Here is a 72,089-nt window from a genome sequence, read left to right as displayed (position 1 = left end):
GTCATTTGCACACAACAAATCATACAACGAAGGAAAGACATGTGTCTTGTCCTTGTTAATGCAGACAGAGAAGAGCTCCAACTTCTTAATCATAGCCTCAATTCTGTCCCGCACATTGAATATAGTTGCAGAGAGTCCCTGTAATCCTAGATTCAGATCATTCAGATCAGTCAGTATAGAAAAATTGAAGCTCATCTCTCAATTTAAAAAACATGTCGATATTTTGCCCCATTTATTGGATATTTCAAACTTTTTTAACAAATCAAAAACGGAAAAATTGGGCGTGCAAAATTATTCAGCCCCCTTAAGTTAATACTTTGTAGCGCCACCTTTTGCTGCGATTACAGCTGTAAGTCGCTTGGGGTATGTCTCTATCAGTTTTGCACATCGAGAGACTGACATTTTTTCCCATTCCTCCTTGCAAAACAGCTCGAGCTCAGTGAGGTTGGATGGAGAGCATTTGTGAACAGCAGTTTTCAGTTCTTTCCACAGATTCTCGATTGGATTCAGGTCTGGACTTTGACTTGGCCATTCTAACACCTGGATATGTTTATTTTTGAACCATTCCATTGTAGATTTTGCTTTATGTTTTGGATCATTGTCTTGTTGGAAGACAAATCTCCGTCCCAGTCTCAGGTCTTTTGCAGACTCCATCAGGTTTTCTTCCAGAATGGTCCTGTATTTGGCTCCATCCATCTTCCCATCAATTTTAACCATCTTCCCTGTCCCTGCTGAAGAAAAGCAGGCCCAAACCATGATGCTGCCACCACCATGTTTGACAGTGGGGATGGTGTGTTCAGCTGTGTTGCTTTTACGCCAAACATAACGTTTTGCATTGTTGCCAAAAAGTTCAATTTTGGTTTCATCTGACCAGAGCACCTTCTTCCACATGTTTGGTGTGTCTCCCAGGTGGCTTGTGGCAAACTTTAAACGACACTTTTTATGGATATCTTTAAGAAATGGCTTTCTTCTTGCCACTCTTCCATAAAGGCCAGATTTGTGCAATATACGACTGATTGTTGTCCTATGGACAGAGTCTCCCACCTCAGCTGTAGATCTCTGCAGTTCATCCAGAGTGATCATGGGCCTCTTGGCTGCATCTCTGATCAGTCTTCTCCTTGTATGAGCTGAAAGTTTAGAGGGACGGCCAGGTCTTGGTAGATTTGCAGTGGTCTGATACTCCTTCCATTTCAATATTATCGCTTGCACAGTTCTCCTTGGGATGTTTAAAGCTTGGGAAATCTTTTTGTATCCAAATCCGTCTTTAAACTTCTTCACAACAGTATCTCGGACCTGCCTGGTGTGTTCCTTGTTCTTCATGATGCTCTCTGCGCTTTTAACGGACCTCTGAGACTATCACAGTGCAGGCAGGTGCATTTATACGGAGACTTGATTACACACAGGTGGATTGTATTTATCATCATTAGCCATTTAGGTCAACATTGGATCATTCAGAGATCCCCACTGAACTTCTGCAGAGAGTTTGCTGCACTGAAAGTAAAGGGGCTGAATAATTTTGCACGCCCAATTTTTCAGTTTTTGATTTGTTAAAAAAGTTTGAAATATCCAATAAATGTCGTTCCACTTCATGATTGTGTCCCACTTGTTGTTGATTCTTCACAAAAAAATACAGTTTTATATCTTTATGTTTGAAGCCTGAAATGTGGCAAAAGGTCGCAAAGTTCAAGGGGGCCGAATACTTTCGCAAGGCACTGTATGTAAACTTTTGACCAACGGGGAATGTGATGAAAGACATAAAAGCTGAAATAAATAATTATCTCTATTATTATTCTGACTTTTCACATTCTTAAAATGAAGTGGTGATCCTAACTGACCTAAAACAGGGAATTTTTTCTAGGATTAAATGTCAGGAATTGTGAAAAACTGAGTTTAAATGTAATTGGTTAGAGTTTATATAAACTTCCAACTTCAACTATATCCTCTCCTGTTTGCAGAAGAGGATGTCTTTCTTAATTGACCCCCATAAACATAACAGTCTGTTGACTCATCCAGCTGTAACGCATATAATTCACTGGCTTGTATGCAAAGCAGTAATTGTTTCAAAACATCATCTGCCATGTCACTGATGCGTCGTGAAACAGTGTTGTTTGATGAAGACATTGTCTGTATATAGTTTTTTGGGCCTTTTCCCCCAGCATTGTTCCAGCCATATCCATCGCTGCAGGAAGAATTAAGTCCTCCACAATAGTATGGGGCTTGCCTGTCCTAGCCACTCGGTAGCTCACCATATAAGACGCTTCTAGCCCCTTCTTATTAATGGTATCTGTTGCTTTTGTAGTTGTCTTACTACTCGAAAGTCGTCTTAATTCTCGCTCAAAAAAGTCTGGTGTTTTTTTTTTCAAATTGGCATGTTTTGTTTCTAAATGTCTGCGCAAGAGTGAAGGTTCCATCGAGTTGTGACAAAGTAATGTTTAATGTGATTGGATGTTATTTGACTAGGCTACCTGTATTTGACATTGTGTTGTTATTTTGCTGAACACTAGATGGTTAAAAAAAAAGGGGGGGGGGGGGCTCAAATGTATAGCCCAGTTCGAAAATATCAATGGACTGTTTGAAAATGTGAATCACATTATTATTTGGCGTACCCCCAACGGTATTGGGCGTACCCCAGTTTGGGAATACCTGCCGTAGAGGCACCAACTCCACCAATTTTAAGAACTTTTTGAGTACATTCCACGAGAGGCGCAAAATAACTTAAAGCAGGTTTACCTAACTTGGTGGAGATTGAAGGGATTTCCAGGGTTAGTCATCCCTGAGTGCTAGTCTGGTATCTTACTGGCGTGGTAAACCATGTTTGTTTTGGATGTGACTGACTTTTTAAGTTAACGATTCATAGTGAGAATGTTTTGTGACACACAACATCATTCAGAGTTTAATGCGTGAGAGATTAGTAAATTAGCACTAATCCGTTGTGGTAAAAAAACTGTGAAAGTTCGAGATGATCCTCAGGGCTTTAATTAAACACACACTCATCTCCGGCTGATCGACTTTATAAATCAGCCTGCATTTCAAAAGCCAGCAGATGATTAAGAAACACATCAGAGAGATGAATAGCAGCAATTATTTCTCTTTGGCTACTCCAGGGTTGGTGAGACGTCTCCGTCTCTCAGCTATAACTATGGTAACCGGATGATGGATTAGAAGCAGTGGGAGAAACATGAATTATGTTTCTAGACATCTGGCACCCCAGGTTGGGGGATCTAGACAGAATATTCTGATGGACTATCTCAAGTCATGCCCTGAAACACCAACATTTCGGCACAGTGATGCCGAAATGTTGGTGTTTTTTTTACCCAATGAATTACTGGGAGGTTATACATATGGAGTATGTGACTCTCTTTGTTTTAATAGTCAATGATCAATGATTTTCAAAAATACTGAAAATGGCCTCTGACCTTTTGACCTCTATCAAGGTCTGCTGTCCTCTGGTGACAGCTACCCAGGTGACTGTTGGGTAGATCATAGGCATACATTTTTTCCCCAATGCAGAAGCCATGTTTCAACGGGTTTAATCAAACTGTGCTATGGTAGATTAATGTGGTGAATATGAATTCAAGCATTTCAATATGAATATGAGGCTATGGTCATTGGTCGTATTTGTGGTAACCCATCACCAGAAATATTCATCTGCAGATAACACACAAGCTTCAAAGCAAAGCCATGTCAAACATGCTATTCAGGCTTTAAGTCATCATTTTCATCTTCATAAAAGCACACTCTGAGACATAAATACGTAGTGTTTTTTTTTACCGCTGGCTTTGTATTCACTGTAGAGAAGCGATCTGTTAAAAGTAATGATTCATTCATAAATTATTCATAATTCCTCCCTGGAGGAGGGGAGAGTGGGGAAGGGGGACGTTGGTGTCAGGAGACACACCTTGCATGCTGCTGAGTTTCCTCATTACGTTAACCATCTGGACCCAGAGCTGGGGTTTCCCTTACAAACCATTTTTACACACACACACACACACACACACACACACACACACACACACACACACACACACACACACACACACACACACACACACACACACACACATACACACATTCTTACACTCAAATCGTTTACACACATCTCCACCTCTCCCCTCACAGAGTCCTTATCTCTTGACCTTGACGTACACTCACTGAGGCTGAAGACCCAAACCTTCTGTCTCAGATGGGTTTTATCTCTCCATGTAACACACACATACACGGACACACACACACACACACACACACACACACACACACACACACACACACACACACACACACACACACACACACACACACACACACGCACACGCACATACACACATTCTTACACTCAAATCGTTTACACACATCTCCACCTCTCCCCTCACAGAGTCCTTATCTCTTGACCTTGACGTACACTCACTGAGGCTGAAGACCCAAACCTTCTGTCTCAGATGGGTTTTATCTCTCCATGTAACACACACATACACGGACACACACACACACACACACACACACACACACATACACACACACACACACACACACACACATTCTTACACTCAAATCGTTTACACACATCTCCACCTCTCCCCTCACAGAGTCCTTATCTCTTGACCTTGACATACACTCACTGAGGCTGAAGACCCAGACCTTCTGTCTCAGATGGGTTTTATCTCTCCATGTAACACACACACACACACACACATGCACACACACACACACACACTAACACACACACATGGTTAGCATGCAGCACTCATCCCATGAGGTCCATACTGCAGTTGCTCATCCTTTTAATTAGATTGATTGCCTCCTATATTGCTGTCTTCTGCTGCCCTCTTCTGGATTTATAAACACACCATCCGGTTCCTCAGATACCAGCACTTTGGGTCAATCACAGCCGTCAAGGTTTAAAGATGTTGAACTTAATTGGACAAACGTATGCATTAAGAGACATGAAAGGCCTATGAGATAGAAAGAGACATTGTATCTCAGGTTAGCAACAAAGAGAAAGAGACAATACATCTGAGACCCCTATATAATATGTTGTTTGGATTCAAAATCTGAGTTGTTGATCAATAGCATTACTGTTGAGATAACTTCCAATCAGATGTCAGACCTACAGGATGTTATCACAACAGAACCTCACAGATGTGTGACAGAATGGGGGACGTGGAGAGAAGCAAAGAGAAGGCTCTATTCCTGAGAAGACAATAAAACCTCTTGAATACAGTTGATAAGAGTCACACACACACAAGCGCACACGCACACACACACACGCACACACACGCACACGCACACACGCACGCACACACACACACACACACAGACACACACAGTGACACAGTTTTTCCCTGACAAGTTTGTCACTGTTCATTTCCCCTTTATCGCTCTCTAATACACTCTACCTCTCCTCTCATCTCATCTACTCTCATCCACGCATCTCTCTTCCTATCCTCTCATCTCCTCTGCTCTCCTCTCATCTCTGCTCTCCTCTCTTCCACTCCTCTCATCTCCTCTGCTCTCCTCTGCTCTCATCTCATCTCCTCTCCTCTCCTCTCATCTCATCCCCTCTCTTCTCCTCTGCTCTACTCTGCTCTCCTCTCCAGTCTCATTCTCCCCATTTCAGCTCATGTTCTCATTAGGATGTAAATGTGCTTTATTGTTGAGCCCAGAGTGACTGACAGAGGGAAAAGAGTGAGGGAGAGAGAGAAAGGGGAGGGGGAGGGGGGTTGCAGCTCATGGACACCGTAATGATGTTCGGCATTCAGAGACATGATAACAGCAGCAGTTTTACAAAAGACGGAGTATATCTCCCTCCCTCCCTCCCTCCCTCCCTCCCTTGAAGCTGGGTTGTCCCTCCTACCATTTCATTCACTCTTCTGAATGCCCATCAACTCCTGGCTGAACCCTATGCCACAGCAACTGCCTACAATCGTTACATCATAGCACAGCATGAGAGAGTCGTTTCATCACCGTAGCACATTCAGAGATCGATTTATAGCCATTATAGCCATCTAAAATAATGAATAGATTTGAAACATACATTTTTTTATGTTTGTCATTGACACACAATATTAATGCAAGTTAATAACTAGGTCAGGAAGCCAATCTAGAGCTCTGTGAGACGTTCACAGTAATGGAGGCAGGCATTTTGATCAAGAGAGACCTTTCGAAAATATGCACATTTTCTCTTACACTAAACATACAAGTATGTACAGTCGTGGCCAAAAGTTTTGAGAATGACAAAAATATGAATTCTAACAAAGTCTGCTTCCTCAATGTCTTTAGATATTTTTGTCAGATGTTACTATGGAATACTGAAGTATAATTACAAGCATTTCATAAGTGTCAAAGGCTTTTATTGACAATTACATGAAGTTGATGCAGAGTCAATATTTGCAGTGTTGAACCTTCTTTTTCAAGACCTCTGCAATCCGCCCTGGCATGCTGTCAATTAACTTCTGGGCCACATCCTGACTGATGGCAGCCCATTCTTGCATAATCAATGCTTGGAGTTTGTCAGAATTTGTGGGGTTTTCTTTGTCCACCCACCTCTTGAGGATTGACCACAAGTTCTCAATGGGATTAAGGTCTGGGGAGTTTCCTGTCTATGGACCCAAAATATTTATGTTTTATTCCCCAAGCCACTTAGTTATCACTTTTGCCTTATGGTAAGGTGCTCCATCATGCTGGAAAAGGCATTGTTCGTCACCGAACTGTTCCTGGATGGTTGGGAGAAGTTGCTCTCGGAGGATGTGTTGGTACCATTCTTTATTCATGGCTGTGTTCTTAGGCAAATTTGTGAGTGAGCCCACTCCCTTGGCTGAGAAGCAACCCCACACATAAATGGTCTCAGGATGTTTTACTGTTGGCATGACACAGGACTGATGGTAGCGCTCACCTTGTCTTCTCCGGACAAGCTTTTTTCCGGATGCCCCAAACAATCGGAAAGGGGATTCATCAGAGAAAATGACTTGAACCCTGACCTCAGCAGTCCAATCCCTGTACCTTTTCAAGAATATCAGTCTGTCCCTGATGTTTTTCCTGGAGAGAAGTGGCTTCTTTGCTGCCCTCCTTGACACCAGGCCATCCTCCAAAAGTCTTTGCCTCACTGTGCGTGCAGATGCACTCACACCTGCCTGCTGCCATTCCTGAGCAAGCTCTGTACTGGTGGTGCCCTGATCCCACAGCTGAATCAACTTTAGGAGACAGTCCTGGCGCTTGCTGGACTTTCTTGGGCGCCATGAAGTCTTCTTCACAACAATTGAACAGCTCTCCTTGAAGTTCTTGATGATCCGATAAATGGTTGATTAAGGCAATATCCTTGCCTGTGAAGCCCTTTTTGTGCAAAGCAATGATGACGGCATGTGTTTCCTTGCGGGTAACCATGGTTGACAGAGGAAGAACAATGATTCCAAGCACCACCCTCCTTTTGAAGCTTCCAGTCTGTTATTCGAACTCAATCAGCATGACAGAGTGATCTCCAGCCTTGTCCTCTTCAACACTCACACCTGTGTTAACGAGAGAATCACTGACATGTTGTCAGCTGGTCCTTTTGTGGCAGGGTTGAAATGCAGTGGAAATGTTTTTTGGAGATTCAGTTAATTTGCATGGCAAAGAGGGACTTTGCAATTAATTGCAATTCATCTGATCACTCTTCATAACATTCTAGAGTATATGCAAATTATACATCATACAAACTGAGGCAGCAGACTTTGTGAAAATTAATATTTGTGTCATTCTCCAAACTTTTGGCCACGACTGTATTTTACAGTCATAAGGATGTCACGCTCGTGATAATGGACGGACCAAGGTACAGAGTGTGTAGAGTTCCACATCTTTATTGCAGTGAAACTTCAAACAAAAAACAATAAACCAACAATGAAAACGTGACATCAGTGGTGCAACAAGCACAAACACAAAATCCACCAAAGCAGGTGGGAGAAAGGGCTTCCAAAATATGATCCCCCAATTAGAGGCAATGATTACCAACTGCCTCTTATTGGGAACCATACAAACCAGCCAATTAGAAATTAAATTACTAGAACACCCCCCTAGTCTTGCTCTTACCTTAACAGCATTGAGATCAGAGGGCTCTCTATGGTCAGGGCGTGACAGTACCCCCCCCCCCAAAGGTGCGGACTCTGGCCGCAAAACCTGAAACCAAATGGGGAGCGTGGGGGCTCCAGTACGGGTCGTAGCCCCCGCCCCGCCCAGGGATCTGGCCATGGAGCTGGGTTGGACGCCGCGCCCGGACTGGGCACTGGCGCAGAGGAGAGCTCCAGCCATGGAACTGGGGTGGACGCCGTGCCCGGACTGGGCACCGGCGCAGAGGAAGGTTACGGCCATGGAGCGGGACTGGACACCGTGCCTGGACTGGGCACCGGTGCAGAGGAAGGCTCCTGCCATGGAGCGGGACTGGACGCCGTGCCTGGACTGGGCACCGGCGCAGAGGAAGGCTCCTGCCTAGGAGCGGGACTGGGGTGGCGCACTGGAGGCCTGGTGCGTGGAGCCGGCACAGGTGGCACCGGACTGGTGACACACACTTCAGGGCTGGTGCGGGGAGCTGGCACCGGACATACGGGGCTGGGGAGACGCACTGGAGGCCTGGTGCGTGGAGCTGGCACAGATGGCACCGGACTGGTGACACGCACTTCATGGAGAGGGCGGGGAGCTGGCACAGGTCGTACCGGACTGGGGAGGCGCACTGAAGATGCGTGAAGCTGGCACAGACTTCACCAGACTGCTGACAGGCTCTTAAGGTCAAATGTTGAGCAAAACACACCTGCACCACATCTCTCTCCTCTCTCTCTCTCTCTCTCAACTTCTCCATCGCCTCCCTGACGGTCTCTGGCTCTTCAGGGCGAGTGCAAGGAGCTGGCACATGGCACCGGACTGATGACCTGCTCTTCAGCACGCCTGCGCTGCAGCATACTCCTCGCTAACTCTTCTCTCCGGTATCCCTCATTGCACTCCTCCATTGACTCCCATTCAGGCTCTGGCAACCTCCGCTGCTCAGCCGACAGCTCCATGTGCCCTCCCCAACAACAACAAAATCTTGGGGTTTCTGTGGCCGCGGTCCCAGGCGTCGTCGCTGCCCTTCCTGATTCCTCTGCGACTTCCGCCAAGGAAGGGTCCCACAAAGCAGGTCCCACAAAGCAGGTGGGAGAAAGGGCTTCCTAAATATGATCCCCAGTTAGAGGCAACGATTACCAGCTGCCTCTAATTGGGAACCATACAAACCAGCCACATAGAAATTAAATGACTAGAACACCCCCCTAGTCACGCTCTGACCTAAACACCATAGAGAACTGAGGGCTCTCTATGGTCAGGGAGTGACAAAAGAAGGTGAAATCTTATATTTAGTCATTGTATAATTTAGAAAGCACATAAGTTATTTCAAGCCTTATTCATCCTGTTTTGTTGAATAGGAAATACATCATATCAAACATTTCATATTTTTACCATATTTGTACTGTGTACTTGAGCTTGTGTCCTCAAAAGTGGCTGTACCTCAGCTATTTATAGCTATTCTACCAGAAAGGTTAGATTAGTTTCCTTCAGTATGCAGCATTACTAGTTATTGTTTATGGCCCTCTCATGATAAATAATAACTTTTGGGGATTATGTAGATTATATTTTCAAATACATCTAGTTACATTTAACTGGTTACAACAGTAACCAACAACAGTAACCCAGCCCCCCCCCCCCCCCCCCCCCCCCCCCCCCCACACACACACACACACACACAAACATGCACCCTACACCCTGACCCTAAACACCCTACTTAGGCCCAGGCAGTAGTGCTGGCACATCACATTGGCAGTGCAGTACACCGTTTCTCAACCATTTTTTATTAACCAGCTCATGTTTAAAACAAATACAATATGTAAAAACACCACTGGAGATACAACACACCACTATAACGGAGCCTCTGCTCCAGTCTCCCTGTTGTGCTGTCTGTCTCAACATCTTCTCTGCTGTGATTCTTCTTGTTCTCTGTCTGTCTGCCTGTCTCCCTGTCTATCTGCCTGCCTGCCTGTCTGCTTAATCCTTATACATTATAATAGCCAATCTAATGACTTATATTGTAAATTAGTGCCTGTCATATGTGTTCCCCTGAATCAACACCTACCCAACAGTAAGTGTTAATTACTGTTACAGGGCTCCAGACTAACATTTTCCCCTGGTGTCCTGTAACTTTTACAGTTGGTGGCACCAGCTGATGATATCGTCAGTAATCATCTTCTAAAGTTATTCATAGCATTTATAAAAAAAATGTAATAAATAGACTAACACGTCCCAAGTAAGAATGTATGACAATGTATTTTGATGTGCAACTTAATCCAGTGACTGACATGAATTTTGGGTTGACAAAAAAAATACTATAGTTTCTATATTTTACTGTCGAAATAGGACTCTAAAATGTCCTTTATTTTAAATTTTATCGAGATTAATTACATACAGTACCAGTCAAAATTTTGGACACATCTACTCAAAGGGTATTAAAGGGTATTTCTTTATTTGTACTATTTTCTACATTTTAGAATAATAGTGAAGACATCAACACTATGAAATAACACATATGGAATCTTGTTGTAACCAAAAAAGTGTTAAACAAATCAAAATATATTTTATATTTAAGATTCTTCAAAGTAGCCACCCTTTGCTTTGACTACAGATTTGCACTCTTGGCATTCTCTCAACCAGCTTCACCTGGAAGACGTTTCCAACAGTCTTGAAGGAGTTCCCACATATGCTGAGCACTTGTTGGCTGCTTTTCCTTCACTCTGTGGTCCAACTCATCCAAAACCATCTCAATTGGGTTGAAGTCGGATGTTTGGGGAGGCCAGGTCATCTTATGCAATACTCCATCACTCTCCTTCTTGGTCAAATAGTCCTTACACAGCCTGGAGGCGTGTTCAGTCATTATCCCACTAAGCGCAAACCAGATGGGATGGCGTATTGCTGCAGAATGCTGTGGTTAAGCACGCCTTGAATTATAAATAAATCACTGACAGTGTCACAGGCAAAGCACCCCCACACCATCACACCTCCTCCATGCTTCATGGTGGGAAGAACACACACGGAGATCCTTTCACGTACTCTGTGTCATACAAAGACACGCCGGTTGGAACCAAAATTCTCACATTTGGACTCATCAGACCAAAGGACAGATTTCCACCGGTCTAATGTTCATTGCTCGTGTTTCTTGGCCCAAGCAAGTCTTGTCTTCTTATTGGTGTCTTTAAGTAGTGGTTTCTTTGCAGCAATTCGACAATGAAGGTCTGATTCACACAGTCTCCTCTGAACAGTTGATGTTGAGATGTATCTGTTACTTGAACTCTGTGAAGCATTCATTTGGGCTAGAATTTCTGAGACTGGTAACTCTAATGAACTTAACTCTGGGTCTTCCTTTCCTGTGGAAAATGAGAGCCAGTTTCATCATAGTGCTTGATAGTTTTTGCAACTGCACTTGAAGAAACTTTAGGAGTTCTTTAAATTTTCTGGATTGACTTACCTTCATGTCTTAAATTAATGATGGACTGTAAATTCTCTTTGCTTATTTGAGCTGTTCTTGCCATAATATGGACTTGGTCTTTTACTAATTGGCTCAAATGCATTAAGAAGGAAAGAAATTCCACAAATGAACTTTTAACAAGGCACACCTGTTAATTGAAATGCATTCCAGGTGACTACCTCATGAAGCTGGTTGAGAGAATTCCATGAGTACGCAAAGCTGTCATAAAGGCAAAGGGTGGCTACTATAAAGAATCTCAAATATAAAATATATATTTGATTTGTTTAATGATTCCATATGTGTTATTTCATAGTTGTGATGTCTTCACTATTATTCTACAATGTAGAAAATAGTAAAAATAAAGAAAATCTCTGGAATGAGAAGGTGTGTCCAAACTTTTGACTGGTACTGTACATATTTTTTCTGTGCACTAACTAATATCATAGGCCAATTAATTTGGGGTTAAACACCTGAGGAAGTAGAAACTTAAAATGCATTAACTAGATCGCTAAGTCTAAGTATAATAAGCTACCCACTACTAGTAGCCATGAATTCATCCAAAGGTAAATCTAATAAAAAAAATAAAAAAAAACATTGCAGTTGTACTACTACCCATGAGACCTACAGGCCTATGCCCTCACAATGGGAAACTGACAACAACCAAATCAGTTGTACAACTGAATGCCTTCAACTGAAATGTGTCTTCATCATTTAACCAAACCCCTCTGAATCAGAGAGGTGCAGGTGGCTGCCATAATCGAAATCCACGTCTTCAGCGGGTTAACTGCCTTGCTCATGGGCAGAATGATAGAATTTTACCATGTCAGCTCAGAGATTCAATCCAGCAACCTTTTGGTTACCATCCCAATGCTCTAACCACTAAGCTACCTGTCGCCCAATGGCTGGTGCAAGAGTGGATCGCTCATCACATCGAAACAGGCACAAGGGTCAGGGCAGACACTTTCATTACAGGAATCATGAGGATAATGTTTGACCAAATCATGGTTTTAGTAAGGTGACAATGTAGAATGTGGTCTTTTTACTTTTATAGGCACGCTTTTCATTTTTCACAATCCATGATCTTGGCTGTTGGCCACTGATCAAGAAGGGTCTATTGCACTGATCAGCCAAAGGCTCAATATAGATTAGTATAACAGAGAAATTTAGCAAAAATCTTTGAAAACAATTGGCCATGTCATGTTTTTTAAATAGAAAATGTGTTTTGCTGTGTGTCAATTTTGACCAGAAGCGCGAGTGCAAAATGTCTGACTCTCACGTGGCTGAATAAACCTGTTTGACTGGTAACACCACTCCCTCCGTAAGAGACTAGGCTAGCAAAAGGGGAAATGGCAGGTGCTTAAAACCACAGTTGAGTATGTAAACATGTCACAGAATGAATCATTTTTCCTATTCATCTTTTTTATTTAACCTTTATTTAACTAGGCAAGCCAGTTAAGAACAAATTCTTATTTACAATGACGGCCTACCAAAAGGCAAAAGGCATCCTGCGGGGACGGGGGCTGGGATTAAAAATACAATTTTAAAAGATTATAAATATAGGACAAAACACACATGATGACAAGAGAGACAACAGAACACTATATAAATAGTGACCTAAGACAACAACATAGCAAGACAGCAACACATGACAACACAGCATGGTAGCAACACAACATGGTAGCAGTACAAAACATGTTACAAACATTATTTGGCACAGACAACAGCACAAAGGGCAAGAAGGTAGAGACAACAATACATCACACAAAGCAGCCACAACTGTCAGTAAGGGTGTCCATGATTGAGTCTTTCAATGAAGAGATTGAGATAAAACTGTCCAGTTTGAGTGTTTGATTGCAGCTTGTTCCAGTCGCTACCTGCAGCGAACTGGCAAAGAGGAGTGTCCCAGGGATGTGTGTGCATTGGGGACCTTTAACAGAATGTGACTGGCAGAACGGGTGTTGTATGTGGAGGATGAGGGCTGCAGTAGATATCTCAGATAGGGAGGAGTGAGGCTTAAGAGGGTTTTATGAATAAGCATCAACCAGTGGGTCTTGCAACAGGTATACAGAGATGACCAGTTTACAGAGGAGTATAGAGTGCAGTGATGTGTCCTATAAGGAGCATTGGTGGAAATCAGATGGCCGAATGGTAAAGAACATCTAGCCACTCGAGGGCACCCTTACCTGCCGATCTATAAATCACGTCTCCGTAATTTAGCATGGGTAGGATGGTCATCTGTATTCAGGGTTAGTTTGGCAGCTGGGGTGAAAGAGGAGCGATTACGATAGAGAAAACCAAGTCTAGTTTTAACTCTATCCTGCAGCTTTGATATGTGCTACGGGAAGGACAGTGTACAGTCTAGCCATACTCCCAAGTACTTGTATGAGGTGACTACCTCAAGCTCAAAACCCTCAGAGGTAGTAATCACACCTGTGGGGAGAGGGGCATTCTTCTTACCAAACCACATTACCTTTGTTTTGGAGGTGTTCAAAACAAGGTTAAGGGTAGAGAAAGCTTGTTGGACACTAAGAAAGCTTTGTTGCAGAGTGTTTAACACAAAATCCAGGGATGGTCCTGCCGAGTATAAGACTGTGTCATCTGCATATAAATGGATGAGAGAGCTTCCTACTGCCTGAGCTATGTTGTTGATGTAAATTGAGAAGAGCGTGGGGCCTAGTATCGAGCCTTGGGGTACTCCCTTGGTGACAGGCAGTGGCTGAGACAGCAGATTTTCTGACTTTAAACACCACTCTTTGAGAGAGGTAGTTAGCAAACCAGGCCAAAGACCCCTCAGAGACACCAATACTCCTTAGCCGGCCCACAAGTATGGAATGATCTACCGTATCAAAAGCTTTGGCCAGGTCAATAAAAATAGCAGCACAATATTTCTTAGAATCCAGGGCAATGGTGACATCATTGAGGACCATTAAGGTTGCAGTGACACATACATAACCTGAGTGGACACCAAATTGCAGACCTGGGAGAATACTATAGACATTAAGAAAGCCAGTCAGTTGATTGCAGACCTGGGAGAATAGCCTTCTCACCAAGCTGCTTGCCTATTGTCCTGTAGCCCATCCCAGCCTTGTGCAGGTCTACAATTTTATCCCTGATGTCCTTACACAGATCCCTGGTCTTGGCCATTGTGGAGAGGTTGGAGTATGTTTGATTGAGTGTGTGTACAGGTGTCTTTTATACAGGCAACGAGTTCAAACAGGTGCAGTTAATACAGGTAATGAGTGGAGAACAGGAGGGCTTCTTAAATAAAAACTAACAGGTCTGTGAGAGCCAGAATTCTTACTGGTTGGTAGGTGATCAAATACTTATGTCATGCAATAAAATGCAAATTAATTACTTAAAAATCATACAATGTGATCTTCTGTATTTTTGTTTTAGGTTCCGTCTCTCACAGTTGAAGTGTACCGATGATAAAAATGACAGACCTCTACATGCTTTGTAAGTAAGAAAACCTGCAAAATCGGCAGTGTATCAAATACTTGTTCTCCCCACTTCTCATTTACCTGAAAAAAAGCCAGTCAGCCTGAGTACGCGTGTGCCGAGCCTTTCGCCAAATTCAATTCTTGAGGTGGAGTAACTCTGCAATATCATGGTCGAACCAGGAGCTGAACCTGTTATTAATTCTAATTTTCTTTATGGGGGCATGTTTGTTAACAATACCATTGAAAATATTAAAAAAAGAAGGTCCAAGCGTCTTCGACAGAGGGGATTAAGCTGATTCTATATCATTTTACAGAGGGTAGTTCGAAGGAAGGCTTGCTCATTAAAGATTTAGCAAGCGTCTATGACAGGATAGGTCGTTTCACTGAGCAGCCATTACGAACACAGGCTGTAAAACAGTGATCACTAAGGTCATTACAGAAAACACCAGACTGATACTTATCAGGATTATTTGTGAGGATAACATCGAGGAGAGTAGCCTGTTCTGTGTCTTGGTGTGCACATTGCAGTTGTTTCTTGTAAATGTATTTGCATTTTCTTAATTTTTTATGCCACACAAAGTTATACACAAATAACATACTCCTCAGTGATATGATAAAACCAAGAGAGAGAGAGAGAGAGAGAGAGAGGGAGAGGGAGACAGTAAAATACGGTCAAAACTTTGACTCCACCTGACTGAAACCTGGGTGTCAATCCAATAATCACAGATTAGCTCCCGCCCTCCCATGCTCCCCGATACACAGCTAACTGTCATCCTAAAGCCTCTCTGCCTGCGTGCCTATCCCACCTGAAACACAACACCTTACTCCCAGCTGCCTGGAAGAGACCATTTCTGCCATACTACAGTAGACCTATCGCTGACTCAGATCTCAATCACTTCTGATCTGTACCCCTATCCACCATCCAGTCAGGGCATAAGCATTTGCCTTATCAAGAATTCTAAAATGTGATGCTTTAGGCATAAATATGATCTCATTATGCTTTCTGCATCAAGGGTACAGCCAATCCATAAATATACAGTGCCTTCGGAAAGTATTCAGACCCCTTGACTTATTCCACATTTTGTTACGTTACAGCCTTATTCTAAAATGGATTGAATAAATGTTTTTCCTCAGTAATCTAAACATAATTATGTCAAGCAAAGACAGGTATTTAGACATTTTTGCAAATAATTTTGCACGCCCAATTTTTCAGTTTTTGATTTGTTAAAAAAGTTTGAAATATCCAATAAATGTCGTTCCACTTCATGATTGTGTCCCACTTGTTGTTGATTCTTCACAAAAAAATACAGTTTTATATCTTTATGTTTGAAGCCTGAAATGTGGCAAAAGGTCGCAAAGTTCAAGGGGGCCGAATACTTTCGCAAGGCACTGTAAGGTCCCACAGTTGACTGTGCATGTCAGAGCAAAAGCCAAGCCATGAGTTCAAAGGAATTGCCGGAAAGAGCTGCAAGACAGGATTGTGTCGAGACAGATCTGGGGAAGGGAACCAAAAATGTCTGCTACATTGAACGTCCCCAAGAACACAGTGGCCTCCTTAAATGGAATTAGTTTGGAACCACCAACACTCTTCCTAGAACTGGCCGCCCGGTCAAACTGAGCAATCGGGGGAGAAGGGTCTTGATCAGGGGGGTGACCAAGAACCCGATGGTCACTCTGACAGTTCCTCTGTGGAGATGGGAGAAAGGTTTGTCCTTCCAGAAGGACAAACATCTCTGCATAGGCACAGGAAGGGAAGACCAAATGCCTTCATCACCACTTTGAAAAGAAAGAGGAACAGGAAGTAGAAAATAGTCTTATAACTTCCCACTGCTTATAATAACTTCCCACTGCTATTCCACACTGTTCTCCCTCTCCACCAAACACAATGCTGAGCACAGAGCGGTGATTGCAAGCTAGGGAATCTCCAAAAATTAAACAAAATGTGACTCATTGATTCCTGACTTGGGTAGCACATTTTTAGGGCTATTGAGTTGTATCCCCCTGTGTGTTTGCTAAATTCCTGTGCTTGGATGGCAGTCGCTGCCATGGTCTCTGCCTTTACAAAGAGCTCTTTGTTGCCTCAGACTATACCAAGCTCATGTTATGAGTATAGAAGATGTGAAGACACAAAACACCTTGCCCCACTGAGTCAGGGAGAACCAGAACACCCTTTATAGTGAAGACCACTATTGTTATGACAAAACAGCTCAGCCAGTGACATCAGAAAGTCATTGACAATAGTAAACTGTAGACATTGCCTAATCTTAAATGCAAATAACCAGCCTGGTCTCATAGACAATATGTAGCATACTAAATGTAAATCCAGGAAACTTAAATGAGTATGATATGTTAAGTTTGGTATGGTTACATAAGACAGAAGGTTACTTAAGGCAAAAACAAAGGAAGGGTGGTTGGTCGGGTGGATAATGTGAGTGTCTAGCAACCCAAAGATGTGTGTTCAAATCTAATCATGGACAACTTTAGCATTTTAGCTAATTGGCAACTTTTCAACTACTTACAAATGTGTAAGCTACTTTGCAACTACTTAGCATGTTAGCTAACCTTTCCCCTAACTCTAACCTTGACCAGGGTTTTTCACAGCCTTTAACCTAACTTAACCTTTACCCCTGGTCTAGATAACGTTAGCCAGCTAGCTAACGTTAGCCACAACAAATTGGAATTCATAACATATCATACATTTTGCGAATTCATAAGATGTGGTACATTTAGCAAATTTGTAACATTTAGAAAAATCGTAACATATCATGCAAATTGTTATTCGTAACTTATAATACGAAATGGATGAAGGACAACCAAAAATGAATACATACCATACGAAATGTGACATATCATACTAATTTGAGTGTCTAGCATTTACATAAAAAAAATCATACGAAATGCTCTGAGACCATGTTGAAATAGCACACATTGCATTTGAATGTCGCGTTTGCTAGGTATTATTATTAAACTGTTGGAGCTAGAAACACAAGCATTTTACTGCACCTGCGATAACATCTGCAAATCTGTGTACACGACCAATAACGATTGATGTGATTTGATTGGATTTACCGTGTATTAAAAAACTAGATTATGGCATGCTAATGAGAAAGAGAGACATGCAGTAATGACAACAACCCCAATTACACACCATGGTCAAACTTAACTAAACCAAACATAATAAGGGCTAGGCTACTATTTAACTCTTGTCCACTGTTTCCATAGAGACCATATCAAAAATCTTGAGAACATGATTTGCCGATACAGTGGCATGCGAAAGTATTCACCCCACTAGGCATTTTTCCTATTTTGCTGCCTTACAACCTGGAATTAAAATATATTTTTTTTTTGGGGGGGGGGGGGGGGGGGGGCGGGGGGGTTGTATAATTTGATTTACACAACATTCCTACCACTTTGAAGATGCAAAATATTTTTTAGGTGAAACAAGAAATAAAACAAAACAAAAGAATACTTGAGCATGCATAACTATTCACCCCCACAAAGTCAATACTTTTTAGAGCCACCTTTTGCAGCAATTACAGCTGCAAGTCTCTTGGGGTATGTCTCTATAAGCTTGGCACATCTAGCCACTGGGATTTTTGCCCATTCTTCAAGGCAAAACTGCTTCAGCTCCTTCAAGTTGTATGGGTTACGCTGGTGTACAGCAATCTTTAAGTAATACCACAGATTCTCAATTGGATTGAGGTTTGGGCTTTGACTAGGCCATTCCAAGACATTTAAATGTTTTCCCTTAAACCACTCAAGTGTTGCTTTAGCACTATGCTTAGGGTCATTGTCCTCCTCGAAGGTGAACCTCCGCCCCAGTCTCAAATCTCTGGAAGACTGAAACAGGTTTCCCTCAAGAATTTCCCTTTATTTTGCGCCATCCATCATTCCTTCAATTCTGACCAGTTTCCCAGTCCCTGCCGATGAAAAACATCCCCACAGCATGATGCTGCCACCACCATGCTTCACTGTGGGGATGTTGTTCTCGGGGTGATGAGAGGTGTTGGGTTTGCACCAAACATAGAGTTTTCCTTGATGGCCAAAAAGCTCAATTTTAGTCTCATCTGACCAGAGTACCTTCTCCCCACATGCCTTTTGGCAAACACTTATTATTTTTTTTTCTTTAAGCAATGGCTTTTTTCTGGCCACTCTTCCGTAAAGCCCGCTGTGGAGCTTTGCAGCTCCTTAAGGTTATCTTTGGTCTCTTGGTTGCCTCTCTGATTAATGCCCCCCTTGCTTGGTCCATGAGTTTTGGGGGGCAGCCCTCTCTTGGCAGGTTTGTTGTGGTGCCATATTCTTTCAAAATGTTTAATGGTGCTCCATGGGATGTTCAAAGTTTCTGATATTTTTCTATAACCCAACCCTAACCTGTTTGTAGAGATCCTTGGTCTTCATTGTGCTGCTTGCTTGGTGGTGCCACTTGCTTAGTGGTGTTGCAGACTCGGGGCCTTTCAGAACAGGTGTATATATACTGAGATCATGTGACAGATCATGTGACACTTAGATTGCACCATGTGGACTTTATTTAACTAATTATGTGACTTCTGAAGGTAATTGGTTACATCAGATATTTTTTAGGGGCTTCATAGCAAAGAGGATGAATACATATGCACACACCACTTTTCCATTTTTTTATTTCTCTGAATTTTTTTTAAACAACTAATTTAAAAAAAATTCACTTCACCAATTTTGACAATTTGTGTATGTCCATTACCTGAAATTCAAATACATATCGATCTAAATTACAGGTTGTAATGCAACAAAATAGGAAAAACGCCAAGGGGGATGAATACTTTTGCAAGGCACTGTAAATTCTCCATCTCCATGCATGTCGCTGACTTGGATGGCTGGAGTCTTTGACAACGTTTTTGTCCTTCCTCTGTCACCACCTAGCATAGGATGGCAGAAAGCTACCCTCTGTAGCGCCTTACAGTTGGATGCCGAGCAGTTGCCATACCAGGCGGTGGTGCAACCATGCTCTCGATGGTGCAGCTGTTGAACTTTTTGAGAATCTGGGGACCAATGCCAAATCTTTTCAGTCCCCTGAGGGGGAATAGGAATAGGCATAGTCGTGCCCTCTTCACAACTGCCTTTTTGTGTATGGACCATGATTGTTTGTTGGTGATGTGGACACCAAGGAACTTGAAGCTCTCTGCACTACTGCCCCGTCATTGTGAATGGGGGCATGTTCAGCCCTCCATTTCCTGTAGTCCACAATCAGCTCCTTTGTCTTGCTCACGTTGAGGGAGAGGTTGTTGTCTTGGCACCACACTGCCAGGTCTCTGACCTCCTCCCTATAGGCTGTCTCATCATTGTCGGTGATCAGGCCTACCACCACTGTGTAGTCAGCAAACGTAATGACAGTGTTGGAGTCGTGCTTGGCCACGCAGTCGTTGATGAACAGGGAGTACAGGAGGGGACTAAGCACGCACCCCAGAGGGGGGCCCGTCAGGAAGTCCAGGATCCAGTTGCAGAGGGAGGTGTTTAGTCCCAGGTCCTTAGCTTAGTGATACGCTTTGTGAGCGCTACGGTGTTGAACTCTGAGCTGTAGTCAATGAATAACATTCTCACATAGGTGTTAATTTTGTCTAGGTGGGAAAGGGCAGTGTAGAGTGCAATTGAGATTGCGTCATCGTGGATCTGTTGGGGTGGGTCTAGAGTACATTGGAGTGGGTCTAGAGTTTCCGGGATGATGGTGTTGATGTGGGCCATGACCAGCACATGTGAGTTCTAGGAGGGCGGTAGTCATTTAGGCAGATTACCTTGGCGTTATTGGGCACAGGGACTATGGGGGTCTGCTTGAAACATGTACTGTAGGTATCACAGACTCGGTCAGTGAAAGGTTGAAATCTCAGTGAAGACACTTGCCAGTTGGTCCGTGCATGCTCTGGGGACACGTCCTGGTAATCCATCTGGACCCGTGGCCTTGTGAATGTTGATCTGTTTAAAGATCTTACTCACATCGGCAACGGAGAGAGTGATCACGCAGTTGTTCTGGAACAGCTGGTGTTCTCATGCTTGCTTCAATCTTGCTTGCCTCAAAGCCACCATAAAAGGCATTTACCCTGTCTGGTTGGCTCACGTAACTGGGCAGCTCATGGCTGGGTTTCCCTTTGTAGTCCGTAATAGTTTGCAAGCCCTGTCACATCCGACGAGCATCAGAGCTGGTGTAGTAGGTTTCAATCTTAGTCCTGTGTCATGAGTGTGAGGATCCAAAGGATCAGGTTACAGTAGATCAGCTCTACAGATCTCTCTCTCCCGCAGACGGGGAGAGGAATGGATTTGGGGGTTTTATGACACCTCACTTGATCGTAAAACATAGGCAGCAGACGATACCTTTTGGGGCCTAGTTTGGGTGATCGGAATGTCTGTGTGCCTTATGTAGAGTTTACCGCCCAAAACTACAACGTCAAACAATGGATACCGGGACAATATATTTCATCCTCCTTATATTGGTAATTATGAGAGATGGAATATGGAAAATGGATGTCTATTTTGTAAAGTTTGAAAACATTGTAACTTGAAGATTTTTCACACGGTGTATGTCATGTTTACATGCTTTGTGTTGTGTGGTAATTATCCAGGAGAATGTTTTGTGACAATAAGATTGTGATTTTATTTTTCTAATAATATCACAGCAAATTGTGATACCTTGCCTCGTAACTAGCTATGCCCCAGGGAACCCAGAGTGATGTCCCCTTTCTACCCGAGGGTATAAAGAATTTGAGTTAACCTCTCTGAACCAACCATACTGGATCCGGGATAATTGTCATCAGCAAAGCTGAATAGCATAAAGCCACAGTCAAATAATATTACTAGAAAATATTCATATCCATGAAATCACAAGTGCAATATTGCAAAACACAGTTTAGCCTTTTGTTAATCCACCTGTCGTCTCAGATTTTGAAATTATGCTTTACAGCGAAAGCAATACAAGCGTTTGTGTAAGTTTATCGATCACTCGACAAGACAATAAGTACACTTAGCATCAGGTAACTTGGTCACGAAAATCAGAAAAGCAATCAAATTAATCGTTTACCTTTGATGATCTTCGGATGTTTTCACTCACGAGATTCCCAGTTAGACAACAAATGTTCCTTTTGTTCCATAAAGATATTTTTGTTATATTCAAATACCTCAGTTAGTTTGGTGCTTTATGCCCATGAATCCACCAGGAAGAGTGGTAATGACAACGCAGACAAAAATTCCAAATTATATCCATAATGTCCACAGAAACATGTCAGACGTTTTTTATGATCAATCCTCAGGGTGTTTTTCAAATATCTATTCGATAATATATTAACCGGGATAGTTGGCTTTTCACTAGGACCGGGAGTAACAATGGCCGTCTTTCTCTTTTGCGCACAACTCACTCTGAGAGCCCCCACCTATCCACTTACGCAATGTGGTTGTTCATGCTCATTCTTCAAAATAAAAGCCTGTGTCTAAAGACTGTTGACACCTTGAGGAAGCGATAGGAAAAGGAATCTGGTTGATATCCCTTTAAATGGAGCAATGGGAGGCTATGGAGCAAGGGGTTTTCAAAATAGAAGCCACTTCCTGGTTTGATTTTTCTCAGGGTTTCGCCTGCAATATCAGTTCTGTTATACTCATAGACAATATTTTGAAGAGTTTTGGAAACTTTTGAGTATTTTCTATCCTAATCTGTCAATTATATGCATCTGGTCCTGAGAAATAGGCTGTTTACTTTGAGAACTCTCTTTAAATCTCCATCTTGTGTAACATGTGTCATTTTGTGTTGGTCCGCTAGGGAGCTGTTGTCGTCATATTAAGTTTCGAATCAATAACCTATACCGTGTGTGTATCTTATGTTATCATTTAGCTTGTTAGTAAATAAATAATCAAATCAATTTGTGTGGTACGGAATGATCAGTGAGATCCGGGTTTGTGCAGATTTATGGAGTCTACGACGTTCAGAATGAGACTGATATGAGGAAATTATTAATTGATGACTGGTATGATATCCATATATTCTTGAGTTAATTCTGGAAACTGTAACTTTTCCCATGGTGCCCCAAATTCCTAATGAGTTAATTGTTACATGATTCATTTAATTAAATATAATTATTCAATATATTGCAGTCATCACATTAATGATAGTCACGTCTCCTGTATTGATGCTTTGCCTGTTTGATGGTTCGACTGAAGGCACAGCGGGATTTCTTATAATGTCCCGCTCCTTGAAAGCTGCAGCTCTAGCCTTTAGCTCAGTGTGGATGTTGCCTGTAATCCATAACTTCTACAGATGCACCATTGAGAGCATTCTTTCGAGCTGCATTACCGCCTGTACGGCAACTGCACCCGCCTCAACCGCATGGCTCTTCAGAGGGTGGTGCAGTCAGCCCAATGCATCACTGGGGGCATGCTGCCTGCCCTCCAGGAAATGTACAGTACTCTGTGTTAAAGAAAGGTCAAGAAGATCATTAAAGGCAAACTCCACCCAAAAACTATATTTTGGTATGTTTCATTAGTCCATTGTTGATGTAGTCCCTAAATGTCAGCAATCAAGTTTTTAAGATACATACAGTGCCTTGCGAAAGTATTCGGCCCCCTTGAACTTTGTGACCTTTTGCCACATTTCAGGCTTAAAACATAAAGATATAAAACTGTATTGTTTTGTGAAGAATCAACAACAAGTGGGACACAATCATGAAGTGGAACGACATTTATTGGATATTTCAAACTTTTTTAACAAATCAAAAACTTAAATATTGGTTGTGCAAAATGATTCAGCCCCTTTACTTTCAGTGCAGCAAACTCTCTCCAGAAGTTCAGTGAGGATCTCTGAATGATCCAATGTTGACCTAAATGACTAATGATGATAAATACAATCCACCTGTGTGTAATCAAGTCTCCATATAAATGCACCTGCACTGTGATAGTCTCAGAGGTCCGTTAAAAGCGCAGAGAGCATCATGAAGAACAAGGAACACACCAGGCAGGTCCGAGATACTGTTGTGAAGAAGTTTAAAGCCGGATTTGGATACAAAAAGATTTCCCAAGCTTTAAACATCCCAAGGAGCACTGTGCAAGCGATAATATTGAAATGGAAGGAGTATCAGACCACTGCAAATCTACCAAGACCTGGCCGTCCCTCTAAACTTTCAGCTCATACAAGGAGAAGACTGATCAGAGATGCAGCCAAGAGGCCCATGATCACTCTGGATGAACTGCAGAGATCTACAGCTGAGGTGGGAGACTCTGTCCATAGGACAACAATCAGTCGTATATTGCACAAATCTGGCCTTTATGGAAGAGTGGCAAGAAGAAAGACATTTCTTAAAGATATCCATAAAAAGTGTTGTTTAAAGTTTGCCACAAGCCACCTGGGAGACACACCAAACAAGTGGAAGAAGGTGCTCTGGTCAGATGAAACCAAAATTGAACTTTTTGGCAACAATGCAAAACGTTATGTTTGGCGTAAAAGCAACACAGCTGAACACACCATCCCCACTGTCAAACATGGTGGTGGCAGCATCATGGTTTGGGCCTGCTTTTCTTCAGCAGGGACAGGGAAGATGGTTAAAATTGATGGGAAGATGGATGGAGCCAAATACAGGACCATTCTGGAAGAAAACCTGATGGAGTCTGCAAAAGACCTGAGACTGGGACGGAGATTTGTCTTCCAACAAGACAATGATCCAAAACATAAAGCAAAATCTACAAGGGAATGGTTCAAAAATAAACATATCCAGGTGTTAGAATGGCCAAGTCAAAGTCCAGACCTGAATCCAATCGAGAATCTGTGGAAAGAACTGAAAACTGCTGTTCACAAATGCTCTCCATTCAACCTCACTGAGCTCGGGCTGTTTTGCAAGGAGGAATGGGAAAAAATGTCAGTCTCTCGATGTGCAAAACTGATAGAGACATACCCCAAGCGACTTACAGCTGTAATCGCAGCAAAAGGTGGCGCTACAAAGTATTAACTTAAGGGGGCTGAATCATTTTGCACGCCCAATTTTTCAGTTTTTGATTTGTTAAAAAGGTTTGAAATATCCAATAAATGTCGTTCCACTTCATGATTGTGTCCCACTTGTTGTTGATTCTTCACAAAAAAAATACTGTTTTATATCTTTATGTTTGAAGCCTGAAATGTGGCAAAAGGTCGCAAAGTTCAAGGGGGCCGAATACTTTCGCAAGGCACTGTAACTTTCAAGATGCAGAAATACAGCTGGTATGATGCATTTTGCATCAGCCACCTGAGCTATGGGGGAGCAGTGCCACAACGCATTATATTTGATTATGAATGCTGCTCCTTCATGGAACTACCTGTCAGCAAAGTATTTTGTTTGCATGCGCCTCTCGCACCAATGCACCAGCCACCCCCAATGTACCAGCTGATGAAACTGGGTTTGCACAACTCAAGAAATTCTGCACAAACTCTCAGGGAAGCTCATCTGCGTGCAGTTCGGCGTCATAAACGACTTCAGTGGGCAAAAACCTTCGATGACGAATGGCACGCTGGAAAAGTGTGTTCTTCAAGGTTGAATCCCGGTTTCAACTGTACCGGGCAGATGGCAGAAAGCGTTTATGGCGTTGTGTGGGCGAGCGATTTGCCCCAGAGTGCCCCATGGTGGCGTTGGGGTTATGGTATGGGCAGGCATAAGCTATGGACAATGAACACAATTGCATTTTATTGATGCAGATTTGAATGCAGAGATACCGGGACGAGATCCTGAGGCCCATTGTTGTGCCATTCATCCACCGCCATCACCTCATGTTTCAACATGATAATGCACGGCCCCGTGTTTTAAGGATCTGTACACATTTCCTTGAAGCTGAAAATGTCCCAGTCCTTCCATGGCCTGCATACTCACCACACATCACCCATTGAGCGTGTTTGGGAAGCTCTGGATCGACGTGTAGGACAGCATGTTCCAGTTCCCGTCAATATCCAGCAACTTCACACAGCTATTGAAGAGGAATGGGACAACATTCCACAGGCCACAATCAACAGCCTGATCAATTCTATGTGAAGGAGATGTGTCGAGCTGCATGAGGTGGTCACACCAGATACTGACTGGTTTTCTGAGCCACACCTTTTTTTTAAGGTATCTGTGAACAACAGATGCATGTCTGTATTCCCAGTCATGTGAAATCCATAGATTAGGGGCTAACAATTTTTTTTCAATTGACTGATTTCCTTATATGAACTGTAACTCAGTAAAATCTTAGAAACTGTTGAATGTTGCATTTATATTTTTGTTCAGTGTATAAAGGCAGGTTGGCACATTCACAAAGTCATAAAATCTGATTTGAAACCTTAACAACACTGCTAACCCTTATGCTTAGCCCTAACCTTAAATTAATACCAAAAAGCTTATTTTTGATTTCATACATTTTTACTAGCCAATTTTGACTTCGCAGCTGGCCAATCTAGAGGAAAACGCTCAGTGCTGCCTCCAGGTCAAGATTCATGAAAATAAACGTCAACATGACATATACACTGAGTGTACAAAACATTAGGAACACCTGCTCTTTCCATGACATCGACTGACCAGGTGAATCCAGGTGAAAGCTTTGATCCCTTACTGATGTCACTTGTTAAATCCACTTAAATCAGTGTAGATGAAGGAGAAGAGACAGGTTAATGAATCATTTTTAAGCCTTGAGACAAATGAGACGTGGATTGTGTATTTGTGAATGGGCAAGACAAAATATTTAAGTGCCTTTGAATGGGGTATGGTAGTGGGTGCCAGATACACCGGTTTGAGTATGTCAAGAACTGCAACGCTTCTGGGTTTTTCACGCTCAACAGTTTCTTGTTTGCATCAAGAATGGTCCACCACCCAATGGACATCCAACCAACTTGACACAGCTGTGGGAAGCATTGGAGTCAACATGGGCCAGCATCCCTGTGGAACACTTTCGACACCATGCAAAGTCCATGCCTGAAGAATTGTGGTTGTTATGAGGGCAAAAGAGGGTGTAACTCAATATTAGGAAGGTGTTCACTCAGTGGATATTCTATGTGTGAGAGTCACATGGCTCTATGACGTTGTCAATTGAAGCACCAGCCCATGATTTGGTGATTTGGTCACACCAAAATGTTGTTGCAGGGTCACAGAAAATGTTTTTAAAAAATGGTAATTCAAAGTGCTTCATTAAGAAGTGTACATGGTATGATTCAATAAATACATTGTTTAATCTAACATGTCCATGCAGGAATGCATGATTCCAGATATTTAGATGTGATTGTCATGATTTTTGAGTTCAACAATTAGGCAATAGTCCCGTAATCTATTATTTTACTGTCATAATAGGGTTTTAGAATTCAATAGAGATTAATTTGTTTGCCTCATTTGGGGCACAAATATCACATATCATAAATTAATTTGGGGCTCATTCACCACCTGAGGAAGTGGTTAGCTTGATCGCTAACTCTTATATAGCCTAATATTAAAGCTAGGCCTACTGAAAGTTAGCTGTGTTATTGATGTCAGTACATTTTATTAATATGCACTCACCTTGAAATTGAATGGCAGACATGAGTGCCTTCGTTCAATATTAAGAGTTGATAAATACAATCCAGACCTATAGAAAGCTGGGACTCTCTTCTTTTCTACAGTAACAACAGTGGTTTCTTTAAAGACAGCATTTTTCCCGCAGTTACATTTGTTTTTTTATTGATGAATCAGAAAGCATTTTTCTCTCCTGCAAATGAGAGAAAGTGCACTGCATCAAAGCAGCAAGAAGGAACTCTGTGGAGCCCAGACGACTGTCTGATTGACCAGAAGGCTAGGTGAAAATGATTTGGAAGTGTTGCCTATTCATTCAACCAGTTTGAATACAAAAGAAGCCATCCGCCCTTGATGGGTGATCAACAGAAAAATAGCATATTTGAGAGCATGTGAGAAGTCTTGAGGGTTTGGTAAATGACAACAATGCAAACAAAGTTTTAGAAGTTTTTCTTCTTGATATTCGATGAAGTAATCTCAAATTTAATCAGCTGTTTTTAAGAATGTAACTGCAATGAATTGCCATTTTTTTCCTAATCCAGGCTGATTACAGTTACTTCATATTTGGAATCAGATTAAGAAATCACTGTTTATAGATTCCTTGCTCAAAAGCACATCGGCTGCTTTTTCACCTTGTCAGCTGAGCTATTTGAAACCAGCAACCAAAGCCAACGCTCTACTTGATAGGCTACATGCCGCCTTCTCAGTAACGGTAACAGGACAGTTTTTCTTGCTATGGCTGCAATATGTGGCTGTTTATCTAGTTTACAGCAGCCACCCTATGTTGCTCTGGATAAGAGCCTCTGGTAAAAGCCCAAAATTTAAATTTAAATAGAAAGCATGCCCCTATATTACTCTAATGAGCTCTGCCCCCCAGAGTCGGTCCGGACCGGACAGGACTAAATCTAAACCAATCACAGACATCGGTGTTTTACAAGTTTGGACAGCACAGTACAGTACAGCACAGTACAGTAGAAAACAGTGAGTTAGTTCATACAATAGAGTACAGTACAGTACAATACAGTACAGTAGAGTTTAGTTCAGTAGAGTGGAGTAAAATAAAGTAGAGTTTAGTTCAGTAGAGTGGAGCAAAATACAGAACAGTACAGTAAAGTACAGTAAAGTACAGTAGGGTACAGTACTGTGACGGTTACAGAAATGTATTTCTTGCTATGACTGTGATATGTGGTTATCTACATTAGTTGAATGCACTGACTGTAAATTACCTGGATAAGTACACTAGAACACAGTAGAGTTAGTTCATACAGTGGAGTAGAGTACAATGCAGTACAGTAGAGTTTAGTTCAGTAGAGTGGAGAAGAATACAGAACAGTACAGTAACGTACAGTAAAGTACAGTAAAGTACAGTAAAGTACTAGGGTACTGTACAGTAACAGTTACAGAAAATGTTGTATTGCTATGACTGTGATATGTGGTTATCTATCTTAGTTGAATGCACTGACTGTAAGTCACTCTGGATAAGAGTGTGTGCTAAAAGCCCAAAATATAAATGTAAAAAGGAACTCTTGTAAAGCATGCTAGGTATTATTTGAATGAGCTCCGCCCCCCAAACAAGACCAAATTTAGTCTGTCCGGACCAAATCTGAACCAATCATAGACATCTATGGTTTACAAGTTTGGACAGCACAGTACAGTATAGTACAGTAGAGTTCAGTACAGTAGATTAGAGTAGAGTTTTAGACTAGAGTTCAGTACACTAGATAACAGTACAGTAATGTACATTAAAGTACAGTAAAGCACAGTAGGGTACAGTAGAGTACAATATAGTACATTACACTGTACTTTACTCTGCTGTGCTCTACTATGCTGTCCAAACTTGTGAAACACAGACATCTATGTTGGGCCAAATCAAGACCGGTCGGACCAGACATCTGTGGACGTTGAAATCAAAGACGATCCAGACCGGATCATATCTGAACCGATCATAGACGTTTATGTTTGGGCCAGTCCGGACTAATCAAATTTTAACCTGTCATAGACGTCTATGGACGAACGGACCAAATTTCAACATCATTTCAACATCCATGGACATCGGTGTGGGACAGTGCTCACTGGGTTGCATTTAACATTTACTTTCCACTGCTGTACCCCTGACTGCATCCCTGCACATTCATATGATGGTAATGATCTTGTGTATAGCCTACCTTCTCATGTTTGTTAGTTTTAGATATGTTGAACATTTGTTTTAAAAAAAGGTATTTGACCTAGTTATTGAAGATTGCATTGTTGAAAAAGAGCTCGTATGTAATCATTTCGCTGGATGGTTCTACACCTGTTGTATCCTGTACACGTGAGAAGTAAACTTTGATTAGATTTTTCACATCTGAGGATTTTCACGGTAAACCTTGGATAGTCTCAAATCAAATCAAATTGTATTTGTCACATACACATGGTTAGCAGATGTTAATGTGAGTGTAGCGAAATGCTTGTGCTTCTAGTTCCGACAATGCAGTAATAACCAACGAGTAATCTAACCTAACAATTTCACAACAACTACCTTATACACACAAGTGTAAAGGGATGAAGAATATGTACATAAAAATATATGAATGAGTGATGGTACAGAACGGCATAGGCAAGATGCAGTAGATGGTATAGAGTACAGTATATACATTTGAGATGAGTAATGTAGGGTATGTAAACATATAAAAGTGGCATTGTTTAAAGTGGCTGGTGATACATTGTTAGAGGAATTGAACTCCTATATGTTCATTAACCAATTCAATTAAAACACTCTGTCCGTTTCTAAGAATTTGTAAGATACGTATTTGCATATAATGGACAGAGACCAGTTTCAAAATGAATCAGTAGCGTTTATTTTCCGAGAGCTCTGGTCATAATACCATGTACATTAGTTTATATACCTCACATTTTGTCATAAATGTTTCTCCTCCTCTCAGATACAATGGCAATATAGTTCACAAGCCTTCCCACATTGTCTGCCACCTGTTAAACAATCTACTACAAGCCCAAGGTCTCTCCCCTCCCTGGGTGGGGACAGAATGTTCTGTAAGGAACACAGTATTACAGCCGGTCTGATGATAGCTCCATTCGTTTCTAATTCTTGACTAAAACTACAGACATTATATTCAGTATTATGATTATAATAATATTCATACATTCATACAGTAACATAGTAGTATTCGGTTTAGTTATAGTTCTAAGTTAAATGTATACATAATTTAGTCATTATTCATACAAATCCCATGACATACATGTATTACATAAAGATGGCAAGATGCAGTAGATGGTATAGAGTACAGTATATACATATGAGATAAGTAATGTAGGGTATGTAAACATTATATTAAGTGGCATTGTTTAATGTGGCTAGTGATACATTTTTACATCACCTTTTCCATTATTAAAGTGGCTGGAGTTGAGTCAGTATGTCTGGGGACATCTGAGGGTTGGAACTAAGATTGGAGTGATTGGTTGATTGGCAAATACACTTGGAGTCCAGCGCAATTAGGAAATAGACTTCTTTGTATATGTTCTCCCTAAATCAATAGTTGATCTCATTCTAATTGGTGAACGATTAGTCACAGCATCACATTCGGGAAATTATTGAAGTTGAACGGTTTGGTTTCATTATACTGCGACAGAAACGGTGACATCATGAAACCTCAGGTCTATCGAAGGTGAATGACTCGAAACTGTGCGCGTTCCCGCCCCTTGTGAGGAAGAACCTTAAAAACGCTCGTCCCCGACCGACCCTCATTATAATAATCAAGGTGCGGCTTGGCAACAGGTGCTGAGAAATTCTACCGTTTGCGTTTTAGAGGTGAAGCTGCCAAGTTGTTTTTATAGTTTGCAGAAAGCAGCCGCTACTTTCTAAAACAATTTTACAAAAGAGAGCTCTTTTTGAAGACATTCATTGTGTGAACGCGTGAAGGGCTGCTTTTCAAAAACAGGTGGACAGTAATTTCCTCTTCGTGCCAATCAAACTATTTGTTGTCTTTATTATACTACAAAGATTATTCAAGGTCAGTGACATTCCTTAAACTCAGTTTGCTTCAAGGAGTTGAAATGGCCAACTCGGGACTCCAGATTTTGGGGTTTGCCCTGTCGCTACTGGGTCTGATCGGGTTAATTGTCGGCACAATCCTTCCCCAGTGGAAAATGTCCGCCTATGTCGGGGACAACATCATCACAGCGGTGTCTATGTACCAGGGATTATGGATGTCTTGTGCATTTCAGAGTACCGGCCAGATCCAATGCAAAGTCTATGACTCAATTCTGCAACTTGACTGTAAGTAGGCTAATGAATTTGTTTATATAAAATGAGTTTCATTTTCCAGTATGAAACTATTAGTGGCATGAGTACAATGTCAAAAGTTAATGTTGAGAACATGCTGTTTGAATTTTCTAGGCGAGGGAATTAACGCGCGCCCCTGCTATAGATGACGCATGCGCCGAGTCTTATTGGAAACCTGATAATGTTCTATGTAACTGCCACACCTTGTGTGCGATTTACGACTCATACTTAGTGTCCATATTTTATGTACATTTCTGGTTGCTTTGTTATCCTTTTGATATTCATTAACTTAGCCCCAATGGGCTTGTATCCAACATTTTTCTTTGCCCATTATTTGGGGCTACTCCTATTTCACCATCGGTTCACGATATCAGGGGATATAACCAAACACAGGCTACTGGAGGAATGTTTTGTATTCACGTTGGTTCGTGGACATGGCTGTGTTGCGCAGTTACCAATGGGGTAATGGTTATCCAGACAGCCATTGTCCTGTGCCATGCCCTCATCCGCCTATTGGAAAAACCCTTATTAGCTAGCTGCAGGCAGTATCGAGGGGGGACGAGTTGCTGGCATGGGGGTAAATCAAGCCTTGATCTCTGCTCTGTTTAGTCAACACGCCATTGAATGGACTCACAGATCTGACAGGGTGCGTGCACAGTCAGCAAGAGGCACAGATACATTCCTCATCTAGCCTATTACTGAATAAAACTGGCTCGCGGCGATATTTTCCTGTTTAGCTTCCTACCCCACTGGTGTTATTAGAGTACAATAAACCAACAGAAATCCCTAAATCATGACATTGCATAAATGTAGGCATGGCCCAAACGTTAGCCTCTGACTTCACTCCCTGCCAACTGCCCCCTGATAAAATTGCTCGATCCTGTATCTCAACAAGTAGTTTAAGTAGCGACTTCTGTCCACTACATCATACTCTATCAAATGTATTTTATAAAGACCTTTTTATATCAGCCGTTGTCATAAAGTGCTTCATTAGAAAGCCAGTCTAAAACCCCGAAGAGCAAGCGATGTAGAAGCATGGTTTTTAAGAAACTCTGGTCTTAATCAGCAGACACATTGCGGTGTCTAGATGTGGAGTTAAGTGTGGCTTGCTGGGTGAGTGCCATCATTCCATTCATATTTTCACACTTCGGCAAAAGTGCACCTGTAAAAGACTATGCTCTCAGACATTGAGAGCATAGACTTTACTGAGCTGCTTGAGCTCCCTGACTACATGGTAGTTTTAGTGGCTGTAAAACCACTGTTTGACTTGTGTATCAACTATTTTGATAAAGCTATCGTTTTATAGACTCCTTATCTCTTATACTCTTTTGCTTGTATGCTTTATCATATCTGCAAACATGAACACAAGCCATGTCTGATAAAGGCATTGTAATCAAACCAGTGGTCAATGTAACAAGTAAATAAATAGCTTGATGTCAATTGCATTGCACTGATAGCAGGAAGGTGGAGAATTACCAGATGAGGAACTGTAGAAATTCATTAGGTTGTGCCAAATGCTTATTTACATTTCTTCATGCGTTCCAGGTAAGCAATGATTGCGGTCTACTGTTTTTCTCATGCCAATTGAAATCTGTGGAACTGGAGCTTTTCAGAAATGCATAGTTTCAGACGTCGGTATGTTGTCTAAATGCTTCCTGGCTCGTATGTGGGTGTTGAGGCCATATTAAATAATTTTACTGTCGAAACAGCCATTTTGATTTGGGATCTTGTGAATGTCACTTGTAACCTAAAGCGAGATCTACTTGCTGTGGGAGGGTCTAGCTAGCCAATAGTGAGGAAGTCCCTCATAGTGAAACCCAACTCCCCCTCTGTCTCATGACTGGTCTGACTGGTTCTTGACTTGCCAACTGAGCCAGAGGGGGAGGGGTGGCGCACACGTCACCCTCATGGGGGTTTCCGGTTGAAGCCGGTTTCTGTTGCACCTGACTAGAGGTGCATTGGGGGAGGGAGTGGTTGAGGCAAAGATGGAGAATATCAGTGTTTAGTTTGCATGCGTTTGTGGCTACACTGCTCTCAGGTTTCAATAACCTGGATATGAAAGCTAAACACACCTAATTGGGTTAAAAACTTTATATTCCTATAACTGAAACTTGTGGCTAAATTCAAATTATTTGGTTGGCTAAATCAAACATTTGTCAATGGTTATTTATTCACTCAACCATCCATATCGACTTCCCCTATCAAACTAACTTATCTCGGTTGGGGCGAAAAACAGGAGGGCCATGTAATGCACCATAAATTATTTGTTTGCCAGCCTAAAGGGATATCCTGGTGTATTGGTGTATTAACCCTGTCCTCCCCCAACTCTCCAGCTGCACTCCAGGCAACGCGTGCCCTGATGATTGTCGGCATCATTGTGACTGTGGCTGGGCTGGGTGTGGCCACCATGGGAATGAAGTGCACCAACTGTGGGGGAGATGACAAAAACAAGAAGTCTCGCATCGCCATGACCGGTGGCATCGTCCTGCTGATTGGATGTGAGTTACCTTGAAATTGGCTCTTGATTCTCTGTATGCTCTGATGGTTTAACCGCTAACATTTCGTTCCCCTCCATAGCTCTGTGTGCAACTATCGCCTGCTCGTGGTATGCTAACAACATCATCAAGGAGTTCTACAACCCATTCGCCCCTGTTAACTCCAAGTAAGTACTACTGGATTTCTCTTTGGCAAACTTCCCTTTAGTGCCCCTCTTATCACCTGGAGTCTTTAATTCACTGTCTTGATGGTGTTGAATGCTGGAAGTTGCTTCCCATTTTTCTGTTATGCATGTCATTGTACAGATACTGTTGCCAACACAAACCCTCATCTTCTAGGTATGAGTTTGGTTCAGCCATCTTCATTGCCTGGGCTGGAGCATTCCTGGACATAATTGGTGGTGCCATGCTCGCAGCAACCTGCCCCAAGGGCAAACCTAAGGCCAAATACCCCATCGCCTCCACTCGTCCCCCCAGCAGCAGCAAGGAGTACGTTTGAGTTTCATGGATGCTGTAGGAAAACTTAAGAATCTACAGCGCATCAGTCCAACTCAACATTTTGGTCCGTCAGTCCACTTTTTTTAAACTACGTGTTATTTTTTTCCCAGGGTATACCCTCAGTTACAATATCAGTAAGGATGTAATTAAGAGATGGTTCTAGAGGACTGCTCATGATGTTTACTTGTAAGGTAGAGCAGATGTTGAGTGTTGGCCTCAGACCTTTTTACATCCCTCCACTTTTCCCATTTCTATTACTGTAGCCTACATGGACAGGCCAGATGACTATGTAATGATGATGGGGCCATCATGCTTTGGTATTACATTATAACAGCCAACCATCCAACAAGCTGTTTTAGGAGCCAATCAGGAAATGCAAGCCTATATCTAGATTTATAATGATTACGCTAGATACATCATTTTGAATTATACAACACACGACTCTGTCAAGACTTGTAATTTCTGAAGGCCCGAGACTGTTCTCCCACAACTAAGATTGACTATTTGCTGTGATTCACTTAATGCCATTATCAGCGGTAAAGGTGTACTCTCATTTTGGCAACTTTTTAAAAAATTGGCTAGTAACCTAAAATATGTATGCTTCAAATGATCAAATGTATTCTCCTTTTCCCAAGGGTAGTTTTGTAATACTGCCACATTTTTAATATTTAACTTTTGAAATTGTCTTCTGTAAATAAATAAAATGGTGACAAGTTGTGGGTTCTGGTTTACTGTGTCTATGTTGTGGGATTCCATGCCAGATATGCAGAGATGTTGCAAGAAATCTTGTTTATACATACATTGCAGTAGTCTTGAATGCACTGAAGTCCTGAGTTCCCAGCTGTTTTGAACGCGGCAATAACATAGGTGTTGCGTTCCACTGCCCAGACATGGCATGCATCAACCAATGGTTGGGGTGCCACGTCATCGACTGAGATTGCTATCCAGGTGTTTTAAGACCTAGCCGGCGTCCGCAACGCCTGGTCAGAGAAGACGCCTAGGATGTAGTTAGCTGATACTTAAAATACCTAACCAGGAGTTGAAGACCTGTTAGGTGCAGCAATGTCTAAGCTCTGGAACCCAGTCTTTATGATCCTCATGGGGCTTGTTTCACATTGCAGCCAACAGTGCAGGCCATTGCCAACTGACTGATCTACAAATCACCTTGCATCATAAATAACGACTTATAATTATTTGTAGGTCAGTGAGTCACAATTTTACTTGATACATTATCTAGGCAAAATGGTTTAGATCCCCTCGAACATGGTCTGGTAGCCTGGCGGGTAGAGTTGGGCCAGTAACCAAAGGTTGCTGGATCAAATCCCTGAGCTGACAAGCTAAAAATCTGTTTGGCTCCTAAGCAAGGCAGTAACCCACTGTCCCCCCCCCTTAGTCTCTCTGGCATGTTTGGGGGATGGGTGGAATGAGCTGCATGAAGCTATAAAGCTCACAGGCAGGGGACTCTAACAATGTACATTAAGTTCTCTCAAATCAGTGAGGTACGGACTGTTTTTGAAATGTTCTCTTTGTCTTCAACTGTGAGCCTGTGACTTTGCATAGGTTCCAAAGACTAACAGGTTTTATTTCAAATGAATAACAGACTGAGGGGTTGAGTAAGACACAGATTTTGGGCTGAGGACTATGTTCCTTTGACTTTATCGCTATCTGGTGGTGCATACTATCATTACACAACAGCGGATCACATTCTAACAGTGGTTTCCAAACAGGGTTACTTGACAGAGGGTACTTGAAGACTCATGAGATAATAGTCCTACTGGTATAATGCACATGAAGGGATATGTCAGGGGTACTCCGGGCAGAGCAAAATTCGCTTGGTACAATAATTTCTTACATTTTTTCTTAACTCTATTTTTTTTAAACTGCATGGTTGGTTAAGGGCTTGTAAGTTGTGTTTGGCACAAAATGTGATTTGACAACTGAAAAGGGTTGGGGAAAACTAACAAGTAGATTCAAGGAGGATTTAGAAAACCCGTTCTTGACAAGTGAATTGATTTAAGCTAAACCCTGCTTGTATATCTCTAGTGAGGGGTAGATTTTATAACTTTACATCTATTAATCTTGACAAAGATAAGACTGAGCCAAACTGAACAATGGTTACATCAAAACAATGTATTCCTCACAGCTCGGTGAGTCTTACACCAATTTCCTTGACTTGCTCCTCCATGTAGCGACCTGCTTCATAGCTGGGTTTAACATAAGTTAGGCTACTTATCTGAATGCCACATTACTTTTCTAACAGATGTGGCATTATGGTGAAGAATATAACAGGAAGCTGGTTGTAAAAAATGTGTATATTACACCTCGATGCAGGGATACATAAAGTTCCATAAATAGTTCACAGTGGGAACTCTTTTTGTCTAGCAACTCAGGGGTAAAAGTAACATACAGTACAACATATGTTATACTAAGACAATGATTATGACATGTTACAATGCAAATTAAAGCCTTCAGTTTATCTAACACGTTTTACAACAGATTTTACAGTTTGCACCAAAACGAGACAGCGTTGTCAACTGTCAAAAACTAAAATAAGTGTTAACATATGTGAAACACTGAAAAAGCGTACATAATGTAAAATAAATAATATTGTGAAAACACTGCCCAGCACTATGAGTAGCTGTTTTCTCAGTTAGATATAGGTTGGATTGACACAAATTAAAATAACATCTTGGATGGAGTGTTTAAAATATAGACACTAAAGACTGAACAACAAACAAACAGGTCCACTCATTTTGAAGGGGCAGGTCTTGATGGGTAGGGCCTTCTCTTGTGTGCTTATGTTTCAGCCTGTCCGGACCCAAATCTATCCTAATTGCTCCCCTCTCCTCAGGACACAAAGTCCCCCCTTCAACACCAGAACAGCAGCTGAAGCAAAGATGCACTGTTTTTTACTTCTATTTCCTTGGGACACTGACCTTCCTGTGTCCAGGAAGAGCTAAACTACATGTGATGCGCATGCTACTATTGTAAACTTTGCAATGGGCACCTGAATTGGACATTGTCCAGAAACAAGTGGTACACACTTCAGAATTTCACAAATGAGCACAATAGCCTCTTGAGGTCTGGACACTATCAGAGTTGTTCAGGCAACAGGAGAGATATTGATTGATATGGGGAGGCCATTGTGTTTCATGACATCATCCAAGTCGTCATCCTCTATAACCACTGTAAACGAAAGGGGGAAAGACTATGAATATCAATATATTGACAGATGAATGAACACCATTCTACATAACTTCTACAAAGGCCAGTCTGATTCTGATATGTTACGTTTGGTATGATTAGTAGGTGGTCGTAGAACACAAACGTCTAGCAACCCAAAGGTTGCAACTTCAAATCTCTTCATGGACAATTTTAGCTAATTAGCCAATTTTCAACTACTTAATACTTTTTTTTAGCTACTTTGCAACTACCTAGCAAGCTTGCTAACCCTGCCTCTAACCTTAACCATTTAGCCAACCCTTCTCCTATAAACGAACTCATAAACCTAACCCCTAGCCTAGCTAACGTTAGCCAGCTAGCTAACATTAAGCGAGCTAGCTGACATTAACCTGACATTAGCTAGAATTCGTAACATATACTCTTGGCAAATTCGTAACAATTTGTACATTTAGCAAATTCGTAACATATAATACGAATTGTAATTCGTACCATATCATACAAAATGAGTGATGGACATCCACATATTAATACATACCATACGAAACGTAACATATACTAAATGAGTGTCTCGGATTTAAGGACATCCACATATTAATACATACCATACGAAACGTAACATATCATACTAAATGAGTATCTCGGATTTATGTACAGAATAATACGAAATGCTCTGAAACCAGGTAGATCATTTAGTCACGGGCAGTTCAGTTTCTTTCAGCGCAATTCTAGTTCCTCGTCTTTTGCTTGTTGCCCCATCATCTCCGACACTCACCTCTCTTCGACCGTCCTATTTGCCCTAACTTCGGGGCCCGTTGGCCTCGTCTCCGCTGGGGGGAGTCAAAACTCAGCACACCCCTGTTGAATCCATTCCACAAACCAGGCACCTCATCCGACTCGAGTGGGATTACTGAGCTGGGCTGAAGTACGCCAGAGGGTGGTAGAAGCTCGGGCATTGCCGCTATTCCGTACATGTCCAGTGGTTGAGGTGCGCTTTCTTGGCTCTTTCGGTTTTTATCTGTCTCTGTCTCTAGAATTCTCGACACCTCTGCAGCGTCCGGGCGCTGCTTCTCCTTGTCCTTGCTTCCACAACAGTACAACATGCAGGATACCGGCAGATATTTTTGTTTCGATGAGATAAATATCGTTGTCGCTGGCTAAAGACGGAGTTAAAATGGAGAATGTGGTAGATAACACAACTCAAGAAAATCAACTGTAAACATATTTCACACTTTAGCAGCACAATTTCCCTGCTGATCGGGAATAAATTTCTGTCAAATGTCAGAGACGATTAAAATACAACATTCTAGAGGCAAATCAAAACGTAAACATGTCAGCTCTGGAAACTGTCACAAAATGTGTTGACGTATGCAGACCAATACCCTTGTGCGTCCATTGCGCAAACCTCATCCCACATGCATTTAATGGTTTCTGTATCACTTTTCAGACATAGTTATTATGGCAATATAGCCTTTTGGTGCACATTATTTCAAACCTTTTCTATAACTAGTTGTCAGCCCAGAGGGTCCTCTTCACAGTTTTCCCATTGCGAAGTGTTGTGATTTTACTGTCGAACATATGCCCACTCCCAATTCGCACAGTGTCGACGTCTTAAAGGTGTAGTAGGCTAGACCGTCAATGATAAATGCGTTATTACAATTCGGGATTTCCCAAACATGCATCTGTTTGCGTCATGACGCACACAGTTCTGGGAATTATGTCAAAACAAATATAGGAATCAAAGTCTGATGGTAAGATTATCATATTATATGACATTCCATTACTAACAGGTAGATATGAGCATCCATAGGCTAACAGGCTATAATAATCATCATGCGGTATTAATAGGACACTTTACACCGAGGTTGTAAAACTGATCATGGTCACTGCATCAAACATATGCTAACAAGTGCCGCCACTAGCTTTGTGAGTGGAGATTGAACAGACAGACAGACACCAGGCAGACAGGTCAGTGAATACATGTTTCAGACATCTGTCCGGATTCATTTAGATGACATGTTAAATTGGTCTTTCTGTTCTATGAGTCATCTAACTTATCAGAGTGAGGTGTTATTGAGAACCTGCATGGTATTTAGCTTTACATCCTGCTTCTCATGGTGAGAGAATGTGAAAAGGACTTGGTGTTGTTCATGACAGGCTGGGTCTGTATTACAAAACAAGACAATAATGTCCAATATGTCTGTCCATTCACTCCCCTGCTGCAATAACAGCCTAAGTGTGGAAGAGTGAGTGAATGTAGGATAATTCTGTTTGATCCTCACATACAGTATGTCTTCATTATTATTTTTCTTCCTGACCATCCTCCGTTCCTGGAAATGAGAGCTGCATAAGAGGGCAACTAAGGGTTTTGGTGTTGAGAGACAGTAATATCTTGTTGATAGTGTTATGTGCACAAGAGTTATAGGGCTTTTGAATTTTATCATAATTTAGAAAAAATTAAATGCACTGTGAGATTCGATAAGGTTGTATGGAGAGGAATCATAATTGTGTTTCAGATCATTAATTTGTCTCCATAGTTTACTCTCTAACCCAAGTTATATTTTAATCAGTTATGGTTATGTTTAATTCTACTTTGATTATATTTTCCTGATGGAAAAGGTTGTTGTAATCACTCTGTAATAACAGAAGACTAATTCACATTTTAAATATTTTTTGGGGGTTGAAGTTTGATGGAATGACCAATGAATGTGTTATCTTTTTGGGAATTGGGAATTGTCTGATTACTGCCGTTTGTTCTGTACTAATGATGAGATCAGCTTAAGAAATGTCTCTCAAGGAAAACCAAGGCATAGTTTATGAAGATGTTTTTTCTCTTCCTCTCTATGTCTTTGTAGATAAGAAGTCATCATGAATTATTTCGTCATCACGCATTCTATGCCTGTCATGAAGTCTGACCAGTGGAGTTCTTGAATCTGTGTGTTGGGCCTTTCCAGTCTTGTGTTGGGCCTTTCCAGTGACTGCTTGTATGAACATTGATGAAACATTGCTGACTGTGTCTCCAGGTTATGGAGGTAAAATAATGACTTAATTATACAAGTATGTAAAGTATGATTTGCACATATGAATTATGATTTGCACATGTAAAATAGGAGTTCCACCTGTATATTGAATTTTGTAGTTGCAAAAAAATATTTGCAAACGTGGTTTATTTTGAGAATAAATGCAGCACTTGCTAACAGGTAAATTGATATGTGAATAAATTCAATAACATTTGCAAGCATGCAACTATCTTTGAGAATTAATACAACTCATTAATGAAATACTCAGTTAAATAAAGGTTAAATAAAACAAATAAAATACAAATAAATAAATATTTAATACATTTGCGACTGGTGAATCTTCTGTGAATCAAAACTACATTTGCTGATGTCGAATCTTTGCGCTCAGAGTTTTGGCACTCATTTTGCGACTAACCTGTGCCAAAAGTTTTGCATTTGTAAAAAAAAAATGCTATAAGCAAGCAGCACAGAAACACACAAGCTCTGGTGGTCAGGGCTTGTTCTTCCGGCCAATCAGGTGAAGTGTTGTCATTCTTGAACGCGCTTTCACGTTTTACAGAGTTCTGGTCTGGAAGGAAATGTGTTAAAATTAATAGCTAGCTAGCTAAATGATATTCACAGAATTTGAAAACTACAACAAGGCGTTGGTGAGGAAGATGACAGGAAGAATTAAAGGAGGGTTTCCACATAGCATAACTGCTACATAGCTGATGCTAGCTAGCCTCTTTTCTATTGGCATTACATGGCTGGATATCTAGCTAGCTAACACTATAGCCGTGTATCAGAGCAATATGTCTATGTACTTGTCATTTGGTTGAGACTAACATTTGTCTAGAAAATAATTATTTGTTCTGTGTATATTTGGTGTGTAGTTGGCTTTTCCTAGTTAGCAAGCTGAGATCTCTGCACAAATCTATTAAGGTTATCTAGCTTGCTAGTTAATAATATTTTGAGGAGAACCGGCTAGCTCCCTGCACAATCAAGACAAGATGGTGTGGGGAAGATGATTCAATTAAGTTTCTTCATCTTTATTTAACCAGGCAAGTCAGTTAAGAACAAATTCTTATTTTCAATGACGGCCTAGGAACAGTGGGTTAACTGCCTGTTCAGGGGCAGAATGACAGATTTGTCAGCTTGGAGGTTTGATCTTGCAACTTTCTGGTTACTAGTCCTTCCGGTTACTAGTCCAATGCTCTAACCACTAGGCCGCCCCTGGCTGCTGCAGTGCCCAGGTGAGATGTGCTAGCAAGATTTCAATGTCGAACCAATGCAATGATATTCCTTTTACCAAAGAGTACCAAAACCTACTATTGTGTACTTTAGCAGTGCTTCCATTCCTTTTTTTCTTCTTTTTTTCCTGAAAAGTAATTTTATTGGCTTGGTATATGAGCTGCTTTTTCTGAAAATGTCTCTCATATATCTAGCTTGTTGTTGTTATATTGTCCTTTAAATGTTACAGCCACAACATCAGGATCATGTCGCCTGTAGACAGGCGAGGAGGAGAAAAGCCTGCTTTGGGTGAGCTAGCTAGAACAACATCAACTAGCTAGCTATAATATCAGATAATCACGTTCAGGTAAAGCATGGATAGAACTAGCCATCTGTAGTAATTGTATAATTTTGAAACCACCGCATGCACATCATCTGTATCTGTTACATTTCATATTATGTCTTACTATATTGCTATGTCTCAAATTGTTCAAATCATCAGCATGAAGAACCCTGAATTCTGTTTGTTTATATAATTGTGATTAATAGCAGCCTATTACAATTAGCAACATAACATTGTTGACACATTGTGACAGCTCGAATAATGTGGTTGAAGACTAGTGCAGGGCTCTTCAACCGTGTTCCTGTAGAGCTTCACTCCAACCCTAATCTAGCGCACCTGATTTTAATCATTACCTGGTTAATAAATTAATCAGGTTAGTTACAACTGATGTTGAAAACCTAAAGGAGGGTAGCTCTCCAATAACAGGGTTGGAGAGCCTTGGACTAATGGAGTTCTTAGATCAATGCATTTTTTATTTGATAAGTCAATACAAAGGTGCAGTTCCCAGAAGTGGAGCTGTCACCTAATGCAATGGATGGGAAGACTTATATATGGGATCAATATCATGCCAAATGTATTGTGAACTCACAGCATGCATTTTGTATTTGTGTATCTTGATCTGTACAGATAAGTACAAATCCACAAATGTTAATCACATTCCACAAATGTAAATTGCTATCCACAAATGCAATTCACTATCCACAAACACCTTTTGATTTGTATCTGTAAATCGATATATTGCAAGGACCTTAAGTAAAATGCCACGAAGGCAAAAAGTTCTCACGCATAGAAAATTATTTGTAGTCTTAGAAAAAAAGTTGATCCCATAAAAGTTGATTCCATTTATTCTGTTGACCCAGATCACTGGTTGCTGCGGAAAAGGAGTAGGTTAAAGGGGTGTAACTGGTGTGAAATGGCTAGCTAGTTAGCGGTGCATGCTAATAGCGTTTCAATCAGTGACTTCACTCGCTCGGAGACCTTGAAGTAGGTGTTTCCCTTGCTCTCCAAGGGTCGCAGCTTTTGGGTAATGATGCTTCAAGGGTGACTGACGTTGTTGTGTGCAGAGGATCCCTGGTTCAAGCCCAGGTTGGGGCGGGGAGAGGGACAGAAGCAATACTGTTACATAGTCTGATCCCATATCCTACAACTCCCCTCAGGAATATTTATGTCTCCTTAATGCTCATCGTCTGTGCAACATGAGACAGTGGATGGATTATAATCAATTTCAATGTATGACATATCCTTCGCATTTAGTGGTGCTATCACACTGGCCAGCTAATTCAACTATTTGTGTGATGAACAGGTGTTCACCGCAATAGTGTTGCAAATATAGAGTAATCTAGGGCTAGGGTTTCGATTATTTACATTGGACATACTTGCATGTTAACATTAGAAGCCTCCTCCCTATGTTTGTTTTATTCACTGCTTTAGCACACTCTGCCAACCCGGATGTCCTAGCCATCTCTGAATCCTGGCTTAGGAAGACCACCAAAAACCCTGAAATTCCATCCCTAACCATGACATTTTCCGACAAGATAGAACTGCCAAAGGGGGCGGAGTTGCAATCTACGTTCTGTTTTACTATCCAGGTCTGTACCCAAACAATTTGAGCTTCTACTTTTAAAAATACACCTTTCCAGAAACAAGTCTCTCACCGTTGCCGCTTGCTAAAGACCACCTTCTGCCCCCGGCTAAGCCCTGGACACCATATGTGAATTGATTGCCCCCCCATCTATCTTCAGAGCTCGTGCTGGTAGGTGACCTAAACTGGGACATGCTTAACACCCCGGCCATCCTACAATCTATGCTTGATGCCCTTAATCTCACACAAGTTATCAATGAATCTACCAGGTACAACCTCAAATCCGTAAACACGGGCACCCTCATAGATATCATCCTAACCAACCTGCCCTCCAAATACACCTCTGCTGTCTTCAACCAGGATCTCAGCAATCACTGCCTCATTGCATGTGTCTGTAATGGGTCTGCGGTCAAACGACCACCCCTCATCACTGTCAAACATTCCATAAAACACTTCAGCGAGCAGGCCTTTCTAATCGACCTGGCCCGGGTATCCTGGAAGGATATTGACCTCATTCCATCAGTAGAGGATGCCTGGTTATTCTTTAAAATGGCTTTCCTCACCATCTTAAATAAGCATGCCCCATTCAAGAAATGTTGAACCAGGAACAGATATAGCCCTTGTTTCACTCCAGACCTGACTGCTCTTGACCAGCACAAAAACATAATGCGGCATACTGCATTAGCATCAACTAGCCCCTGCGATATGTAACTTTTCAGGGAAGTCAGGAACCAATATACTCAGGCAGTTAGGAAAACAAAGGCTAGCTTTTTCAAACAGAAATTTGCATCCTGCAGCACAAACTCCAAACAGTTTTTGGACACTGTAAAGTCCATGGAGAATAAGAGCACCTCCTCCCAGCTGCCCACTGCACTGAAGCTAGGAAACACAGTCACCACTGATAAATCCACGATATTTGAGAATTTCAAGAAGCATTTTTCTACGGCTGGCCATGCTTTCCACCTGGCTACACCTTCTCCGGTCAACAGCCCTGCACCCCCCACAGCAACTTGCCCAAGCCTCCCCATTTGTCCTTCACCCAAATCCAGGTAGCTGATGTTCTGAAAGAGCTCTACAAATCAATCAGGCTAGACAATCTGGACCCTCTCTTTCTAAAATGATCAGCCAAAATTGTTGCAACCCCTATTACTAGCCTGTTCAACCTCTCTTTCGTATCGTCTGAGATCCCCAAAGATTGGAAAGCTGCCGTGGTCATCCCCCTCTTCAAAGGGGGAGACACTCAAGACCCAAACTGCTACACACCTACATCTATCTATCCTACCCTATCCTAAGGTCTTTGAAAGCCAAGTTAACAAACAGATCACCAACCATTTCGAATCCCACCGTACCTTCTCCGCTATGCAATCTGGTTTCCGAGCTGGTCATGGGTGCACCTCAGCCACGCTCAAGGTCCTAAACGTTATCATAACCTCCATCGATAAGAGACAATACTGTGCAGCTGTATTCGTCGACCTGGCCAAGGCTTTCAACTCTGTCAATCACCACATTCTTATCGGCAGACTCAGACTTGGTTTCACAAATGACTGCCTCGCCTGGTTCACCAATTACTTCTCTGACAGAGATCAGTGTGTCAAATCGGAGGGCCTCTTGTCCGGACCTCTGGCAGTCTATGGGGGTGCCACAGGGTTCAATTTTCGGGCCGACTCTTTTCTCTGTATACTTCAATGATGTCGCTCTTGCTGCTGGTGAGTCTCTGATCCACCTCTACGCAGATGACACCATTCTGTATACATCTGGACCTTCTTTGGACACTGTGTTAACTAACCTCCAGATGAGCTTCAATGCCATACAACTCTTCTTCCGTGGCCTTCAACTGCTCTTAAAAGCAAGTAAAACTAAATGTTCTTCAACCGATCGCTGCCCACACCTGCCCGCCCGTTCACCATCACTACTCTGGACGGTTCTGACTTAGAATATGTGGATAATTACAAATGCCTAGGTGTCTGGTTAGACTGTAAACTCTCCTTCCAGACTCACATTAAGCATCTCCAATCCAAAATTAAATCTAGAATCGGCTTCCTATTTTGCAACAAATCATCCTTCACTCATGCTGCCAAACATACCCTTGTATAACTGACTATCCTACCAATCCTTGACTTTGGCGATGTCATTTACAAAATAGCCTCCAACACTCTACTCAGCAAATTGGATGCAGTCTATCACAGTGCCATCCGTTTTGTCACCAAAGCCCATATACTACCCACCACTGCGACCTGTATGCCCTTGTTGCCTGGCCCTCACTTCATATTCGTTGCCAAACCCACTGGCTCCAGGTCATCTATAAATCTTTGCTAGGTAAAGCCCTGCCTTATCCCAGCTCACTGTTCACCATAGCAGCACCCACACGTAGCACGTGCTCCAGCAGGTATATTTCACTGGTCACCCCCAAAGCCAATTCCTCCTTTGGCCTCCTTTCCTTCCAGTTCTCTGCTGCCAATGACGGGAACAAACTGCAAAAATCACTGAAGCTGGAGACTCATATCTCCCTCACTAACTTGAAGCACCAGCTGTCAGAGCAGTTCACAGATCACTGCACATGTACATAGCCCATCTGTAAATAGCCCATCCAACTACCTCATGCCCATACTGTTATTTATTTTATTTATTTTGCTCCTTTGCACCCCAGTATCTCTACTTGCACACTCATTTTCTGCACATCTATCACTCCTGCGTTTAATTGCTATATTGTAATTATTCAAATTTATTGCCTTACCTCCCTTATCCTACCTCATTTGCACACACTGTATATAGACTTTGTTACGTTACAGCCTTATTCTAAAATGGATTAAATAAATACAAATGTAGCATCATACCTAAGAAGACTTGAGGCTGTAATCACCGCCAAAGGTTCTTCAACAAAGTAAAAAGCCTCTTCACTCATTGTTTTGGTCTAAATTCTGTATTTTACATGAAAATCAGACCTTAATACGGGCAAAAAGAAAAGAGAAGGCTTTTGCGTTGAAATGCAAAGGACGTTGCCCCTGTGGACATTTATCATGTTGGTGATGGTGCAGTTGTCCTGGTCCATTCAGCTCCAGAGCGTATGTAAAATGGCACGTACAGTTGAAGTCGGAAGTTTACATACACCTTAGCCAAATACATTGAAACTCAGTTTTTCATAAATTCCTGACATTTAGTCCTTGTAAAAATTATCTGTCTTAGGTCAGTTAGGATCACCACTTTATTTTAAGAATATGAAATGTCAGAATAATAGTAGGGAGAATTATTCACTTTCCCAGTGGGTCAGAAGTTTACATACACTCAATTAGTATTTGGTAGCATTGCCTTTAAATTATTTAACTTAGGTCAAACGTTTCGGGTAGCCTTCCACAAGCTTCCCACAATAAGTTGGGTGAATTTTGGCCCCTTCCTCCTGACAGAGCTGGTGTAACAGAGTCAGGTTTGTAGGCCTCCTTGCTCGCACACACCTTTTCAGTTCTGCCCACAAATTTTCTATAGGATTGAGGTCAGGGTTTTGTGATGGCCTCTCCAATACCTTGACTTTGTTGTCCTTAAGCCATTTTGCCACAACTTTGGAAGTATGATTTGGGTCATTGTCCATTTGGAAGACCCATTTGCGTTCTAGCTTTAACTTCCTGAGTGTTGTCTTGGTATGTTGCTTCAATATATCCACATCATTTTCCTACCTCATGAAACCATCTATTTTGTGAAGTGCACCAGTCCCTCCTGCAGCAAAGCACCCCCCAAACATGATGCTGCCACCCCCGTGCTTCACGGTTGGGATGGTGTTCTTCGGCTTGCAAGCCTCCCCCTTTTCCCTCCAAACATAAGGATGGTCATTATGGCCAAACAATTATATTTTTGTTTCATCAGACCAGAGGACATTTCTCCAAAAAGTATGATCTTTGTCCACATGTGCAGTTGCAAACCGTAGTCTGGCTTTTTTATGGCGGTTTTGGAGCAGTGGCTTATTTCTCGCTGAGTGGCCTTTCAGGTTATGTTGATATAGGACTTGTTTTACTGTGGATATAGATACTTTTGTGCCTGTTTCCTCCAGCATCTTCACAAGGTCCTTTGCTGTTGTTCTGGGATTGATTTGCACTTTTCGCACCAAAGTACGTTCATCTCTAGGAGTCAGAACGTGTCTCCTTCCTGAGCGGTATGACGGCTGCGTGGTCCCATGGTCTTTATACTTGCGTACTATTGTTTGTACAGATGAACGTGGAACCTTCGGCCGTTTGGAAATTGCTCCCAAGGATGAACCAGACTTGTGGAGGTCTACAATTCTTTTTCTGAGGTCTTGGCTGATTTCTTTTGATTTTCCCATGATGTCAAGCAAAGAGGCACTGAGTTGTTCATTTACTGGAATTTTCCAAGCTGTTTAAAGGCACAGTCAACTTAGTGTACTTACTTCTGACCCACTGGAATTGTGATACAGTGAGATAGATATACAGTGCCTTGCGAAAGTATTCGGCCCCGTTGAACTTTGCAACCTTTTTCCACATTTCAGGCTTCAAACATAAATATATAAAACTTAATTTTTTTGTGAAGAATCAACAACAAGTGGGACACAATCATGAAGTGGAACGACATTAATTGGATATTTCAAACTTTTTTAACAAATCAAAAACTGAAAAATTGGGCGTGCAAAATTATTCAGCCCCCTTAAGTTAATACTTTGTAGCACCACCTTTTGCTGCGATTACAGCTGTAAGTCGCTTGGGGTATCAGTTTTGGACATCGAGAGACTGACATTTTTTCCCATTCCTCCTTGCAAAACAGCTCGAGCTCAGTGAGGTTGGATGGAGAGCATTTGTGAACAGCAGTTTTCAGTTCTTTCCACAGATTCTCGATTGGATTCAGGTCTGGACTTTGACTTGGCCATTCTAACACCTGGATATGTTTATTTTTGAACCATTCCATTGTAGATTTTGCTTTATGTTTTGGATCATTGTCTTGTTGGAAGACAAATCTCCGTCCCAGTCTCAGGTCTTTTGCAGACTCCATCAGGTTTTCTTCCAGAATGGTCCTGTATTTGGCTCCATCCATCTTCCCATCAATTTTAACCATCTTCCCTGTCCCTGCTGAAGAAAAGCAGGCCCAAACCATGATGCTGCCACCACCATGTTTGACAGTGGGGATGGTGTGTTCAGCTGTGTTGCTTTTACGCCAAACATAGCGTTTTGCATTGTTGCCAAAAAGTTCCATTTTGGTTTCATCTGACCAGAGCACCTTCTTCCACATGTTTGGTGTGTCTCCCAGGTGGCTTGTGGCAAACTTTAAACTACACTTTTTATGGATATCTTTAAGAAATGGCTTTCTTCTTGCCACTCTTCCATAAAGGCCAGATTTGTGCAATATACGACTGATTGTTGTCCTATGGACAGAGTCTCCCACCTCAGCTGTAGATCTCTGCAGTTCATCCAGATTGATCATGGGCCTCTTGGCTGCATCTCTGATCAGTCTTCTCCTTGTATGAGCTGAAAGTTTAGAGGGACGGCCAGGTCTTGGTAGATTTGCAGTGGTCTGATACTCCTTCCATTTCAATATTATCGCTTGCACAGTGCTCCTTGGGATGTTTAAAGCTTGGGAATTTTTTTTGTATCCAAATCCGGCTTTAAACTTCTTCACAACAGTATCTCCTGCCTGGACCTGCCTGGTGTGTTCCTTGTTCTTCATGATGCTCTCTGCGCTTTTAACGGACCTCTGAGACTATCACAGTGCAGGTGCATTTATACGGAGACTTGATTACACACAGGTGGATTGTATTTATCATCATTAGTCATTTAGGTCAACATTGGATCATTCAGAGATCCTCACTGAACTTCTGGAGAGAGTTTGCTGCACTGAAAGTAAAGGGGCTGAATAATTTTGCACGCCCAATTTTTCAGTTTTTGATTTGTTAAAAAAGTTTGAAATATCCAATAAATGTCATTCCACTTCATGATTGTGTCCCACTTGTTGTTGATTCTTCACAAAAAAATACAGTTTTATATCTTTATGTTTGAAGCCTGAAATGTGGCAAAAGGTCACAAAGTTCAAGGGGGCCGAATACTTTCGCAAGGCACTGTAAGTGAAATAATCTGCCTTTAAACAATTGTTGGAAAAATTACTTGTGTCATGCACCAAGTGGATGTCCTAACCGACTTGCCAAAGCTATAGTTTGTTAACAAGAAATTTGTGGAGTGGTTGAAAAACGAGTTTTAATGACTCCAACCTAAGTGTATGTAAACTTCCGACTACCACTGTAGGTCTGTTCTAGGGGGAGGGGGGGGGGGGGGGTCATTCAAAATGTATGACAAGTTGAATAAGGATTGATCCTAATGTAAAATACTCTGACATTGAAGTTTTAAATACATTTTGTTTAATAAACAAATGCTCTTAAAAAACACTCACTTAGTCTCTGGATCTGATGATGGAGATGAGGGAGGTGAAGGTGAGGGAGAAAGTAGGTGAGGGGTGATAAGAGGAAAAGAGTGAGGACGTTAAGGGTGAGGGGTGAAAAGAAAGAAAGTTTGATGAAGGTGGAGAGGAGAAGAGGCTGGCGAGAAGTGAGGAGAGGGGACAGGTGAGAAGAGGATAGGTGAGAAGAGAGGATAGGTGAAAGGTGTTGGGAGGGGTGCAGGTGAGAGATGAGGCGATAGGATTGCCTGTAAATGGACAGAAACCACCACTCACAAAGGTTAGAACTATCAAGTAGTTCAACTGTAGTCCGATACGAACATCAAATATATTATTATTAAGTAGTGTCATGCTAGTCACCTGCACATCCTCCACAGACTCCCGAATGTCATGTTCTTCCAATGACCCAATGATCGTCTTCTTCAGGATTGCGAAGCACACTGCTGCCTGGAGGGTAAAAACCTCACTCGATGCATCATCATCCCCACAAAATCAAACATCATCTATATAACAAAAGACCTACATTAACAATTGTAATTCAGCCTGAAATGGACATTTAAAGTACTGAGTTTAACAACAAGTGAAAGAATGATTTACCTGAATGGATTCAGAGAGCCGAAAACTCCAAATCCGCTCCCTCCCATCCGGGTTTTTTGATCTTAAAGGGCACTCTATCAGGCAGCTCTGGATGAGAGACCACCCTCTGTCTTGTCTCCTCTATCAACTACAATATGCATTGCTGTTAGTGTTCAGTTATAAATATATTTATACCACAGCATTTTGAATTCTAGAAAGGCCATTTAAACCATTTTTCTTTTAAACGGCACTTAGAAAAACTTTTAACCATTTCTTGAGCAATGAATAATGCAAGTCTTGGCGATATAGGCTCTGCTCCTTAAGGGTAGCTCACTATCCAAGCAAAGCATCAATGTAGAATAGCCTACAGGCAGTGAGTGCGGTAAGCTATACCAATGCCCTCGGCAGGAATACAGAAGCTAACAGGTTCAGCTGGGGTGGTGGTGGGAGCAAGAATCCGGCGCATAGTAGCAGTAGCAGCAAGAAGCAGCAGGATTTCTGCCAATAAATGTGTGCTTTAGTATTATTTTCTTTGTCAATTTCGTTATAAGCAGGAAAAACGCTTCCTTTCTGTACATTACCTTGGCCTAGTTGGAATACCAGGCAGTGATGCATGCTCTTGATGGTGCAGCTGTAGAACCTTTTGAGGATCTGAGGACCCATGCCAAATCTTTTCAGTCTCTTGAGGGGGAACAGGTTTTGTCATGCCCTCTTCACGACTGTCTTGGTGTGCTTGGACCATGTTAGTTTGTTGGTGATGTGGACACCAAGGAACTTTAAGCTCTCAACCTGCTCCACTGCAGCCCCATCGATGAGAATGGGGGCGTGCTCGGTCCTCTTTTTCCTGTAGTCCACAATCATCTCCTTTGTCTTGATCACGTTTAGGGAGAGATTGTTGTCCTGGCACCACATGGCCAGGTCTCTGACCTCCTCCATATAGGCTGTCTCGTCCTTGTCAGTGATCAGGCCTAACACGGTTGTGTCATTGGCAAACTTAATGATGGTGTTGGAGTCGTGCCTAGCCGTGCAGTTATGCGTGAACAGGGAGTACAGGAGGGGACTGAGCACGCACCCGAGAGGGGCCCCTGTGTTGAGGATCAGCGTGGCATATGTGTTATTAACTACCCTTACCCGTCAGGAAGTCCAGGATCCAATTGCAGAGGGAGGTGTTTAGTCCCAGGGTCCTTATCTTATTGATGAGCTTTGAGGGCACTATGGTGTTGAACGTTGAGCTGTAGTCAATGAATAGCATTCTCACATAGCTAGTTCCTTTTGTCCAGGTGGGAAAGGGTAGTGTGGAGTGCAGTAGAGATTGCATCATCTGTGGATCTGTTGGGGATGTATGCAAATTGGAGTGGGTCTAGGGTTTCTGGGATAACGGTGTTGATGTGAGCCATGGCCAGCCTTTCAAAGCACTTCATGGCAACAGACATGAGTGCTACGGGTCGGTAGTCATTTAGGCAGGTTACCTTAATGTTCTTGGGTACAGGCACTATGGTGGTCTGCTTAAAACATGTTGGTATTACAGACCTGGACAAGGTGAGGTTGATAATGTCAGTGAAGACACTTGCCAGTTGGTCAGCGCATGCTCGCAGCACACGTTCTGGTAATCTGGCCCTGACTTGTGAATGTTGACCGTTTAAAGGTCTTACTCACATTGGCTGCGGAGAGCGTGATCACACAGTCTTCTGGAACAGCTGGTACTCTCATGCATGTTTCAGTGTTATTTGCCTCGAAGCGAGCATAGAAATAGTTTAGCTCGTCTGGTAGGCTCGTGTCTCTGGGAAGCTCGTGGCTGTGCTTCCCGTTGTGGTCTGTAATGGTTTGCAAGCCCTGCCACATCCGATGAGCGTCAAAACCGGTGTAATTCGACTCCATCTTAGTCCTGTATTGACTCTTTGCCTGTTTAATGGTTCGTCTGAGGGTGTAACGGGATTTCTTATAAGCTTCCGGGTTAAAGTCCCACTCCTAAAGCAGCAGCTCTAGCCTTTACCTCAGCGCGGTTGTTGCCTGTAATCCATGGCTTCTGGTTGGGGTATGTGCGTACAGTCACTGTGGGGATGACATCATCAATGCACTTATTGATGAAGCCATTGACTGATGTGGTGTACTCCTCAATGCCATCAAATGAATCCCAGAACATATTCCAGTCTGTGCTAGCAAAACAGTCCTGTAGCTTAGCATCTACTTCATCTGACCACTTGATTTAGTCACTGGTGCTTCCTGCTTTAATTTTTGCTTGTAAGCAGGAATCAGGAGGATGGAATGGTCAGATTTGCCAAATGAAGGGTGATGGAGAGCTTTGTATGTGTCTCTGTGTGTGGAGTAAAGGTGGTCCAGAGTTTTTTCCCTCCGGTTGCACATTTAACACGCTGATAGGAATTTGGTAAAACGGATTTAAATTTCCCTGCAGTCCCTGGCTTCTAGGAGTGCCGCCTCTGGGTGAGCATTTTCTTGTTTGCTTATGGCGGAATACAGCTCATGCAATGCTGTCTTAGTGCCAGCCTCAGTCTGTGGTGGTATGTAAACAACTATGAAAAATACAGATGAAAGCTCTCTAGGTAGTGTGGTCTATAGCTTATCATGAGATACTTTACCTCAGGCGAGCAATAGCTCGGGACTACCTTAGATATCGTGCACCAGCTGTTATTTACAAAAATTCATAGTCCGCCTCCCCTTGTCTTACCAGACGCCCCTGTTCTATCCTGCTGGTACAGCGTGTAACTAGACATATGTATGTTGATAGTGTCGTCTTTCAGCCACGACTCCGTGAAGCATAAGATATTACAGTTTTGAAGGTCCCGTTGGTAGTTTAATCTTCCGCGTAGGTCATCGATTTTATTCTCCAAAGATTGCACGTTTGAGAGTAGAGTGGAAGGAAGTGGGGGTTTATTCGAAGAGTAGATACATCCACAACTCAACAGGGAAATCAACAAAGCATGATAAGGTCATTCATAATCAAAGGTAAATGGAGAGGTGGGGTGTATGTTGAATGGAGAAGTACTTACTTTTTCAACTCTTGTCAAGGTCCGCTCCAGTTCAGCTAGTCAACATTTTGGACACACCTACTCATTCAAGGGTTTTTCTTTATTTTTTCCTATTTTCTACATTGTGGAATAATAGTGAAGACATCAAAACTATGAAATAACACATGGAATCATGTAGTAACCAAAATATATTTTATATTTGAGACTCTTCAAAGTAGCCACCCTTTGCCTTGATGACAGCTTTGCACACTCTTGACATTCTCTCAACCAGCTTCATGAGGTAGTCACCTGGAATGCATTTCAATTAACAGGTGTGCCTTGTTAAAAGTTCATGTGTGGAATTTATTTCCTTCTTAATGCGTTTGAGCCAATCAGTTGTGTTTGTGACAAGGTAGGGGGTGGGGGGTATACAGAAGATAGCCCTATTTGGTAAAAGACCAAGTCCATATTATGGCAAGAACAGCTGAAATAAGCAAAGAGAAACGACAGTCCATCATTACTTTAAGACATGAATGTCAGTCAATCCGGAAAATGTCAATAACTTTGAAAGTTTCTTCAATTGCAGTCGCAAAAACCATTAAGCGCTATGATGAAACTGGCTCTCTTGAGGACTGTCACAGGAAAGGAAGACCTAGAGACCCAAAGGAAGACCCACAGACATTAGACCGTTGAAATCTGTGCTTTGGTCTGATGAGTTCAAATTTGAGATTTTTGGTTCCAACCGCTGTGTCTTTGTTAGATACAGAGTAGGTGAACGCATGTGTGGTTCCCATCGTGAAGCATGGTGGAGGTGTGACGTGTGGGGGTGCTTTCCTGGAGACACTCAGTGATTTATTTAGAATTCAAGGCAAACTTAACCAGCATGACTGCCACAGGATTCTGCAGAGATATGCTGTCCCATCTGGTTTGTGCTTAATGGGACTAATTTGTTTTTCAACAGGACAATGACCCAACATACATCATTATTTGGCTATTTGACCAAGAAGGAGAGTGATGGAGTGCTGCATCAGATGATCTGGCCTCCACAACCCCCCAACCTCAACACACTTGTTGGCTGCTTTTCCTTTTCTCTGCGGTCCAACTCATTCCAAACCATCTCCATTGGGTTGGACTTAGGTGATTGTGGAGGCCAGGTCATCTGATGCAGCACTCAAATAGCCCTTACACAGCCTGGAGGTGTGTTGGGTCATTGTCCATTGACCGCTGCAAAATGCTGCGGTAGCCATTCTGGTTGAACTCAAAATAAATCACTGAGTGTCACCAGCAAAGCACCCCCACACCTCCTCCTCCATGCTTCACAGTGGGAAGCACACATGCAGAGATCTTCTGTTCACCTACTCTGCGTCTAACAAAGACACAGCGGTTGGAACCAAAAATCTCAAATTTAGACTCATCAGACCAAAGGACAGATTTCCACCTTTCTAATGTCCAGTTGTGTACAAACTTTTGACTAGTACTGTATCGCTGAACCCACCGAGGGGCCATACACCTTGACACTCTTTGTTAAGGGTTGAACATGTCTGTAGTACCTTTCTAGAGACCAAATCATACAGTGTGTGAAAGAGGGGAAGTGTTACCTCAGGAACAGTTTCTGTGCAAGGAGGAGAGGGTTTTCCAAAGCCCTGGTTGAAGAAGAGTTCACTAATAGTGGCGTCCTAATTGGTGGTGTTATTATTGGTGTTGTAAAAATGAACTGATTCAAGGACTGACAAAAATATGAGTCGTTACCATTTCAAATAGTGTTATAAAAATGAACTGACTTGAAGGAACGGGTGGCGCTGAAGATATAGTGTCCAATCCCTCATCCCAATAGGGGAGTTTCAGGGGTGTAGTAAGTCAGGTTGGAGTAGGAACAAGTGGCACTGAAGATATAGCGTCCGATCCCTTGTCCCTGTAGGGGAGTATCAGGGGTGTAGTAAGTCAGGTTGGAGTAGGAATGAGTGGCGCTGAAGATTTAACTGCCATAACCCTCTGTAGAATGTCAACTCCCAGGCTCCCTCTGGGGCCCTCCAATGGATTTATTTTCCTAATTTGCTTTCCTAGTTTGCTAATGGTGAACTGGATTTCTGGCACAATCACCCCTTCTGACCAATAAAGAGCTGCAGCGCCAGTGGTTGGAAGAGCTGATGTGGAGGTGGCTTGAGAGGTGATGGTGGTTGAAGCTGGGGCAGTGAGAGGGCACTTCCCCGTTCACCACCCCTGAACTGCTCCATGAAGGCACAGATACGTACATCTCCCCCGGGATGGTACTCTGTAGCTGGTGATGGCCGCTTCGAATGACTCCATGACTGTGGCACTCAGAGGCCTTCAGAAATGTTTCCTCTTATACTGACACCATTCTGTTTTTATTATTGATAACATTATTACATAGTAAACATTTATTGCACACAGTCCATGCAACTTATTATGTGACACATTTGTACTCCTGAACTTATTCAGGCATGCCATAACAAAGGGGTTGAATACTTATTGACTTAAGATATTTCAGGTTTTCATTTTTAAATCAAATTAATTAGTAAAACATTCTAAAACATAATTCCACTTTAACATTATGGGGTATTGTGTGTAGGCCACTGACAAAGTCTCAATTTAATTCATTTTAAATTCAGGTTGTACCAAAAGAAAATGTGGAAAAAGTCAAGAGGTGTAAAGGGACTGTATACCCAGGAATAGGGACACAATTATTTTATTACCATATAACCAGATAAATAATTTGTTTTTTACGATGTTAAGATTGTAAAAATGTGTTCAGGAGGCCTAAGCGTTTACACTTACCGGATCAGCTTATGGTTGCCATCGATGTGCCACAAAGAATTTGGGCCTGCAACTCTATACTACCGACGGTGTAGCCGCTGCTGCATGGCTCTCCTCAAAGTTCCCTGGGGGTTGACAAGGATCAGTCTGACCCTCCCCTGCTAGACTAACACCTTTGTTAGAGGAATTAAATTCCTATATGTTTATTACCCAATTAAATTAATACACTCAGCCCATTTCTAAGGATTTGTAAGAAACGTATTTACATGAAATGGGCGGAGACCAGTCTCAAAATCAAGCACTAGCGTTTATTCTCGAGAGTACTGAACATATAGGATTTACAACAGGTTATAAACTGAAAATGACGTCATTCGTTTTCGAACTGTCCTGTCTCTCCTCCACTCCGGTACAATGGCAGTATAGTTCTCAAGCCTTCCTACATCGTCTCTCACCATTTTAGATAATTTATGACCAAGCCAAGGTCTTCCTGTGTAGATAAGCATTCTAGCCAGTCTGACGATAAGTTCATTCGTTTCTACCAAGGAACAGACAGTCGTTGTTCTAATTCTTTATTATAATTACACACATTATATTCAGTACTCGGATTAAAATAAAATTCATACATCTATACAGTAACATAATAGTATTCTGATTAGTCAGGCCTGATTGAAATGTATACATAATTAGTCATTATTGATAAAAAAACATCCCTTAACAACCTTCTCCTCTTAAGCGTGCCCTCACAGACTAAGAACCAAGTTCTTAATTCTGTCCTATCAGTTCTTTGATCCTCTCATCCATCTGAGCGTCTGACAACAGTGAGTAGGACCTGAAGAGCTGAAAATGGCTAAATACCAACAAAACACAATTAAAAATGGCTAATATTGTGTTGATTCGATCACAATTCCCACAGTAAAGACACACGTTGATAGTGTTAACTAACAGGGAAAACTCTAGAGAGTTGAGTGAAGTTCAAGCTCTGCTTCTCTTTGCAGGCTGATATTTCTTCTGTGCAGCAGTCTTGGGGAGCTGCTCACCCGTGCGCAGCTTAGAGGGAACATTGGTCAACAATGGTCAGCACGGTTCCATTATGTGACTATGATTGCATAACACCTTAGACGCTTAGAAGGAAATTGTTTCCCTATGTTTCTTAAGTTTCTCTCCATTGCCATGGAGTTAGCAATCATTTTGAATGGCCATGTCATATGTTAGTCATTGTTACTCAATTCTCTCCTTTGCATACCATGTTCATGCCATGAAAAGATTATGTAGAAATTTAAGATTTTGTCTTGGCAATGGATGGAACATTTGTGTTTCCTGTTTGATCATTTGAATGACGATAAAACATTGTAACATTTTTATGGGAGAGATGTGACGTAAGTCGGCAAAAACACCTTATGTTTAAGACAACCTTATGTAGGCATTATGACAGAACATTCAATAAAGTTTTTCCAAATGTACTGTTTACAGTGATGATTTTTAATCTGTCATCCAGACATTTAGGATAGCTGATAACCTACAGGTGGCTTACTACAGCTGACATCCCTATGAAAACAACTGTAGCAGCCCTGGCCCCTCAGATGAATGGTACATGGACATAGTGTGAATGCTGCTAGAGTCAGGGCGTACTGTATAAATCTGCAATTGGCTAAGTCTGCTGTCAATCTCCACCACAATTCCCTCTCAATCAAACTACATTTGAGTTTATCCCAGTGCAACCTGATCCGAAAGATGAATTAATAATAACTTAATTTGTAAAGTTTTCATACATTATGCTCAAATCACCAACCTAAAGCCACTTTCTCTTTCCTGTAAAAAATCCCTTAACCAACGTACATTCAGGTTTTGCAGGTTTTGTGTGCGTTTTCTATCAGGTAGCCTGCATACCTGCAGACATTCCAGACATGTTTATTGTGTTTCATGATTAAGTCCAGGTCATTCTCTCACAGCATTCAAGAAGGGTGAACAGGTAAGATATGCTATATAGATCCATGCCTAATGTTTTTTTAATGATAAAAAATCTATTAATAAAGGATGATAGATATTGATAATAGTGGATAATAGTGTGAAAAAAGAGTGTAGTTATTTTACAGAACAAATGGTCATATCTTTACAGGGTTACAGGCGGGATGTGAATGAGTAACAAACAGTTGTCCACTATTGTGTCATGCTGTACTTTCCTGGCAGCATGTTGAGGAGTTTAAGGGCTAGATTCCATCAGTTCTGCCCTAAACCAAAATAACCCATTATTTCTATATAGCCTACACTGAACTTATAACGTCAGTGGGAATTAAGGAAGGGGATGGTTTCATGACAATGACTACAGAAGAGTCCGCTCACCAATTTGACAGTTACACCTCCGACATCAACTAAAAAAAACAATAAAACTGCTATTCAGTTGTTGGTTATTGCTGGAACTGATTGAATCTAGGCCTAGGTCTGTACTCTGTAAAAATAAAAATAAATCAGAGGGGGCCGAACTCAAAAAGATTTAGTAACTCAACGTGGTCTCAGAGCATTTTGTATTATTTTTTACGTATATCTGAAACTCCATTTGTAGGATATATTACATTTCTTATGGTACAGTGCATCCGGAAAGTAGTCAGACCCCTTGACTTTTTCCACATTTTGTTACATTACAGCCTTATTCTAAAATGTATTAAATTGTCTTTTTCCCTCATCAATCTACACACAATGCCCCAAAATGACCACGCAAAAACAGGTTTTTTGATTTTTTTGCAATAATAATAAAAAAAGACATTTACATAAGTATTCAGATGCTTTACTCGTTACTTTGTTGAAGCACCTTTGGCAGCAATGACATCCTCAAGTCTTTTTGGGTATGATGTTACAAGGATGGCACATCTGTATTTGGGTAGTTTCTCACATTCTTCCCTGCAGATCCTCTCAAGCTCTGTCAGGTTGGAAGGGGAGCGTCGCTGCACAGCTATTTTCAGGTCTCTCCAGAGATGTTCGATCGGGTTCAAGTCCGGGCTCTGGCTGGACCACTCAAGGACATTCAGAGACTTGTCCCGAAGCCACTCCTGCGTTGTTTTGGCTGTGTGCTTCGGGTCGTTGTTCTGTTGGAAGGTGAACCTTCGGCCCAGTCTGAGGTCCTGAGCGCTCTGGAGCAGGTTTTTCTCAAGGATCTCTCTGTACTTTGCTCTGTTCATCTTTCCCTCGATCCTGACTAGTCCTTGCCGCTGAAAAACATCCCCACAGCATGATGCTACCACCACCATGCTTCACCGTAGGGATGGTGCTAGGTTCCCTGCAGACATGAAGCTTGGCATTCAGTGTCACGATCGTCGTAAAGGGGAGACCAAAGCGCAGCGTGATTAGAATACATTATTATTTTATTGAAGGAAGAACACGAAGAACAGTTCAACAAAAATAACAAAACGAACGTGACGCTATGACCAACGAGTGCAGACACAGGCAACTTCACATAGACAATAACCCACGAAATACCCAAAGAAGATGGCTGCCTAAATATGGTTCCCAATCAGAGACAACGATAAACACCTGCCTCTAATTGAGAACCAATCTAGGCAACCATAGAACTACATAAACACCTAGATGGAAACAACCCCATAAATCTACAAAACCCCTAGACAGTCCAAACACCCTAGATGAGACAAAAACACATATACCACCCTCGTCACACCCTGACCTAACCAAAATATATAAAGAAAACAAAGAATACTCAGGTCAGGGAGTGACAGTACCCCCCCCCCCCCCCCCCCCCCCCCCCCACAAAGGTGCGTACTCCGGCCGCAAAAACCTAATCTAAAGGGGAGGGTCCGGATGGGCCTCTTTCATGGTGGTGGCTCGGGTGCGGGACGTAGACCCCACTCTACCATAGTCGTTGTCCTCTTCAAGGGCCTCTTCAGAGGGACAGCTCCGGACTGGCTGACGGCTCTGGCAGCTCCTGTCTGGCTGACGGCTCTGGCAGCTCCTGGCTGGTTGACGGCTCTGGCAGCTCCTGGCTGGCTGACGGCTCTGGCAGCTCCTTGCTGGCTGACGGCTCTGGCAGGTCCTGGCTGACTGACGGCTCTGGCAGGTCCTGGCTGACTGACGGCTCTGGCAGGTCCTGGCTGACTGACGGCTCTGGCAGCTCCTGGCTGACTGACGGCTCTGACAGCTCCTGGCTGACTGACGGCTCAGGACAGACTGGCGGCTCTGACGGCTCAGGACAGACTGCCGGCTCTGGCGGCTCAGGACAGACTGGCGGCTCTGGCGGCTCAGGACAGACTGGCGACTCTAGCAGCTCAGGACAGACGGGAGACTCTAGCAGCTCAGGACAGACGGGAGACTCTAGCAGCTCAGGACAGACGGGAGACTCTGGTAGCGCTGGGCAGGAGGAAGGCTCTGACAGCGCTGGACAGGCGGGAGCACCTGTAGGGATGAAACAGAGACAGCCTGGTGCGGGGAGCTGCCACCGGAGGGCTGGTACGTGGAGGTGGCACCGGACAGCCCGGACCGTGCAGGCGCACTGGAGCTCGTGCAGGTGCACTGGAGCTCTTGAGCACAGAGCCTGCCCAACCTTACCTGGTTGTATGCTACCCGTAGCCAGTCCAGTGCAGCGAGGTGGAATAGCCTGCACTGGGCTGTGCTGGCGAACCGGGGACATCGTGTGTAAGGCTGGTGCCATGTATGCCGGTCCGAGGAGACGCACTGGAGACCATATGCGTAGAGCCGGCTTCATGGCACCTGGCTCGATGCCCACACTAGCCCGGACGATACGAGGAGCTGGAATGTACCGAACCGGGCTATGCACACGCACCGGGGACACAGTGCGCTCCATCGCATAACATGGTGCCTGCCCAGTTCCTCTCTCTCTCTGGTAAGCACAGGAAGTTGGCGTAGGTCTCCTACCTAGCTTCGCCACACTCCTTGTGCTCCTCCCCAATACATTTTTGGGGCTGCCTCTCGGTGTTCCAGCCGCGCTGCCGTGCTGCCTCTTCATACTAGCGCCTCTCGGCTTTCGCTGCTTCCAGCTCTGCCTTGGGACGGCGATAATCACCCGGCTGTTCCCATGGTCCCTTGCCGTCTAATATCTCATCCCAAGTCCAGGAGTCTTGTGTTCGCTGCTGCTGCCCGTTACCACGCCGCTTGGTCCTTGGTTGGTGGGTTATTCTGTCTATGTTATGTTGTATGTTAGCACAGTGTTTATATAGCGGTCACGTTCGTCTTAATCGTTTTGTTGTTTTTTGTTTAAGTGTTCGTGTTCTTCATTAAATAAAGAAGAATGTATTCACACCACACTGCGCTTTGGTCCCCTCCATACGACAATTGTGACATTCAGGCCAAAGAGTTCAATCTTGGTTTCATCAAACCAGAGAATCTTGTTTTTCATGGTCTGAGTCCTTTAGGTACCTTTTGGAAAACTCCAAGCTGGCTGTCATGTGCCTTTTACTGATGAGTGTCTTCCGTCTGGCCACTCTACCATAAAGGCCTGATTGGTGGAATGCTGCAGAGATGGTTGTTCTTCTGGAGGTTTCTCCCATCTCCACAGAGGAACTCTAGAGCTCTGTCACAGTGACCATCGGGTTCTTAGTCACCTACCTGACCAAGGCCCTTCTCCCACGATTGCTCAGTTTGGCTGGGCAACCAGCTCTAAGCAGAGTCTTCGTGGTTCCAAACTTCTAACATTTAAGAATGATAGAGGCCATTGTGTTCCTGGGGACCTTCAATGCTGCAGAAATGTTTCCATATCCATCTGCAGATCTGTGCCTCGACATAATCTTGTCTTGGAGCTCTATGGACAATTCCTTCCACCTCATGGGTTGGTTTTTGCTCTGACATGCACTGTCAAGTGTGGAACCTTATATAGACAGGTGTGTGCTTTTCCAAATCATTTCCTATCAATTGAATTTAACACAGGTGGACTCCAATGAAATTGTAGAAACATTTCAATGATGATCTTTGGAAACAGGATGCACCTGAGCTCAATTTCGAGTCTCATAGCTAAGGGTATGTATACTTATGTAAGCAAGATATATTTTTTAATATATTCTTTTTTATTTGCAAAAAAATCTAAAACCCTGTTTTTGCTTTGTCATTATGGGGTATTGTGTGTAGGTTGAGGATTTGTATTTTTATTTAATCAATTTTAGAATAAGGGTGTAACGTAACAAAATGTGGAAAAAGTCAAGGGGCCTGAATACTTTCCGAGTGCACTGTGTGTATTAATTTGTGGATGTCCATCACTCTTTTCATTTGATATGTTATGAATTACAACTCGTATAATATGTTACGAATTTAAATTAGTACAATATGTTATGAATTTGCTAAGGTACAATATGCTTTGAACTTGCAAAACGTATGATCTGTTACGAATTCCAATTTGTTGTGGCTAATATTAGCTAGGTGGCTAACTGACGTTAGCTAGCTCTAAGGGTTAGTGTTAGGGGAAGGGTTAGCTAAAAGGGTTAAGTAGTTGCTAAGTAGCTAAAAAGTAGTAAGTAGTTGCAAAGTTGCTAATTCGCTAAAATTCAAAAGTTGTCCATGACGAGATTCAAACACACAACCTTATATGATCCACCAAACACCCTCTTTTAATTGTTGCCTTAAGTCGCCTTCAATCATGTGTAACCTTAGTCTATGAGACCAATCTGCGTAACAAGTTCCACAGCCGTTTTGATTTGTGTGAACTTATTAAATAGTAAAGTTATTTGAGTTGATCACACAACAAGTTCAGTTTCCTGAGACCCGCAACTTAAAATACTCTGTTGGCTGAAGATAGATGTTTTTTTTTCATTAACATATTTCCCAGTGTGCCATTCAGAAAATACTTGTCAAGAACTTTTTTTACAATTAAAATATATATTTCAGAGGTTATAATATGATGTGTTTAACCAGATACTGCAAAACATGTGGATTTGTTTTCATTATTAGTGAGATTGGTTAATCAAGATAGATTTGAAATAGCCTACTTTCTGGTCCAAAAATTGGACCATGCCTGAATCTAAAAAGACAACCCTAATTTACAGCCATCAGTCAGTATCACTTAATATTTCCCAACTTGTCTCAACTCAAAATGTGAATTGCATGCAACACTTTTCCCAAAAAGTTGGTGAAGTCAAAAAAGTTGTGGAACTAGTTTCCAAATATTTTTTGGTGGGGCCACCTTGAATGTTTTTTTTGTGTAACCAACAACTATAGTCATCAACTTGATTCCAGGCATGCTGTTCAGCTAGATCTTAGAAGCATACTGCTGAGGAATTTTTGCCCACAAACAAACTGCAATTGTGAGTGCTACGTCTTCCTTTTCGTTGTGTCTGCAGGCAGGTCTGATCACCATGGCAGCTAACATGACAGTCCATCAGCAGGCGGCAGCCCCTTCTATGAAAGGCTGGAAGACAGGCCTTTTTGACTCCTTTCAGGACATGAGTATCTGTGAGTATCCATGAGACATCATATCCCATCGGATCCTAAGCTCAAGATATTCTGTCTTAAAATATTGCCACCACCTATAAGAGTTGTCTTGTTGTTGCTCTCTCTGTTGATGAGATGTGTCTGTTTGTGTGTGTGTGCAGGTTGCAATGAATTCTGGTGCTGTCCTTGCTATGCCAGCTCCACCACAGGAGAGTTTGGAGAGAGTACCTATCTGCCCTTAATGGACATCATAGGCCCTGCATTCATGGCTGCTATTGGGGTGCCCGTCATTGTGCCACCCGCAAGTCTGTCCATGCGGGTTGCTGTACGCCACAAATATGGCATTCAGGTGTAATGTTTCCCATTACATATAGACATCACATAAATGTTGTTGCAGATACATATGCTGTGATAAGGGTATTATGTGTGTTCTCTACTTGTGTGTGTGTGTGATAGTGTTAAACAAGTGTGTCTGTGTGGGTCCACAGGGAAGCCTCTTTGAGGACATCTTGGTGTCCTGCTTCTGTGCCTGTTGCTCATGGTGTCAGATGGCCAGGGAGATCAAAGAGCACAAGAAGAGCTGCACTTTCACAACCACCCAGCCTGTGTCCATCCAAGTGCAGCCTCCTAACATGACCACTTCAAATGTGTCCTACACAACCAATCAACAGAGCTACACCATGACCAGCCCACAGTCCCCCAACCAACAGGGCTACGTCATAACCGGCCCACAGTCCCCCAACCAACAGAGCTACGTCATGACCGGCCCACAGTCCCCCAACCAACAGGGCTACATCATGACCGGCCCACAGTCCCCACACCAACAGGGCTATGTCATGACCGACCCACAGTCCTCCAGCGGGGTTGAGATGCCCCCTGATATGATGGCAGGGCCCCCTGACATGGTCAGAGGGGTCATATGAAGATGGCATCCGACCAACATGCCATTGCAGGCCTTTCTCAAATGACGACTTCTGATCCACCTGCCTATAACCCTGCTGTTATGATGCTCCCTGTTATGTCTAACCATATGGTGAACACCACGGTCTCCACCCAACCATCCAAATGCTGAGCTCTGCTGCTTCATCTAATCACTTTCTGATAGCTTGCATTGCTGTAATGTTCACAATCAATGAATTAATTAGATTGATTAAAATGTGTTTTTATATGATTTATAGTCTGAGGTTTATTTGATGGTAATGTCCACTGCTCATTGTCTTGACATGTAATAAAGTCATTTATATTGTGTTTCTCTTCTATTGGACTGTTATTTTATAATCAAACATCTTGGTCTAATGGAAAAGACTGCCCCTGAATCAATTTACATGAACATTTGTCAATGAGAAACATGTTTAAATAAACATTTAGAGGCAGGAATTGTTAAGCACTTTGCAAAACCTCAAGTGCAAGTGTTGGTTCATTAAAGTTGAAAAAAATGTGTGTGTAGGGGGTGTCTCAGTTAAGAGAGGGATTATTCAAGATACTCTTTGATGAGGTTGGGTTTCAGGTGGGCAGGGACTGCTGTCATAGCTTCAGCTTGGAATGAGCTGAGCAGGAGCTCTCCACGCGTAAGGGTGTGAGTGCCAAGATAACAGACGAGGCAGAATGCAGTGCTCAGGTTGAGTGTAGGGTTTGAGAATAGCCTGAAGATAAGGGACTGCAGTTCCTCTTGCTGCTCCATATGCAAGCACCATGGTCTTGTAGTGGATGCGAGCTTTAACTGGAAGCTAGCAGAGTTTTTTATTGATTTTTTATTTCTATTTCACCTTTATTTAACCAGGTAGGCTAGTTGAGATCATGTTCTCATTTACAACTGTGACCTGGCCAAGATAAAGCATAGCAGTGTGAACAGACAACAACACAGAGTTACACATGGAGTAAACAATAAACAAGTCAATAACACAGTATAATTTTTATTTTATTTTTTTAAATAGTCTATATACATTGTGTGCAAAAGGCATGAGGAGGTAGGCGAATAATTACAATTTAGCAGATTAACCCTGGAGTGATAAATGATCAGATGGTCATGTGCAGGTAGAGATACTGGTGTGCAAAAGAGCAGAAAAGGAAATAAATAAAAACAGTATGAGGATGAGGTAGGTAAATTGGGTGGGCTATTTACCGATGGACTATGTACAGCTGCTGCGATCGGTTAGCTGCTCAGATAGCAGATGTTTAAAGTTGGTGAGGGGGATAAAAGTCTCCAACTTCAACGATTTTTGCAATTCGTTCCAGTCACAGGCAGCGGAGAACTGGAAGGAAAGGCGGCCAAATGAGGTGTTGGCTTTAGGGATGATCAGTGAGATACACCTGCTGGAGCGCGTGCTACGGATGGGTGTTGCAAGAGCAACATCATTGATATATATAGAGAAAGAGTCCGCTCGAGAATTGAACCCTGTGGCACCCCCATAGAGACTGCCAGAGGACCGGACAACATGGCCTCCGATTTGACACACTGAACTCTGTCTGCAAAGTAGTTGGTGAACCAGGCAAGGCAGTCATTAGAAAAACCGAGGCTACTGAGTCTGCCGATAAGAATATGGTGATTGACAGAGTCGAAAGCCTTGGCAAGGTCGATGAAGACGGCTGCACAGTACTGTCTTTTATCGATGGCGGTTATGATATCATTTAGTACCTAGGGCGTGGCTGAGGTGCACTCGTGACCGGCTCGGAAACCAGATTGCACAGCGGAGAAGGTACGGTGGGATTCGAGATGGTCAGTGATCTGTTTGTTGACTTGGCTTTCGAAGGCCTTAGATAGGCAGGGCAGGATGGATATAGGTCTGTAACAGTTTGGGTTCAGGGTGTCTCCCCCTTTGAAGAGGGGGATGACTGCGGCAGCTTTCCAGTCCTTGTCTCAGACGATATGAAAGAGAGGTTGAACAGGCTGGTAATAGGGGTTGCGACAATGGCGGCAGATAGTTTCAGAAATAGAGGGTCCAGATTGTCAAGCCCAGCTGATTTGTACGGGTCCAGGTTTTGCAGCTCTTTTAGACATCTGCTATCTGGATTTGGGTAAAGGAGAAGCTGGGGAGGCTTGGGCGAGTAGCTGCGGGGGGGGGAGGGGGGGGGGGCTGTTGGCTGAGGTTGGAGTAGCCAGGAGGAAGGCATGGCCAGCCGTTGAGAAATGCTTGTTGAAGTTTTCGATTATCATGGATTTATCAGTAGTGACCGTGTTAACTAGCCTCAGTGCAGTGGGCAGCTCGGAGGAGGTGCTCTTGTTCTCCATGGACTTTACAGTGTCCCAGAACGTTTTGGAGTTAGAGCTACAGGATGCAAATTTCTGCTTGAAAAAGCTGGCCTTTGCTTTCCTGACTGACTGTGTGTATTGGTTCCTGACTTCCCTGAACAGTTGCATATCGCGGGGACTATTCGATGCTATTGTAGTCCGCCATAGGATCTTTTTGTGCTGGTCGAGGGCAGTCAGGTCTGGAGTGAACCAGGGGCTATATCTGTTCTTAGCTCTGCATTTTTTGAACGGAGCATGCTTATCTAAGATGGTGAGGAAGTTATTTTTAAAGAATGACCAGGCATCCTCAACTGACGGGATGAGGTCAATATCCTTCCAGGATACCCGGGCCAGGTCGATTAGAAAGGCCTGCTCGCAGAAGTGTTTTAGGGAGCGTTTGACAGTGATTAGGGGTGGTCATTTGACTGCGGACCCGTAGCGGATACAGGCAATGAGGCAGTGATCGCTGAGATCCTGATTGAATCAAATCAAATCAAATTTATTTATATAGCCCTTCGTACATCAGCTGATATCTCAAAGTGCTGTACAGAAACCCAGCCTAAAACCCCAAACAGCAAGCAATGCAGGTGTAGAAGCACGGTGGCTAGGAAAAACTCCCTAGAAAGGCCAAAACCTAGGAAGAAACCTAGAGAGGAACCAGGCTATGTGGGGTGGCCAGTCCTCTTCTGGCTGTGCCGGGTGGAGATTATAACAAAACATGGTCAAGATGTTCAAATGTTCATAAATTACCAGCATGGTCGAATAATAATAAGGCAGAATAGTTGAAACTGGAGCAGCAGCACAGTCAGGTGGACTGGGGACAGCAAGGAGTCATCATGTCAGGTATTCCTGGGGCATGGTCCTATGGCTCAGGTCCTCCGAGAGAGAGAAAGAAAGAGAGAATTAGAGAGAGCATATGTGGGATGGCCAGTCCTCTTCTGGCTGTGCCGGGTGGAGATTATAACAGAACATGGCCAAGATGTTCAAATGTTCATAAATGACCAACATGGTCGAATAATAATAAGGCAGAACAGTTGAAACTGGAGCAGCAGCACAGCCAGGTGGACTGGGGACAGCAAGGAGTCATCATGTCAGGTAGTCCTGGGGCATGGTCCTAGGGCTCAGGTCCTCCGAGAGAGAGAAAGAGAGAAGGAGAGAATTAGAGAACGCACACTTAGATTCACACAGGACACCGAATAGGACAGGAGAAGTACTCCAGATATAACAAACTGACCCTAGCCCCCCGACACATAAACTACTGCAGCATAAATACTGGAGGCTGAGACAGGAGGGGTCAGGAGACACTGTGGCCCCATCCGAGGACACCCACGGACAGGAGAGAAGACAGCGGAGGTGTATTTTGAGGGCCAGTTAGTCAGGATAACATCTATGAGGGTGACCTTGTCTACAGATTTAGGGTTGTACCTGGTGGGTTCCTTGATGATTTGTGTGAGATTGAGGGCATCTAGCTTAGATTGTAGGACTGCCGGGGTGTTGAGCATATCCCAGTTTAGGTCACCTAACAGAAAAAACTCTGAAGCTAGATGGGGGGCGATCAATTCATAAATGGTGTCCACGGCACAGCTGGGAGCTGAGGGGGGTCGGTAGCAGGCGGCAACAGTGAGAGACTTATTTCTGGAGAGATACATTTTTAAAATTAGAAGTTCGAACTGTTTGGGTATGGACCTGGAAAGTATGACATTACTTTGCAGGCTATCTCTGCAGTAGACTGCAACTCCTCCCCCTTTGGCAGTTCTATCTTGACGGAAAATGTTATAGTTGGGTATGGAAATCTTAGAATTTTTGGTGGCCTTCCTAAGCCGGGATTCAGACACAGCAAGGACATCAGGGTTGGCAGAGTGTGCTAAAGCAGTGAGTAAAACAAACTTAGGGAGAAGGCTTCTGATGTTGACATGCATGAAACCAAGGCTTTTTTGATCACAGAAGTAAACAAATGAGGGTGCCTGGGGACATGCAGGGCCTGGGTTTACCTCCCCATCACCCGCGGAACAGAGGATGAGTAGGATGAGGGTGCGGCTAAAGGCTATCAAAACTGGTCGCCTAGAGCGTTGGGGACAAAGAATAAAAGGAGCAGATTTCTTGGCGTGGTAGAATATATTCAGGGCATAATGCGCAGACAGGGGTATGGTGGGGTGTCAGTACAGCGGAGGTAAGCCCAGGCACTGGGTGATGATAAGAGAGGTTGTATCTCTGGACATGCTGGTTGTAATGGGTGAGGTCACCGCATGTGTGGGAGGTGGGACAAAGGAGGTATCAGAGGTATGAAGAGTGGAACTAGGGGCTCCATTGTAAACTAAAACAATGATAACTAACCTGAACAACAGTATACAAGGCATATTGACATTTGAGAGAGACATACAGCGAGGCATAAAGTAATCACAGGTGTTGATTGGGAGAGCTAGCTAAAACAACAGGTGAGACAACAACAGCTAATCAGCTAACACAACAACAGCAGGTAAAATGGCGATGAGTTCGCGGCTGGGGCCGACAGATAAAAAAACAAATAAACAGAATGCAGTACCGTGATTAATGGACAGTCCAGCAGGCATCAGCTATGTAGCCAAGTGATCATAGTGTCCAGGGGGCAGCAATAGATGGAACAGGGAAGCCGCCACTAAGCTGGCGACACGGCGTTTAAAGTTAGTAGCCCTGGGCTAGCAGGAGCGTCTGCTCCAACGGAGGCCGGATGAAGGCACAGCAGATGGAGTATTCGTCGGCAGACCAGTCGTGGTGGTGCGGCGGGGCGCCGTGTCGACAGAGAATCCAAGCCAGATGGCGAAAGAGGTATTGTGGAATTTAGTTTGCTAGCCGGGAGATGTGCCTGGCTCACGGCTAACTGGTGCTAGCTTCGTGGCAGTGGCGTTAGCCACTATATCCAATCGGTAGCAGAGGTGATCCGGTGCCAAGGTCCAGAGTTTACAGCAAGGATCCGGTGGAGTATTGGGCTCTAGCCGTGTATGAGTGGAGTTCGGGTGAACAGCTGAGTAGGCCGGGAGGTGGGCCTCAGGCATAACTTCGGTACTGTGTACCACGGTGAGTGCAAGCTAGCTGTGAGCTAGCTAGCTGCAAGCTGTAAGCTAGCTAGCTGCAAGCTAGCTGTGAAGATCAGAAGTAGTGGTCCAGGGATTACAGCAGGAATCCGGCGTTGTTGTGGAAAGACAGCCCGATACTGGTAGACTAGCGAGTATTATCCAGGCTAAAAACAGGGCTGGTATCTGTGCAGAAGGTAAAAGCCACTAGCAGTGGCTTTTACCAGTGCGTAGGATCGGGGTGACATCAGAAAACTAGGTAAGATACGCAAGTGAGAGTGGTGTTGAGCCTTCCTCAAAGAACTCGGCAGAACAACCCGGCAGGATCATCTTTGTTTTGGCGATGGTCTTAGTTCTGCAGGTGAGACTGCCGCTGACGCTTACATCTACCGCTGAGAAACCAGGTACTAATTGCTGATTGCCTAGGAGAGGAGAAACCATTCCCCCTACAATACAGCCACTGATTACCAAAACAAGTCACAAATTGTCCTGCCCCTTAATAATTGTTTATGTGTCAACAGTCATTACCAAGTTAAGAGCAGTCTACAGTTAACACACCAAGTAGGCTACTGGGAAGATAGGCAGCACTTAAAGTACACCGAATAAAACTATAAATACAACATGGAACAATTTCAAAGATTTCACTGAGTTACAGTTCTTATAAGGAAATTAGTCATTTGAAATAAATTCATTAGGCACTAATCTATGGATTTCACATGACTGGGAATATAGTCATAGTTTGACCACCATTTGCCTCATGCACTGCGACACATCTCCTTCGCATAGAGTTTATCAGGCTGTTGATTTTGGTCTGTGGAATGTGTTCCCAATCCTCTTCAATGGCTGTGCGAAGTTTCTTGATATTGGTGGGAACTGGAAAACGCTGTAGTACACTGATCCTGAGCATCGCAAACATGTTCAACGAGTGACATGTCTGGTGAATATGAAGGTCAATGAAGAACTGGGACATTTTCAGCTGTCAGGAATTGTGTACAGATCCTTGTGACATGGGGCTGTGCATTATCATGCTGAAACATTAGGTGATGGCGGCGGATGAATGGCACAACAATGGGCCTCAGAATCTCGTCATGCCATCTCTGTGCATTCAAATTGCCTTCGATAAAATGCAATTGTATTCATTGTCCGTAGCTTATGCCTGCCCATACCATAACCCCACCGTATCGGTGTTGGGCACTCTGTTCACAACATTGACATCAGCCAACTGCTCGCCCACACAACACCATACACACTGTCTGCCATCTGCCCTGTGCAGTTGACATTCAGGATTCATCTGTGAAGAGCACACTTCTCCAGCGTGCCAGTGGCCATTGAAGTTTAGCATTTGCCTCCTGAAGTCGGTTACAACGCCGAACTGCAGTCAGGTCAAAAGCCTAGCGAGGACGACGAGCACGCATATGAGCTTCCCCGAGACGGTTTCTGACAGTTCGTGCAGAAATTCTTCAGTTGTGCAAACCTACAGTTTCATCAGCTGTCCGGGTTGCATGTCTCAGATGATCCAGCAATTGAAAAAGCCGGAGGTGGAGGTCCTGGGCTGGCGTGGTTACACTTGGTCTGCGGTTGTGAAGACGGTTGGACGTACTGCCACATTTTCTAAAACGATGTTGTAGAGAAATGAACATTCAATGCTCTGGCGGACATCCCTGCAGTCAGCATACCAATTGCACGGCCCCT

The 72,089-nt window shown here is 42.8% G+C and overlaps 1 protein-coding gene, 1 long non-coding RNA gene and 1 pseudogene across 3 annotated transcripts; 2 read left to right on the top strand and 1 right to left on the bottom strand.

Moving 5' to 3' along the window:
- The first annotated feature begins 31,169 nt into the window (after positions 1–31,169).
- On the top strand, positions 31,170–35,419 carry LOC110509921 (claudin-7-B). The gene is made up of 4 exons (XM_021591140.2): positions 31,170–31,704; positions 34,044–34,208; positions 34,288–34,372; positions 34,545–35,419. The coding sequence occupies exons 1-4, from the start codon at positions 31,482–31,484 to the stop codon at positions 34,702–34,704; spliced, it is 633 nt and encodes a 210-aa protein (XP_021446815.1). The 5' UTR covers positions 31,170–31,481; the 3' UTR covers positions 34,705–35,419.
- Positions 35,420–36,268: 849 nt separating this feature from the next.
- On the bottom strand, positions 36,269–39,500 carry LOC118945283. The gene is made up of 2 exons (XR_005040404.1): positions 38,659–39,500; positions 36,269–37,889 (listed from the first exon to the last, which is right to left on the bottom strand). It is a non-coding gene; the product is annotated as an uncharacterized LOC118945283 (long non-coding RNA).
- A 1,280-nt stretch (positions 39,501–40,780) lies between these two features.
- On the top strand, positions 40,781–65,366 carry LOC110509920 (annotated as a pseudogene). Its single transcript, XR_005040522.1, has 4 exons — positions 40,781–40,915; positions 64,028–64,139; positions 64,280–64,467; positions 64,607–65,366. The product of XR_005040522.1 is annotated as an uncharacterized LOC110509920 (transcript).
- The last annotated feature ends 6,723 nt before the right edge of the window (positions 65,367–72,089 follow it).

This window comes from Oncorhynchus mykiss, chromosome Y (assembly GCF_013265735.2).
Source record: "Oncorhynchus mykiss isolate Arlee chromosome Y, USDA_OmykA_1.1, whole genome shotgun sequence".
Classification (NCBI taxonomy): Eukaryota; Metazoa; Chordata; class Actinopteri; order Salmoniformes; family Salmonidae; genus Oncorhynchus; species Oncorhynchus mykiss.
Note: the sequence above shows the minus strand (reverse complement) of the source record. Positions and strands in the feature narration are given on the sequence as shown.

Excerpts from the sequence above, each read along its gene's own strand:
- LOC110509921 (XM_021591140.2), top strand. The coding sequence starts at position 31,482 with ATGGCCAACTCGGGACTCCAGATTTTGGGGTTTGCCCTGTCGCTACTG. Across the intron at positions 31,705-34,043 it reads CTCAATTCTGCAACTTGACT|CTGCACTCCAGGCAACGCGT; the intron begins GTAAGTAGGCTA and ends CCAACTCTCCAG. Across the intron at positions 34,373-34,544 it reads TTCGCCCCTGTTAACTCCAA|GTATGAGTTTGGTTCAGCCA; the intron begins GTAAGTACTACT and ends CTCATCTTCTAG.